Source organism: Styela clava, chromosome 11 (assembly GCF_964204865.1).
Source record: "Styela clava chromosome 11, kaStyClav1.hap1.2, whole genome shotgun sequence".
Classification (NCBI taxonomy): domain Eukaryota; kingdom Metazoa; phylum Chordata; class Ascidiacea; order Stolidobranchia; family Styelidae; genus Styela; species Styela clava.
The window spans coordinates 17,038,837-17,110,925 of record NC_135260.1 but is presented as its reverse complement, the minus strand read 5'-3'; the positions used below and the strand labels follow the sequence as shown (position 1 = coordinate 17,110,925).

The following is a 72,089-nucleotide window of genomic DNA, read 5'->3' as shown; positions in this document are numbered from 1 at the left end:
TTAAAATGAAAGGGTTAAATACATTATAATTCATAGTTTCACAATGCACATTCGCTACACCGTGAAGATACACGCATTGCAGATGACGCTCTCAGGATTTGGCTAACATGCTTTTCTGTTTCGCATAGTTGAACAAGCTTCTGGCAATATTTAAATAAGCTCTGCCTCTGTTGATCCCTCTCTTGTTTCCTATTTTCCACAATTTTGGACGTTGGTTCGCTCTTTTGTTGGTTTTTTGGCTCTCTCTTTGTAATATCACCATGTTCTATGGATACTGACTCAGAAGTTACATATTTATCCTTTGTAAACCTTTTCCGCGTGGATTTCATCATAAATTAAATCTGTTTACACTGTTACAACTGACATCCAAAACGGCAAGCAACACTGCTGCCAGTCAGTTACCGGTACTATAAATGCCTGGAACTTGAAGGACCAGGAAAACTCTTTAGTTCTTATCAGTGCTGTCACCACTGACAGTCTACCTTTTCCGCTCACGCCTCCAAGCTGGAACTTTCAGCAAAACCCAATTACGTTTGTCAGTCTATAAGCCGGCAAACGTCTTTTCATTACTGTTGCATCTTTCTACTGAAGGCAGGCAGACTTCTTGTTTCGCTTTTCTACTGAAGGCCGACATACTTTTTGTCATCTACTGTTACGGTAGCCGAAGTCCAACCTAGTTCAATAGCCCCGCAAATAGTAAGACTGCAATGCATTTATACGCTCTCAAAACCTGTCTTGCTTTTCTATGAGACACACACAGCACAGCTCTGATATTGTTGTTTGAAATGATATTTTAATCCAAGTAAATCCAAAGCTAAACATGATTTACAGTTATTAAATGTAATACAGGGAATGGTTGCGGTAAATGACAATTGTGTCTATCCAGCCAATAGTTCTACGCTAAACCGATCAAGTAGATGAGCAAATTTACTATGTGCTCTCCTGGTTTCATGTTCTTGTCGAAGAGGCCTTGACGAGAAATACAAGTCAGTGAATCATTGCCCACTAGCGGTAATACACAAGAGCTGACTAGTGCACGAGAGTGACGACAATGCATTTTTGTATTGTCAACGAGCAACTGTAGCCACAAGTAATTCAAGGCATTTCTTTTCGGCATAAATTTCAGGGTCTAACGACGTAGTTTTCTGCTAAAATAAAACGTCACCAAATTGCTAAATGCAAGATGAAATAATGCAAAGGATAATTGCAGAATAACACGGTTTTTACGTGATAAACAAGTATGCATTTAACCGAGAGCAGTGATTTTTAACTTTTGCGGTTCTGCCAAACCCAGAACGCTATTATACAAGCTCCCATTTAACACCATCCAACGGTTGAAACTAAGAGCGCAATCAGAACTTTTTAATGGAGAAGCCAATTTTGTGCATGGTTATAAAAAAATGATTATTGTGGTGTAACCTTAGTTACCAATATGCAGCGTGGAAATAGTCATTGCAGTGTCACAATGACGCTGGCAGCAATAATCTTTTGTTGTATAAAAATTTCTCTTCGAAGATTGTGAAGATCCTACATTCAACCTGTTTGTAAAACTGAGCTACAATTTATTAGTAGATTAAGTGTGAGGTGTTGCGCACGCAATAACATAAAACAGCATAACATTGTCATAACAACCTGTCCTAAGGTATTTTGAACCTATTTTGGTTTTTACTAGGGTATTTATCAACTTATATGGCATCTCAATGCATTGCTGGTCATATGTGTATTGATAATTGCAAGTTTCTACTTACTTCAAAATTTTCTGATTATGTAGAATTTGAATGTTTAATCCCTTGATAAAGGAGGACATTTTGACCTTTTAGGCTATAGCGTCCTCGGAGGACCTAAAATTGTTAACGAAATACGAGAACAAATCCTCCAAAAGGAGCACGTACGGTCAGTGGTCATCCTACATAATGTGGAAGTTGGTGATATTGCGCCACTTGGGGACAATACTATACCCAGAGGGAAGTGGCAGACTGGACGTGTCATGAAAACTACACCTGATAAACTTGCAGCTGTTCGCCAAGTTACTTTGAAGACGTCCAAATGCTAAAAGGGCAAATTGAGTGAAATGTTTTCAAGTGTGTGATATTCTCGATGTAAGAAATTTGGGATAAGATGTTTCCACTGGGTTCTAGCATCTGGCTAAGGAAATGCTACATTGAGAATCGGATTCACTTGATTTCTTATTGTGACGTAAGCATCAGTTTGACCTGTGGAGTAATTACTTATCCATTTAAGATCGGTAAGTATGTTGATAGGTATTTGTCTGTCCGTTTGTCTGTTTGTTTGTCTGTTAGATGAACGCGATATCTCACGAAGGCGGTTGAATCTGCTCCAAATTCTGCATGTGCATTCATCATATCTCGGACCAGAAGCCTATTGATTTTGAATGAATGATGATTCATCTCGTATGATTAGCAAGTTATTAATTAATTAGTGATGAGACACGCGGTGTCACTATAGAGTCATGAATCGAAACCGCAGTTTCGATCGATAAGTCTTCGGTCTCCGACCGATATTCTCGTTTATTTGTTATTGGAGACGTCGTCATTTTCCATGATTGACAGTTTGGCTGTACGTTATATCGAAATAATAACTAGAGTCCTGCCCAGACATGCTTGCTCAGTCGGAATATTTACTGTGTTTTGGTTTTGAATAGCCCTTTACTTTTTGTAGAGAGCGGCGCTCGTTTCTTTGTAAATAAGTTGGAAATGGTTTAGCGCTCTTGACTTACTGTTTTTAACATAAGATTAGTTGCACGCTATCCACGATTGAATAATGTAACGGTAACTCCATATAGGCTTAGTTTCAGGATATCATGTTCTTAAAGTTACAGTTTACTTTTTTGATTTCAGTTTATTGACGAATGGTTTCGTGTTTAACTTGTGATAATTTAAGCCTGGAATAGCAGACAAATTCGGTATGTTATGTTTGTAAATCTTTCTGGTTCGAAGGCCGCAAGTTATTGAATGATGAATTAGTGCGATATTTTAATTTATACATTTGATAATTGTGTTAATTGCATAAATTAATTACGAAAGTATATATTCATGTGGTGTACAGTATTATGTGAAATGTTCTGTCAGGTTGTTCGATGTTCTGGATTTTGAGGATACAAACTTGGAGTTTGAATAACCGCGTCATTGAACTGGTAATAAATTCTAGTGTGCAGTCGGTGTCGTCCAGGTCACAAAGAACGGATGTTACAGAATTTGCTGAATCCTGGGAAGCGGACTTGCCCGATGGTATTTGTCCCCTGACTACATGGTATACATCGTTTATACAAACCACTAATACCGCTACGCATTGAGTATTGCTGTCACAATTGGGCTGGTGCTCTTGTGACTGTACCAAGCTTGGCCTCAGAATTGCAAACTCTCTCCCATTGATAAAATGTTGCGCCGTTGTGTTCATTTTAGAGATACTTTCATGGTCTGCGTTTTTCGGAACTTGTCCCTCTAAAATAGTTTTTAAACGTCAAACACGGTTTGCTGTGAACTCACTCTTGTGTACTGTCGGTCTACCCTCCAGAGAAAATATTTCTATGTCCAAAGATTTTTCTAGGAACATAATTTATATGAAATGAATTGATAATCATTCAAACGAGAATATCGGTCAGAGACCGAAGACTTATCGACCGAAAGTTAGGGGATCCCCAAAACAGCGCTCTTACTGCATAGTGACACCTTGTGTCCCATTGCTAATTAATTAATAACTCGCTAATTGTACGACATAATTCATCCAAAATCAATAGGCTCCTGGTACGACATATGATGAATGCACATGCAAAATCTGGAGCAGATTAAATCTCGCTTTCATGAGATATCGCGTGTATCTAATAGACGGACAAATACCCTATAATACAAATATCAACATACTTACCGATTAAAATCGATAAATAATAATAGTTATGTCTCAGAATTACATATTGTATTTGTGGTGAAAATTATTTTTACAAAAATATGATAAACGTCCTACGTTCTGCAATATTCGTAGTATTGACGACGTTGATGGAAGAGTTCTGAAGTACAAAATGGCTTTTATTGTCATATTCATCAATAATAGCAATGCAATAAACTGATTTACCACCGGTTATCTGCATGTCATTATTTTTTTTTTTTTAATTTGATAAATACAGGCTGTCTCAAAAGTAAATATACACTTTTGATTTTCTTTCCGAGTACTTATCATAAAGCGTTAATTTCTTCAGGAAACATAGTATGGATGAGTAGTAAAATTTAGGTATTGTTTGCATTATTCAACAACCCACAGAACGACAATGAGATTACCCCGAGAAATGAGGTGAAAATTGCTGTTTGGCAAGAAGCCTATAAAACATTACGGCATTTGACACTTTTACGACGAAGAATTACGAAATTCTTCAAAATTTCATGGAAACTGGATGTGTCGTTGATGCACAAAGATCAGGAAGACCATCGGAGCTTGAATAATTTCAAATTTTCTGTTAACGAAGCGCTGGGTTTGCCTTACTGATTTAAATGCTTCTTGCCAAACAGCACTTTTGCACCTCATTTATTGGGTTAATCTCCTTGTCATTCTGTGGGTTGTTGCGGAATGCAAACAATACCTAAATTTTACTACTCATCCATACTGTGTTTCCTGAGGAAATGAGCGCTATATGATGAGTACCCGGAAAGCAAATCAAAATTAGAAGTGTATACCTACTTTTGAGACACCCTGTATATGATATTTCGAAAGGAACAATTATTTTCATTTTTAAGGTTCTGAATATCTGATTCCAAACCGTTTACGAGAACATTTTTGCCGACCAGGTTAAAAATACCATAGCTTTAGTTGTTTGTCCCAATTTTACGTTTAATCAATGATATGAATGGAATATATTGAAATAACATTTTTGTAGAAATGCTTAAAATACGTGATAAAGAGTATTCTTTTAGTTTGGTTTGGACCATATCCTTTTGCATTGTTCGAGTCGATTTTCTCACGGTCACACAAAAATTAGTTAATGTCAGATTAACAAAACCAAAATGCATGTTGCCGACAGTAATAAATCCGATGTAAATGATCTGGCGAAGCCAGTGCGTTGTAAGTTGGTTTACGTCATGCGGCGTTTAGTTGTATCAATTAACGTCACATTGCTGATTAATCGTCATTCGGCACCGCATTGTTTTGCTTGATCTGTCTTTTACTTTCCATCAAATGAGAACGTCAGAACTATATTTTTAACTTATTTCAATTTTGCAAGAAATATGTAGATTATATACAAAGCGAAGAAACTGAAATAAAAGCCTTGGGACGTGGGAGCCTATTTTCCGGTCTTCAATAATATTGTCAAAATTTGGGTATCAGTTTTTTATCCACTCAAACACGTTCGATGCTCATAAGATATCGATCTGTGTGAATCATGATATAGTCGACTAATTCTTACGAAATTGGAATACTTATTAATTCAAAGTCCTGGAACGACATTGATTGAACTTCGATTGATAACAATTTGCTAGAAATATTACGTCTTGAAATTATAGTTTTATTAATATCCAACAAATCACCTAACCGATGTTCACGATGAATCGAAATTTGAATTTAGATCAGTGCATGACTCACGCTGAAGACGAATAATTAAATTTTTGGAAATGAAAATGTATATTGTGTGAGATGAATCACTCCTATATCCAATTAGTTTTCTTTTGAATCGTACCGCTTCGTATGTGATCGCCTATTGTGATACTCGAGGCTGACATTTACAAATCACGTTTGTGCGTAGAATGTGATGTCATACATTTGGGCATATGCAGGTTTTGTATCAGTAAGCCTATTACCTTAAGAGTTTTGATTCGAATATATGAATATTAATGCAGTGAGAAGAACAGTTTTATTGATGCGTACCACCATTCAGAAAAAATTTGCTTGATCAGTTTGGTGCCAAATTTAAAAATATTATGTTTGTATTCGCCCGCATCGGACATATCTCTACGAGTCTTGTAACCTCGACAAGAAATGGAGTAAAATATTCAAAATAAATCAGCGTTTTACTGGGAAATTTTAAACAGGGAACCCTCGAGATTTCCCAGAAAGCTAAGATGAATATTAAAGAAAGATCATGTCGGCACACATCTAGTGTCATTTGCAGATCCCCAAAATCTTTCACGTTTATTACTGTTTATTGGCGTAGTTCGTTTAGAATAATCGGTTAATAGATAAATCAATTATAGTTTTTAGACGAGATTTCTATCAATTCTTGAATTTCACGTTATACAACATGACATTCTATAACGGGACTACTTAACGCAAACGAGTTTGTTTTTATTACAAGTCAATCCACATATTCCATTAGGTTAAGTGATGTGAGATAATTATAGCTTACTCCTAATTTAAATTGATGTGCCACGAATAATACTTATCCTAGACAACAAATGAAATGACTAATTGACATCTAATGTTGTTGGCTTATGCACTTCTTTGGCAGAAGAGATCAATAACATAAATCCTAGGGTGTAAACTACATTTAAATATGTACAGTACATGACTGGCATCGTAAAAATGAACCTTGTTTTTAAAACGTAACTTACAAAAAAATCAGACATACCTAGTGCGCATCGCGACAATGAACCAAGATAAATAGAATTTTAAGACGAACAAACGGTGTGGGTATTCTTATCCAAGTTGCCGATCTATTTATCGGGGTGGTCCAAGGTTGCGAGTATAAAGGACCGCAAAAAAATTTGTGGAGGTCTTGCGCGCCGCAGTCGGGAAAACCCAAAAGTGATCAAAGTACTGCGATTGCGATAAAAAGCGAAGTTGAAATGAAAAGCGAGACTCATCGCATCGGCCAGGCCCTGTCTACACACGACAATTTATTCTCCTTGACCCCCCATTTCCTTTCTCCGCGCAATCCTGTCACTTATCGTCGTTTGATTCTGTTCTGAAAACAATGCGCTCGTACGACCGCCTTGACAAGTATCGGTATCGGCCTTTCGATACGTGATCGTACCGATCACTGGACGGCATTCCCGGCACCGCCTTGATGTTATATTCCACGATTTTTAGAAATATCATTCCCGACATCGGGATTAGAAAAGGGTTTAAATCTAGGTATCCCAATCCCAGTTGGATTAGCTTAAAAAACTCAAAAATGTTCTGCCAATAAATACTCATACAAAATTGTTCTGCGGGCGCTAGACCCACGTACCATGGTTTTGACCACCCTGATCTATAACAAGCCTTAGCACTGGCGTCTTATGCGTGCAGAGGTGTTTTGTTACTTGACACGGAACCATTTATTTTATGTTACAAGGTCAACCACTAGTGACTAGAATGACCAGGTTTTGAAACCTAGAATTTTTATTTGAGATGCCAGCATAAATATACCAGCAGACTCGATGTCCTTGAACAACGCAAGGTTCTGCATTGTCATTTCCTTTCTACACGGCGTTTGTCACGTTTGATTTTTCACGATGTTTTAATTTTAACTATATACGTACTTGAATATATCCGCTTATAAGAAATTGGCTAGGATTACGACTACATAATATTATGCATAATATGATTGATGATTTATTGATTGATGCAATTTTACACTAAATTAAATGTGTTATTTTACCAATAAATTCTTTGCTATGTAGGTCAAATGTTATTGTCACGTATTTAACACATTGATCCAAGGACGGGGTAACGGATCTATACAGGTATACTTATGATATAACAGAAATAGGAAGTATAATAAGAACTATTTTTTAATAAAATGATAAAAGGTATAAGAAAACACTTCTCGTTTTTCTATACGTATATAGAGGGTTCGAATTTACGAACACAGGCAAAACAAGAATAAAACAAATGTAAGGACTAAAAATTGGACAATCGTTATTTTGTAGTTTTCTGCAGCACATATCGTCATAAAATATTTTTATTAATTGAACCCTGTAGTTCGTGATGCATTTCAATCAATCGTTAAAAACAGTGCTATTATGACATTGATAAATAATTGTGAATGAAGATCTTGTGTCATTCAGCAAAATACAATTTCATCCTTATCCTTATCGAAGTGCAGGCCGAGGACACAATAAACAAGTTTAATAGGTTGTAGTGTTCATTAGCATTCAGCTGAAAAGTTCATTTTACCCATTCAAACTGAAAAGAGAAGCGTATTTTAATTTTGCATGTGGGTGCTAAGTGAAATTCTATTTCATGTTCCATGCTGAATGAAGTGTCCAAACGTCATTTGAAATGTTACAATTCACATTAAAAGTGCATTTACGTATTTAGTGTAAGCCCATTTTGGGATACAATAGAAATAAAATTTAAGACATACATTTACAAAACATTTGTATGGCAGTATACAAATACAAATTTATCCAGCTTTGTGTTCAAACTGGGTTCGGCGAAGTTAATGATCTTCAAGTCGCTCTTAAAAAGAAAAAGATATCGGGTCGAATTGAGTCAATTTCAGTTTTTGTTAAATAGGACTTTTTTTGTGTTTAGTTTAGGTAATTTGAGGTTTTCAAATAAGAGTGAAGGCAAGGAAACACTGCAAACAGTGATAGCGTTAAATCGTTAAAAACAGTGCTATTTGGAGCTTGATAAATAATTGTGAATTAAGATTTTGTGTCATTCAACAAAATACAAGTGCTTGAATAATTGATAAGAATCATCTTTATCGAAGTGCAACTCGAAGACACAATAAACAAGTTTATAGGTTGTAGTGTTCGTTAGTATATTAGCATTCAACTGGAAAGTTCATTTTACTTATTCAAACTGAAAAGAGGAGCGTATTTTAATTTTGCATGTGGGTGCTAAGTGGACTTTTATTTTATGTTCCATGCTGAATGAAGTATTATATTTAATGTTTAAACGTCATTTGGAATTTTATAATTCACATTAAAAGTGCATTTACGAATTTAGTGCAAGTCTATTATGGGATATAATAGAAATAAAATTCAAGACAAACATTTCCAAACATTTTATTGAATGAGTAATTTTGATGGATGCAATCACGCATAATTTCCAATTTTAATTTCCGATATAGTTTGGATTCTTTAAAATAATTCTCTTTTTCACGCCTGTGTTCTGTTAGGTTATATAGCGATAAGTCAGAAGATTTTAAAAATAGAGAATTTTCTGATGCTTGAATACAGCCTATAAATAATAGGGCACTTAAAACAAGACTCTCGTTTTTATTTTCTACAGTCTTGATCCATTAGGGAAGAACAATTTTTGAGGGAAAGTTGAAAGAAACTTTTATTTAATAATTATTTGATTTGTGAAAAAAAATTAGGTAGCTATACCGAACAAGTAAGTAGTCGTGCTTTTTAAGAAGATTCCGTAATTTTACAAGTGACTAATGGAAGCTTTACTCATCACAAACTACAAGGACTTGAAGAGTCGAGTCAATATAAAGTATGTCACGTGACGTCAATAGCTAAGTAAATCGAATCACAATACCTTCTATCGAGAAGTAGTTTATTTTGGAGGTACCAAATGGAGTATGGAAGAGTGTACTTTTGAGAATATCTGTAAACTTTCATGTACTTTCGTGTTCTGCCGTTATGTAGATAGGTTTTGGGATATTTGAAAGATCAACAACGCCGATATCGTAGATTTAACATTAGAATATGGGTTGTTCTAGACTTTCAGTGGTTTCAATGATGCTATCATTTTGACATGTATTTTATACATCCGCACAAAAGAAAATAATTTATACGTTGCTACGAAGAGGAAGGGTAAAAATCTCCTCAAAACTGATACATATATTTTGAATACAGCACATTTTTCAAAGACTTTTGAATATAAACAAAAGAAATACCGCTTTAAAATCTTTTCCACCGTTCAAACAAATCGCTGCCTAAGAGATGTTGTTATGTTAAAAATACGCACCATTCTTGTTAACGAATGTAATATAGAATTCCTTTGGGCACGTTGTTTATACTAACTAATGTCTATAATTACTCATAGAGTTTCTTTTGGTAGTTTGGATATATGTGGATACTGTATTTAACTTATTTGCTTTTAAATTAATAAAATATGTGACGGTGCATGGCAATATTTTTTGTAACAGCTCTGAGAAAACACGTTGAATATTACTGGATAAAAGTCTAAAAACATCATTGCCGAAAAGTGCTCCTGCTGCAATCTTCACAAATAGAGCTTTTTACATTAATGTTCGTGTTTAACTTTATAAATACTTAATGATTCAAAACATATGGGGTTATATTTGAGTTTAAACGAAAACATCATAATCTAATCGCCGAAAAGTGCTCTTGTTGCAATCTTAATATATAGAGCTTTTCACAATAATCACTTTTAAAATACTTAATTTATCAAAACATATGGGGTTATATTTGAGTTAAAACGAAAACTTCATTATCTAATGAAAATTGGCTACACCCGTAGTGTGTGTACCAGGTTAGGGTTAGGCCATAATTTTATTCCAATTTTCCTTATTTTAGTTCTATTACGAGTTCAAGGACTGTTTGTGTTAGCCAAGTGAATATACCCCCTGATCATAGGCTTCCGTCCCTTTACACAACTTGATATAAAGTAGGCGAACAAATTTAGTTACCTCCATATTGGTACACACACTTATGGAACGCCAAAAATTGTACAAACAGTTATACAAATTATATTATACGAATTATAATTGGGAAAATCACAATTAAGCTTATCAAATAGGGATTCATGTTATTCATGTTTTAATCGCAAATTGCTATTTTATTGAATGTGCTGCCAACTCAATTACATAGTAATTTTTTTTACTACAATATAGTCCATATTTGCTATTGTGGCATGATATATTTTAAAACTTATCGGTTTTTTATTTTAACCTTCTGGTGGTGATTCATATGGATAAAAGAACAATATCGATCAAAAATCACCGGTTCGTGTTTGATTATAGAGAAATGAAGTCAATATATTCTATATTTGCCGACTTTTGTGGGGACTGGAATTCGAATTTTCGCCACGCTTGTAAAATTAAACTCGACTCATGAGTTTATATTAACCACAAGATGTCGAAAATACCATAATCTACTTGATTCAGACGTCGATTAAAATGGTTAATAGACTTGTTAGGACTCTGAATATATGAATGCTTACATTTAAGTTACAAAAATACCCACGTTTTGTTAGTAATATGATATATATATAAATATCAAGATATAGTCATGTCACGAGTTAACAATGCGTTGGTGTGTTAACGTTACGTTCTGCGCACACGTAAAATATATCTCATTTAAAATACACGATCGAAGAAGTTTTTGTCTTTCTATTCAACACGTAAGTAGAAATAATCTCAGGGTTTCAAAGGTCAATCAACGACTATCAACTTGTTTCGGTAATTTGCCTAAGATTGTCCTAAGATACCTAAGATTGAGTTAGTAAATCGCGTCGATTTTATGTGACTGTCGTTCGAATGAGATTGTGAAAAAATCTGTTGCTTCAATGAATAACCAATCTGCAAGATATAACTGAACAATATTCCATTGGCCACACTAATCAGAGCGCTATGTTTAGGTACCTGTTGCTATACGGAATAAGATTTGAGCCAAACAATCGTGCCTGTCGTCGGATAAAAGGTTGACACAAAGAAACACGATACAATTATTTAAGTTTTGCAAATGTTGACCCGTAATTTTGGCACGGCCTTTGGCCTTTGTCATGGCTTCTATCCGGGTGTCGTTTGAAAAGGAACATCCGACTTCTTTCACTCTCGACCCAATGACTGTGCAAGTTAGCCTTTTTCATCCATTTTGAGTGTTTACCACTTTCTTCATAAGCAGTATATATGCGAAACATGGCCCAGAACACGTTATCCATTGTGTGGCTTACATCGGCAAATATGCAATCAATAGTATAGGTTGGGAAGCTGAAACTATCTTGATTCTTTAATTTGTCGTTGCTAAGAAATGAACACTTTGAATATCAAACTTTTCTAAAATAAAATTAACTGAAGGAGGATCACTTGCATCATTTGTTCATAAAATTAATGAATATGACGGAGGGAAATATCCGATATAGAATCGACCGATTAGCCCAAACGGAAAATGACCTTCAAAAGAGCATAGGAGTGGAGAATAAAGAAACCAACTCTGTTTTGACCAAAATCAAACGTTCAGCGCAGAAAAGTTGCTCTTGCTCCAAAGGATGTGTACTTGGATTCTTCAAAGGCCTTTTTCCTATCTTCACATGGCTACTCCACTACCAGAAAAAATGGTTACCGGGAGATTTGGTATCAGGATTGACAGTCGGAGTGGTCCACATACCACAAAGTAAATATAAAAATCATTTTATGATTGTTTTTTAAAATTTCGCCGCTTTGAAGTGCCACCAAATTCACTTCTTTTCTGTCTTCGGTCATTGTAAACAAAATTGCTAGTTCAGTATATCAAAACAACGATAACTTTGTTCGCGCAGCTTTCTACACGCAAAGTGTGCAACGAAGATGCCCACCCTATTAATGACTGTGAATAGATTAACGCCTTTTGTACGTCTGCTATAAGGCACAAGTGCAGCAACATTTCCTTCACGCTAGAATTTATTGCGAACGCCTCTGGCAGACTTCAATGATCTTATCTCATAACAGTGAAAATCAATTGACACTACTTGTTGTGGGAAAATTGATCTCCGGAAATGAATGGACAGTTTCAAATTATTTAATGTATCTCATATTCATGTTTGAGCAAAATTTTGAATTCGATTGTGACTTAAATATTTTTACATCTTCGAAGAAGGTTTTGCGGACCTTGATGGCATACTACTTCATAAGCGTAACACATTGTGTTATTATTACAATTATACTATTGAATTCCAGTATAGTTTGTATATAGTTGATAGCTTTATTAAAATTTGGTGTCATTCATGTTTTCTATTCAATCAGTCTCGTTCCTCCTTTTATCTCTCCGTATATATATATAATCGATGGGTTACTGGTAACTAGGTCGATGCATTACTATGCGCATGACAACGTGGTTTTAGTCAGAAACAAAAATGACGGTTCGACTTATATTAGCAAAAACTAAGCTCACCTTAACACAAGAGTACAAAGAAATCGGTTTCTTTCCCCATTTTTTAACTTTTTTCTAATATCTCAATATTAATTTCAGGTCTTGCATTCGCTATATTGGCTGGGCTCGCACCGGTGTTCGGTCTGTACACTTCTTTCTACCCTTTGGTTATTTATACACTTATGGGAACTTCTCGTCACATTTCGGTGGGAACATTTGCTGTCACAAGCTTGCTAACTCGATCTGTTGTTTTCCGTTATTTTCCACCAGAAATTGTTTCTCAATCAAATGGAACATCGCTCGAAATGGTGAGGTTATCGAGAATACTTCAATAAATTAACTAACATAAATAGCATGTATATTTTAAAACAGTTGTCGAATGAATATATATATTTTTTAAATATTTGTTTTATTCAGAATTCGACAATGGTCCCTGATTTTGACAATACAAATGCTGAAAGGTTTAGCGAACTTGATTTACAACGTGCAGGTGTTGCGGCTTCTGTAACTTTAGTGATGGGCGTTTTTCAGGTAGGCTTTGTATTTGATAATTGTATGAAATTTTGGTATGAAGACTTCTGCTGAAAGATTGATCACGTATGACGTTCGAAATTCAGTTATTCCATCATAGTTTCTAAGTTTACATTCCGCGATTTCCATGAGTATATGGAATCGAAAGATTGTGACAAAATGTTTAAAATTAATATTTAAATGAGCAAATCGGATTGAGACGCTTGACAAGTAAATTAAACATACAGGCTGATAAAATAATATGAAACATCTTTGTTTATGCGAATATCAGTCTATGTCGAACATATCTATATATAACTGCATTCTGGGATTTCTATGAACATATAGAACAAATTGCCAAACACATCATGAAGTAAATGACATCGATCATGTTGAGTTATTGTTACATGAACTTTTCAGATTTGTGGTACTCGATTTTATGAAGTTGTGAAAGCAATTTTCTCAAGAATCAAAAAACGTTAAAAAGCTAAATAAAGATAAACGCCGTAACAGAGTTGTTGACAATAGTTGAATACCAATAATATAACCGTTTATCTTGTTTTATAACTGAATTTATCACTAATTTTTTTCTGAAAAATTTGTAAAATAATGAGTCACTTTGTAGTCGCGAGTCAGGAGTTCGCCATCCCCGGTATATGTCATTGATAGAAATCTAGGATTCCTACAAGAAACAAAGATGTTATTTCGATTTTAATGTCATGACTATCTAGAATTCGACTGACTTAGAGGTTTTTTTTTTGATCTCATATTTCAGCTTTGATGTCACATTTGGTATATAATCATTTATAAAAATATTTTTAGATTATTTTTGGAATATTCCGTCTGGGATTCATAACATCGTACTTGTCTGAACCTCTAATTCAAGGATTTACGACCGGTGCCGCATGTCAAGTTGTAACGTCACAAACACCTACCATTTTGGGGATACAAATAGGACGTTTCAACGGACCATTTTCGCTTATTCAGGTATGCAGACAAACAAAATTGGGATACATTTAGTTACAAGGCTTTAGACTGTTTAGAGTATATACAGTATTGTGGCTTTTTTATCTACTTCTAAAATAACTTTCAGCTTGAGTAACACCCTATAATAGTATATATTAAATATTGCAGAATTCCGATATACTTTCATGAGGTATAAAAAGTGAGGTCACGGATTAGCGGATTTTAGACATCAATTAATATTATTTTACCGCTTCTAGGCATGCATACGGTTTTCTTTATATTAGGCAACCATACGTAGATACACGCGATTGGCTCAGAATTTGAGGTATGTAAACGGTGGTGATAGAAATGAAACCACCTGCCTATACTTTGTGGAATAATTATGTATAACATTCTTTTTTTTCAACAGTCTTGGGTGGAAATTTTCAAATCACTTCCCAGAGTTCACGTCCCAACATTGATAATTACAATTTTGTGCTTCATTTTCTTGATAATCGGAAGAGAAATAAATTTAAGATTCAGGTGAATATTTTATATGCGATATATAGCCTACAAATACCTAACTATTTCGTGAATTTCCATCCGAGTGGATTTTATACTCACAGTATCCTTGGTAGCATATTTGTAAATTATTAATATCATATCTGATTCCTTATTGTAATTTATGCAACCAACGATTATGATAACGGCTCTTATCTATAGGACATTTGCAAAACGTACCTTACAAAACGTAATAACAGGCATTTGTTTTCTTGCATACAACGCCTTGTAGCGAACCGGCTGTTTAGATTTTAATATTATTGGGAAGTAACTTACAACTCAATTCTTGCGTTTTTCAACATTGTTGAGAAACTTTCCAAATATTCATATTAATCTTTTTCTTTTTTTTATTCCCGTGTGGAAAATAAAAATGTCATCTTCGTGATATATTCTGTTTAGAGAAAGAATGAAAGTTCCATTACCCACTGAAGTACTACTCGTAATCATTACTATACTTGCATCTCACTTTGGACAATTTCGGGAGAATTTCGATGTGGTTATTGTTGATAACATTCCGACCGGGTAGACTGATTTATATTTGCGCCATATGCTTACACAATTGCTGAAACGATGATACACGATAATCTAAATTTAGATTTGTATACTAAAGAACTATATTTCAAAACAATAGATGTCGGCAATTTGATAGAAAAAATTTTGTTGTATAACATTTTTTTTATAATACTATGTCCAGTAATCATATTTGCGATCAGCAGTAGTCCGTTTGCATAAGTTAACAACTCATTTTGTTATGGCCTTTGATGACTTGGCAAGATACGTAGATAACAACATAATTTCAATTAAATTTTTTTTCTCTAAATTCTGTGTGAAATTATTAAAAAAATCCTATTTCTAGTCTACCAGCTCCGGTTTTACCGAACATGAGTATTTTGGGCGACATTATTGCCGATGGGTTTGCACTATCCATTGTTGGGTTTGCAATAAGCGTTTCTCTTGCAAAAATGTATGGAAATAAACATGGTTATTCCGTCGATCCTAACCAGGTATATACATAATTTTTATTTTCTCTTTAATTTTCAAAACAGTTTATTCATTTGCATGATCTTTGGTACTCCTGAAGTATGCGAACCAAGATGGCGGACAACGGAACGTAGTATGTATACAAGGTTAGGATATGCCATAATTGTATTCCAATTTTCTTTATTTTTTTTTAGTTCTAATACGAGTTCGGGGACTAGCCAAGTGACTCTTGTAGTATATGTACCTTAAATTATGGCCCAACCCTAACCTGGTACTTAGTGGTACACATACTACGTTCCGATGTCCGCCATCTTGGTTCACATACTTCGGGAGTATCAGATCTCTTATACTTTATAGGAGCTGGTCGCGTACGGAGTATCAAATATCATTCCATCATTCTTTCTATGTTTTCCTAACGCTGCTGCCTTGGCTCGATGCGAAATTCAAGATAACACGGGAGGAAAAACTCAAGTAAGTATGCATGGGTCGATGCCGATTGAAATACTCATCAGTGTGCTGCATCATCTGCCTAATGATCACATCTATTGTTTGAAACAGTTTATTGTCGACGGACTAGCAATATTAAAACTGATTTTTATTTCAGGTTGTTGGGATAATATCTGTTATAATTGTATTAATTTCTATTCTGGTACTCGGACCCGTGTTCGAACCTCTTCCAAGGGCGGTACTTGGATCAATTATAATTGTTGGTTTGTTTGGAATATTGTTGCAGTTCAGAAACCTGAAACACCTATATAAAACGTCAAAAGTTGATTTTGTAAGTGGATTTGTTTAAAAAAAATAGATATAACGGTAGAAGCATCATAACAACAAACATACTTTATCAAATAATTTCGCCATTTTTAAAATATGAAGATGGAATTGAACAAAAGACAACCGCATTAGTTAAGAGGTCTGTGTCATCATTAGATTATTCTTAGAAGCCCTATTGTAGTAATAGGTCTTTTTGTAAACATAAGTATTTTATTAGTCCCTTTTATGTGAAACTACAAATCTTTATTATTAGCCACGTTGACTCAACCCGTTCAAAGTCTAGAGCAGAAGTTCTCAACCAGGACTGACTTACCAAGAGGATCACAGATCAGTTAGGGGGGACCACAATGATAAAAAAAAACTGGCGCAAAACTGATTTTACTTTTACAAGTAAACTCCCAGTTTGTTGAGCATTAATTATTTGACCGTAATGGTATTTGAATCCCAACAATCGAAATAACACTATAATACCGATGGAATAATAAACGGGACGCCATGACTGCTAAAAGTCGCCTCCGGAGGAGGGCCACAGTTCAAGAAAGGTTGGGAACAACTGGTCTAGAGCTAATGGATATTTTGTAGCACGTCTTGCTAACTACTACTTTTTGTTTAAGTCAGGTTTAGATAATAATTTTTTTGCATCTTTCGTGTATATACTTCGACTATGGCTCCGACAATTCTTCTCATCTGTTGGCCCTCCTCTTGTTACTATTAGTAACATAAGTCAAAAGTTTTTTTCATCTCGTCTACTTTTTTATTTTATAATTCGATACAATTCCTGAAATGTTCTTTTGCATTTTTTCAAGAGTGTTTGGTTAGTCACGTGGCTTGCAGTTGTTCTTCTTGGAGTTGATGTTGGGCTCTTGTTTGGCGTTGTTTTTGCTATCATGACTGTTATAGTTCGAACTCAGATACCTCGGTTTGAAATACTTATCAACGTACCAGGCACTGATATTTATAGAGCCGAAAAAACAATTCAGCAGGTAAGCATGATGAAAATGACAAAATGTAATAGATTTTAACTGTTATTGAGTATTGAGGAGTATATCATCATTGTTAATAATATTTGTTTTCAGCGGAATAATAACGAAGGAATTTTGGTTGTAAAACTTTATTCATCACTATACTATGCTAATAAAGATATGTTCAGAAGTAAATTGATTGAAGCATTAGGATTTGATCCAGGTATGATTTTATTTTAAATTCGCCACATTTTTAGAATTGCTAGTTTTATTACATTCCTACAGGCCATATAAAATATACTTTTTTGATGAAACAATCCACTTTTAAAAAGCCTTGGGTGTTATAAGGCAAACCTAGAATAGATAATATAAAAGCCAGAAAAATTATCAGAAGAAATTCTTATCATTGGAGATCTTTTTTTATTCAGGCGACGTTCTTTGTCAACGGAAAGAAGCAAAAGAACGAAGAAAAATAGAGCTGGCAAAATTAAACGAGAACTCGAAGGGATTTTTCGGAATTGGGTTAATTTTTTAAGACTATTTTAATTTTGACATTCAATAGTAACTATATATATATACCAAAATGTATCTATAAGTTTTTTGAATCTAATAATCAAACTTCTATTTAAAGCAATTATTCAAGATCTACTAGATTAGTAGTTTCTATCAGCCTCCGAACATGGCATATATGATTAGCTACGCGTGGCCGTGATTCGAGAAAACATTTTTAGTTTAACTAATATCCGACTATCCACTACATCTATAACTCAAATTGTAAAAGCCTGTTCACAAAATAAAATTTCAGGAAGAATAAGGACAGACGGCAAGATCAAGTAACTAGTGGAGACGCACAAGGAATACCATCCACTAGTGTTGAAATATCTGAAGTTGAAACAGAAGGTGCGTTTTAGTGAATTGATTGAAGATTCAATTTAAATGGCAAAGCCTGATAGAGGATGAATTCAAATATTGAAATAACGTTTATATATTATTTTATTGTTTATTATACATTTTCAGTTATAAGTATTCCTAAGATAAATTAAATTCTTTTCAGATGCTTGGAAATCAAATATTCATTCAGTTATTGTTGATTGTGGGTGCTTTGGATTTACCGATTTTGTTGGAGGCACACTTCTCAAGCAGGTAATATATTGCTACATATCGCACATTCAACACTTATACAATTCTTTCTGGATCAATCGTGAGCCCACTTCAAAAACCTGAAAAGTAAATAATGAATAACTATCACAATGATATATTTATATCAGTGACAAAGAAATATTTTATATAAGTTACGTCTATTTGGTAACAAAATAGAACCTATAAACGGTGTCAATATTTTGCCAAATAATAATTACTGGTTGTAAATATTAAGTAATGCTTTTCTTTTTTAGTTATGTTCCCAGTTCAACGACATTGGAATATCATTTTATTTGGCAGCATGTAGCGGTATGTTTATCAACTTTGTATCCGGCCTAGTTTATTTGTTATAGTTGCATTAACCAGCAAAATTATCTGAGGCTGATTATATCTTCGTAGCAATTATGTTCAATAAATTCTAAGATAACTGCAGAAAAGAAAAAAGTTTCAAAATGTTTTTTAGAATGTGAGTATGACTGAAATCACTATATATAGGCTACAATAAAAAAGTTGTTTATACATTCTTATTAGAGCTATTCAATTGTTTCTACATGCTCTTGTTTTCACATTATTATTTTAATTGAATAATATTTATGTTTAGTTGATATTCGTGAACAACTTCAAAGAAGTGGCTTCGTAGATGTTGCGGGAATGAATTCTGTCTTTCCTACTGTACATGATGCAGCGTTGTTTGCATTAAAAAACCAACGTTAGAGAGTTGGAAACAACATAACACACAATATGTGTATTCAATTGAGCCAACCAATGGATGGCGCAAGCCAAATGACATAAATAGCTCATAATAACGTTCGCAATTTTGCTATCAAATTTTGCTGTCTTAGTATTATGCAAATTTGTTCTAAAAGAACTCTAAGCTAATTGTACTATAAATTTAGATTGCTTCAAACATTTTTCTGCAACGTATTTATCAAAGGCAAAAATATGCTTTTACTATTAATTATTTTACTCACAAATGTAATAAAACGTATATACGAAACTGCGACTGAATCGCAAAGACGAAGTAGTTAGAGTTTTAAAATGCCGCAGCCAAAATGCAGACAAGTTGAAATGCGATAGATTATTCAAGAAAACAAAATAGGTTAAGGGTAGAACTGGGGATGTTCCCAGGGGCGTGCCAAACTTTTCTGCTGCCTGCTGAGGCGAGTTTCTGATAATGATGCCCATTATCCCCAAATTTAAAAATAACCCGTGGGTTAAACAGATTATGGATGTCGTTATACATTGAAGGTCAAGTAAGATAGAAAGGTCTGTTTCATTAAATAAATCATTAAACTAAGCAACAAACTCACATGAATAAGATCACTCAGCAAATCACTTATTTCTATGCTCAAACGCTAACTTAGCTGTCAACGACTGTCTGGGCGACAGCTATAGTCAGGAATTTCTATTCGTTAACAAACGCTAATTTGACATCGAAAACCTCAAATATGTTTTTATCTGTTTAACTTTTGAGTAAGATCGTTCGCAACTAGCAATTGTGTAGCCAATTGTGAGTAATAGATATGCAGTGCAAAAAGTAGAAAATCTGTTTCTACTTCGATAAAGCGACGTAACATTAGACGTTTTGGCATCCGCACAGATAGATTTTTAGGCGTGGTTGAAAACATTACCTCGTTTTTGCATGTTATTTGTTAGTATTGATTATGTTTCGGAAATTTCAGTGCGAATAAAATAACTCAATCATTATTCTGTCTTGTATAATTTGCAGTAATCAAAAATTAGTCCAGAAGAAAGTGTGATAGACTAGGCTAAACTTTTTTATCGGTGAAATATTTTGAATCAAAATGATTGTTTGAGACATATTAACCAGTTTAAGGCGCCAGCTCGCGAAACCACTCTAATGAGCACCAAAAGTATTGATAGCAATTGTAAAATATAGTAGGAATTGTTCTGGGGTCAACGGTCCGGGAAACATCCATTGTTGACTCATCATCACCACAGCAGTCAATCACACAAGACTACACACAAAATGTCAGCTTTTAATTAAATAAAAACACATCAAGAAAAACTGTTTATTAACGCAAACTATACAGTCTACACTACAGTCTACGGCTTGGTTGTGCTGCCCACAACAACGTGCTGCCCGGGGCGGCGCCCCCTTTCTTCCCTTTCTAGGCACGCCACAGAATGTACCGATACCAATTTTTCACCGATACCAACAAAAAACGATAAATCTCAGACCACGATAAATCCATATTTGTCATTCAGATCGATTAATAGTGTGTCTCTGGACTCAATACTGATAGTTTCACTGAAATACTTGAATTAATTGTATCGTACATTGCTTTGAAACTCTTTACTTTGGCCTCGGTAATTTTATACTAAATAATAATCATGGGTTCTGCAGACGTTTGGTTTTGTGAAGGCGGTGGGGATAAAATAGTAAGAATATAAGTTGTCTACTATAACAAAATAGATAAATGTTTATCTATCCTATTAAAGTTTAAACCATTACATGTAGTTGCGTAAGCAAAATTTTGTGACAATATGATGTCCTACTACATATTTGACATGAAGGAAAATCTACTATGAAATTTGATTTGTATTTTGAAATCTCTAATCAAAACTACACAAACTTCCACGAGGCACTTGGCCTTATTGTAAATGAGACAAAATACCATAACACAATTACTTTCATTATAGGATGAAATAATTGAATCAGGATGATTGAGAATGATTCATTGAGAGCATACATAGCAAAAAGGCGGTGATGACGTTGTGATGTGATCATGAAAGTTGAAAAAGTGACAAGTCGCTTTGCCAGACTCGTTTATTGAAAATATTCAAAACGCTCGACTAAAATAGAAAAGGAAATAATGAGAACCAGATAAATCAAATACAAATGATACAGAATATAAAACTAATACTTACACAAAATAACTCCATATAACAGCATAGTCCCAAAACGACAGATATACAACCAAGGTAAAACAACTATAAATGCAATACAATACGAGCTGCAGACATGCGAATATGATGTTATATCGAACGATTCGAAATACAGTATAAAAGGACGCTATAAACGGAGACTACTAAATGAATTCAAACCACAATGTTGTAAAAGCGATTTAATCTTAAACTGCCATAACAAGAAAATAAAATCCTAAACTGCTAACATCAGAAATTTAACCTTAAACATCTTGCTGAGCTTAGTTAGAGGGACGATAATACAATAAATACGTAAAATGATGACACGTAAACACGTCGGATGCAAGAAAAACAACACAGTAACGAGAATATCTGTCAGAGACCGAAGACTTATTGATCGAAAGTTAGGGGATCCCCAAAACAGCGCTCTTACTCCATAGTGACCATCACTAATTAATTGTGTCCCATCACTAATTGATTAATAACTCGCTAATTATACGACATAATTTGCCCAAAATCAATTGGCTGCTGGTCCGAGATAAGATGAATGCACAGGCAAAATCTGGAGCAGATTCAATCTCGCTTTCGTGAGATATCGCGTGCGTCTAACAGACATACAGACAGACAGACAAATACCTATCAACGTACTTACCGATTAAAATCGATAAGTAATGATGACGACGACGAGATAGCGATAATCATCACGATGACGATATACAACTGAAGGAACCCGGACTAAACTAAAATTTAAAACTACACGGACTGCCGACAAAAGTTACTTCTTTATGTATATTCAATGGATTTCTTAGTTATATTATTCATAATTTTTTACACTCAATTTAACTGCCTATACTCTGCTGAATAAATACTGTACCTCGATATATCGATATTTAATTTTTCATCAGTTATCGTTTTATAACCAATAATTCATTCCAGTTGAAGTTGATCATTGGAAAGTGTAAATGTACCCAAAATTTATGCAACGGACACAGAGTCGACTTATGGATCGCCTTTGTGGTTGCAGTTTTGCATTTTTCTCTGAGCTCGATTTTCTACCTGAACTTATGCTGGCTTTTAAATAAGTGCGCCACCGTGTTTATTTTTTTGAGGGATTTCTAACTAGATTCACCGACGCCACCCTGAAGGCGACGGTAACGATACTCCACGTCCAACTAATTAGTCCTTCATTCTCTTGTTTTTGTCACCGTCGTATTGTTGTCGAAAAAAAATTTGTGTTTCCCTGCCAAATAATATATATACCTTAAAACTGCGATAAATGTTGTTGTTGCTGGGAATAATCATTCTGTCTGTCGTTGGGACAAGAATAATCTTCTCTCAGTCTGCTTTATCAATCGTCTCCAATCGCGATGAACATTGACTTATATAGCGTCGTATATAATTATGTTGACGAAATAACTGATGTGTCAATTAAATAGTCGAAAGGGCCGAGTCTTTTAGACGATGAGGAAAATGAATTTGTTATCCATAAGTTGTTAACAGTCAACAGACAATAAAAAATAAATCGGTTATTAATAGCTCCTCTCAAGAATACTACAAAGTTTGTAATGTTTTTTTCTAATATTACCGTATAATGCTATGTTATAATTATACATATCTATAATCTTATATGAATCAACAAATTCGAACGAAAGTTTCATTCAATATTTTTACAGTATCTAATTTATTTGATGCATCGATTTTAAACGTGTAAATTTCAAAACCACAATTGTTTGAAAATTTTAAATCAAGTAAATATTTTACGTATAGACTATTCTTTAACTTTCGAACTATTTATTTACCAAGCAAGCGGAGATGCAATATACATAGTATAGCAAAAAATGGTATTGGGAATAGAACTGAATACACAGGCCCGACAAATTGGAGTAAAAATCTCACAAAAGAAGTGCAAACAGGCATGAATAACCAAGGAGGAGACATTAAAATGAAAAGCACAGTTATTCTGTCGTGTGGATTCTTACACGTTGTTATAGTAGAAAAGTTGATGCATACGTAAACCACATCTCTTGCACCACAAATAAGAACGTTACTCATAAATACTAATACATAACTCTTAAACTTTAAACCGAGTGAGAACGAAATACATCCAACTATGACGGAACAGATTGATAAAAGAGCGATGATTTTCGGGGTATATCCCAATCTATCTAGTAACTTGCTGCTGACGAAAGAAGTTATCCATCCTGCTGCATAAGAAACACATAACATTGTGCCGACGGTGTCATCATTTTGCTGAGGGAAAACGCTCAGTACGATACTAGAGAAAAGCACATCAATCATTGGCACCAATGAAAAAAATAAAATATATTCCCAAAATATAATGCAAAAATCGTCCTTGTTAAATAAACTCCGTAGTTTAGAAAAGCCACGATATACATCGTATTTTTTTTGATCGATCATTTTAATGACGGTTGTTTGTGGGAAATCTGTAACAAACAGTCGTACGAGTATAAAACAAACAAAAGATATAATGCTTAAGGAAACATAGTTCACGGAGAATGTATTTTTGAAAGACATGATCAAGTCTTGATTAGTGAATTCTGTTACGTTTAATGTTTGATTTGAACGTATTGTTTTTGTAACAACAATATTTGAAATTGCCCTCGAAACGCTTTTCGTAGATAGCGCAATAGTCAATACCGTGGTACGTTCATTTTCTGGAAACCAGTTACTGGACATAGTGAATGCCAAAGGTACTGCTATTGTGGCTGCCAAGCCTGTAGAAAACTGGCCAATGACCACAATTGGGTAGTTTAGACGAGAATAAACGCCACATGTTACAAGTACACTTCCGGTAGTCAAAAAAATGGTTGTCATTCTAGATAACATTCTGAAGTTGACATATTCTGCAAACAAGCTCATGACTAATCCTGATAATCCACGTGTTAGGTAGAAGCAGGTGGATAGAATATCGGTTACAGAGGGCTGTGTCTGAAAATACGCGGATGCAACGTCATTGACGAATCCAAATATTCCTTCACTATAAATATCTTGAAATTCGATGACGCAGATTAAAGCTAAGATCCACCATCTCTTCGTAGAGTTAATCATAGTTGAATTTGGGGATAAAAAACCCACCTGGAGTGTGAAATTTTAACAAAGTATATGCTGGAACACAGTAATTCTGCGTATTGTGAGTAAATAGAGAAACCTATGACTATAGGACATCCAATATTCAAAAGCTATAATGATATTGTGTGGCACGTGCCATCCTCTCAAAAGAATTTCCTTTCGGAAAATCATCCTTATACCAAAATAACCAACTCTAAAGGGTAAATAATTGGAACGAATCATTGCAATTGGCGTAGTCATTTATATATAATAGCGATCATAAGATGAAACATATTCAAAGACGACTGAGGCCATAAATATATAAATCCTATTTCTAACTGTCCATCCGATAAGGTAGAACAGCCCTATTTGGAGGAGGGCATTTAAAAGCTAATTGAGATATCTAAAATATGCTATTTCATAACAACTCTCTTTAGAAAAAAAATTCATCGTACTTTAAATGCTAGAGATGCGTGCTGACGCATTTTAAATTTTTAACTCATGACAACTAAATAACAAAGTTTGAATGTCATCTAGAATCCCTTATTACTATACTTTGTTGCTTTCACGTTCTTTGACTGAATACACTACATGTCTGGAAGAACGTGATACTATCGATGTGTGTAGCGGATACGCAGAATATAATATAGGGTTTCCGGTAGTGTGATTTGAGACATATCGCATAACACCTTGATTCATTTTATAGAACATGCTGGATTGGCATCACATTTTTTGACTCGAGCTCTATGGAAATTTTATAATATTATTAAATATATTTGGCACAAATGATTGCATATATCCCGGGCCTTCTTTTTAACCAATCGGCGATATATTTTATCAAGTTTCACTAGGTGACTAGTTCAATGTCAAAACACAGCAGCAAGAAATCTGTAAATATGAATATAAAGTAAATATGTATTCAACGCTGATTAAATTACATAATCTATGTTGAGTTTAACAGGCGTAGACTATAGATCAGGGTGGTCCAAGGTTGTCGGCTCCGCGGGCCACAAAATTATTTTTGCATTGTTCGCGGGCCACAATAGTGCCAAGAATAGGTAAACGGTGCAATACAAAACAAACACCTTCATTTTGCAAATTTATAGTTATCAGGCATAGCCATTCTAGGCTAATAGAATCCGCATTCGATTTTAAGTTTTCTATGATGCCTATATTGTTTGCATATATTCCCGACCAAAAAGTTAAAAAGCCAGATAACAATTTAGACCGCCACGCTCATCATTCAACTTCGCTAGTTTCCCCAGCTATCCATAACACTATTTAATTCAGTGACAATAGTGATGACAATATGTCAAAAGATTTTTCTGATTAATTTTATGACGAAACAACACAAAATACGATTTTTTGATTACTCTCCGAATGTGACGTGGGCCACAGAAAATGAAGCGGCGGGCCACATGTGGCCATCGGGCCTGGGTTTGGACCACCCTGCTATAGATCAAGCTCGTTGTATGGCTGATTCATGTTTCGGAAAAACATTTCTAAACTGGAATGATATCAGCAGCCAATTACTGTCGTATATACCAGTAATGGTATGGTGTAGTACCTGACATCCTCTCAAAAAATTCCTCTTTCGAACAATCATCCTTATAACAAGATAACCAACTCCAAAAGGTGAACAATTGGAACGAATAATTGCAATTGGCGTGGTCATTTATATATTATAGAGACCGAACACATTTAAAGACGATCGGGGCCATAAATACATAAATCCTGTTTCTAACAGAAACCGTCTACTCTATACAGTAGCCCAACTCTATCTGGTGGAGGTAATCAGCAATAAGCTGACAATCGCGAAACAATTGCAATTTGTCGAACCGCTCAGACAAATATCGAAGCATCGTTGTGAACATTGCTTCGTTTTCGTTGTTTTTGTGCGTTACTTGCCCGTTTGAATCGTGATATCAGAAACATGGATGAACTAGCATCACATTTTTTATCTCGTGCTTGCTCCATGGGAATTTCATAATATTAGTAAATATATTTGGCACAAATGATTGCATTTATCCCGGGCATTCTTTTTAACCAATCGGCGACATATTTCATCAAGTTTCACTAGGTGTCCAAATTACAGTTGGAATCACCATCTTCTCAGTCCACTATTGTCGCGCTTGTGTTTGAATTGTTTTTTTGGTAAACTTATCGATATTTCATGTTTGTGATCCTTTATCTTGTTTAATAGAAAAGTGCGTGGGCTAATGTGGCAATAAAGAAAAGTAACCCACGGAGATATAATTGTGACAATATACGTTGCTCAAAATATTCGAACTAATTTATTTTATCAAGAGTGTCATTTCAGAGTAGTCGGGAAGTTGGTTTTTTGAGATATAAGTTATTTATTTTAATTATTTCCAGAAAGAGCGGAATCTTTTTTCGTGTCTATTTTCCATACTTGTGGTATCGGACAACAATACAGGAAGAATCGTATTCATTAGACAAACTTTTCTGTGACATCGGAGGTGCTCTTGGACTCATGCTTGGTGAGAGTGTAATGTCATGTGCTGAACTACTAGATTTTGTTCTGGTCATGATGTCGTTCGGATCTGTTCGTTTTTGACAAAGCAGGAAAAAGAGGAAAATAAAAGTGCAAACTTTAGAAACTTGATAATATGAGAATATGTTGTATATATATTTAAATATGGATCGCTTTGAAAAACCTTGCAGTGCATCTTTTCTACAGTCTAAAGATGGCTCGGCTTGAACTGTATTTTAGATTGGTAATGATTATCGACAGTATGCGGTATCAACAGCAAAACAAGTTTGCATGTTTGTGTTCTCATTCATTACATACAACATTGCCTGCGTACCACGATGTATGTTCAGCACCGTTTAAGAATTTGAGAATCTATGAAGTGAAATGTGTAATTTGTTTGCTGTTATATATTTTGATGAATACTTCCTATTTTGCCTGTTTCGATCGAGATTTCTAGAACTAGTTTCAAATCAAATAACTCAATACTCATTCTGAGATTTAGTTTAGTTGCAATAATCAAAAATTAGTCCCGCAAACGCTGCGACAGACCAGCCCAACCTGTGAGATACACGGGGTCAAATAGTTAACAAAAGAAATGTTTTTGAACAAAGTAAAGTAGAACACGAATTTTTCTCGTGTCAAGGGTATGCAAAACCGAGTCGTGAGCCAAGTTATGACCAATTTCCATCTTTTTTTTTATAGTTTATATATATATATTATTCCACCGGGTCAATGTTGAGGTCTGTGTTACCTGACCTACTCGAATTACCTTATTTAACACTGAGGCATCATTAACGATCTGTCTATAAAATTTTCGGTGGTGCCCCTAACCCTTGGTGCCCTAAAGCACGTTCTCATATTGCTTAATGGTTAATCCAACCCTGAGAATATGCCATTTCTTCATAACAACTATCTTCAAAAAAAAATCTTCGTACTTTAAAAGCTAGGAGATGCATACTGATGCATTTTAAATGTTTGATGCACGACTACGAACCAGTAAAGTTTGAACGATGAGCTCAATTGCATTTTTTTCATGAATGAATCACTTATTGCAATCTTGTGCTTTCACGTTCTTTGACTGAATACATTACATGTCTGAAATTTTGATATTGATATTATCGATAGTAGCAAATACTGGCATCGCATTTTTTACTACTGCCCTATGGAAATTTGATAATAGCAGTAAATACATTTGGCACGAATGATTGTATTTATCCCGGGCCTCCTTTTTACCAAATCGGTGATATATTTTATTTTATTAAGTTTCACCAAGTGACTAGTGTAATATAGCAGCAAGCTTAACCGTCGATCAGAAATCAGTAATTACAAATCGAGAAAGTTATTTATTCAACTCTGATTCAATTATATATTAATATTGAGTTTAACAATCTCCAGCTGCGATTATAGTCGTAACTACCCTCCTCTCTGTCCACCGGTGTCGCGCTTGTGTTAAATTTTTTTTTTCGGTAAACCTATTAATATTTCATGCTTTTGATCCTTTATCTTATTTAATAGAAAAGTGCGTGGGCTATTGTGACGATAAAGAAGAACGACCCACGAAGGAATAATTGTGACAATATGTACGTTTTCCAAAATATTCAAACTGATTTTATCAGAAGTGTCGTTTTAGAGTAGTCGACGAAGAGGATGCGTGGTGATATTTGTCGATAAAAAAGTTCATAATTGTAACATCCGAAGTTCTTTAATGAGTTTAGACTTTGAGCTTAGATATGGTTTGAATATTTTGAAATAGTTTGTCGAATCATAAACATAACTTCCATTCTTACAATAAATTTCCGGAATTATGGGATAATAGAAAAACATGAATTTTGAAAAAATTAATTTTGATTCAAGACTGCCCGGATGGAAAATAGAAAAGACTTCACAATTGGAAATTATCGGAGATAAGGAAAGACAGAACAAATGCAGTTCAAATTTACAAAATGTATCTTCGTCTTTGTACACAAAAGCCTTTATCGAGGGAGTTGGCGTTCAAGGAATTCGTTACATATTTATGAATGATCATACTTGGCATAGGAGGTATTTATTTATGATAAATATTTTTATTTCAGTTTGCCGTGTGTCCATAATCAACAGCTAAATAAGCTGATTATATTATCTGTTGTCAAATAACAATACTCGAAACATTGATTTATATTTCAGGTTGCTTTGGGTTTTGATGGTTCTCGGGGCTTCTGCATATGCTATATTTATGACTGTCAACAATGTAAACAATTTCCTATCGTATCCTTCAACAACAAAAACTGAAGAATTTTTTGTAAAGAAAATATCCTTTCCCGCGGTGACAATGTGCAACTTCAATGTGTTCCAGTAAGACAATTAATATAAATTTGTAAATGAAAATTCGAAGTTTTTTGAAATAACAACTTTGTGATGAAATAATGCAAAAACTGGAAATTATTCTAAATGGGCATGTTCACCATCGTCGCTCAGTCAATATTCAACCAAACAAATGTATATATCTTTTGTTTGTAAAAGAAAATACCGTTTCTTGCATATAAAATAGCATTTGTTTTATTTTTTGTTGAACAGGAAGAAAAAATTATCTCCTGCTGAATCAAAGATGTTGGAAATTATGTATCGACCTTTTCCTGATTTTGGGCCGGACAAAATCAATGCTTCGGAATATGATAATATCAATATTAGACAATTTTTTCACAACAAATCATATAATTACCTTACGTACATGGGAGTGTAAGACATGATTCAATGTATATTTTGACTAGTATTTCAAAAAAGTGTTATAACATCAATTTTTTATTAAGTTTGATTTTGTTAAAAGTATATTTTTCTGTGACAGTTGCAATAACCTGTTATCATAATATACTCAGTGCTATTGCTCCAGGTGTGAATTTCCAGAAGTCTTTGTGTGGATTACAAAAGCCACGCACCAGACCTAAAAGAAAATGAACAATAGGATGATTATGAGGAGACATTTCCCATACATTTTAATTTCAGTTGTTCTTATCGTGGGAAACTGTGTAACAGAACAAAGGTACTTCATACAAAACTTAGAGATATTGGCGTCTGTTTGACGTTTGATCCATCAAAAGACGAAGAAGAAAAATACCAAACTTTAAGAGGTAGGTTCCTCAGGAATGAGTCTATATTTAAGGCAATGTTATATCATATCAAGTTAACAGGACATATTAAAATCGTTCGGTCATTAGTAAAAGATAATGTTATCATGATTCATATTTGGCCAATCTTGTACATGCTATTTGAAAAGGTGGTCAGGGGCATATTTTTATGGATAGGGCAACCAGTAACAACGGTCCTCAATCATTACTGATTCAAGATTTCATTCCACATTCATCTATTAAACATTAGCACGTGACGCTGTCCGAAATGATCAAATTGTCACAGTTATCTTATCAATTAACAGGTGTGGATGGTGGCCTTGAAGTTGGATTTATGTCAGACGTAAAGGATTGGACTCATGGACCTTTCATGACATTAGAGGGATTTTCTGTATTGGTTCACGATCCATCAGATGATGTAGTATTATTGGAAAACAGAGGGATTTATGTACCGGTTGGCGCAACTGTGAACCTGATGATAAATAAACTCATTGAACAAAGAATGGTAATACTGATAAAACATTTATTGGACACGAAAAGGACCTATGGATCGTTTTGCCATAGTGTTGCGAGGATCATGTTGTTACTATTCTTTTTCTTCTTATTCTTTTTGTAGAAAAATCGCTTTCTCAATAACTGGATCAATTGCTTCGAAATTTTCAGTGTTTGAAGTTGTTGATTGTTGTTGTCACTAGAAGACTATTACTTTTATTAATTCCTTAATTTCCTTTTTTTTGTGATATTTTATCCAAATTATTTATTTTTTAAGAGAACACGGTTTTAATCCGTCAAGCGTGACGGCTGTTTCCGATTTGAAGCGACGCTACGCGAAACTAGGATTATTTTGATTCCCACTGATATTATCGAAACCTTTGTCCTCAAAAAGACATAAAGTTTTAAATTGTGAACCAACCAAGAATTATACAATACTTCCTATCTTTTGTATATGTTTGTCTGTCTGTCCACTTCTGTTCTCATTAAAAAGTTCCTCGTTGTCTTCGTTGTCATAAAATTTATTCTGTTCGTAGCACAAAATGCTGATATTTAATTATCCTTGTCTGGGTTTAGCTTCTGTAATTGGCTTCGACTTTAGCTTCTCACAAACTCCCGCTTAAACTCAAAAGCTAAAACAGAAATGTTTCTTAATCAGGAACCACCTCATGGGCAATGCGGTTTTCGTGAACTTAAATATTATCCGAAATACACTCAAACAGCTTGTTTGGTTGAATGCGAAATGGATTATATGATGGAGAATTGCCATTGTGTGGCAGAATACGCTCTGGATTTCCCTTCAGTGAAAACCTGCAACAAATTTCAACTTGACCAATGCAAGATTCAGCATATTTCGAATGGTAAACTGATTTTTATGTGTTTATACTATCACAACTATAAATAGCTAAGTAAGTTTAATACAGGTTAAATATCAATATTGGAGCTAATCCTACATTTATAGAGGTAGGAAGATTTTGAGAAAATGCGTTTCCGAGAAAAGCCTCCAGCAAACGCGGCCTATACAATCCTGAATAATTTGTTGTCACATGAACATATGAATGATTATAAACAAAAAACGATTTCACAGACTATTTTTTTTTAGGAATAGACAAACTTTGGTGCGACACTAATCTACTTTCAGCATTTTAGAGAATTAGGCAGGACGCATAAAAGACTAGTTATTCTTCAAATATGATAAAATAATTGGGCCAATAAGCCAATTTTGATAGTTTGTATAAATACAATTTGGGGGGCAATAAACAATCACCGGATTACTTGAATGCTTTTTAAGTCAAGTACAGAAAAATAAATCTAATGGTTCTCTTATTTTTGCATTCTCTTATTATGCACGTAGCCTAATTTGCACTCGTAAACTGAACCCAGGATGCATCTACTAAATAGACGTTACTAACTTGACATTGAATTTAGAATCCGCAAATCCATTTATCCTTCAAGAGTGCAATTGTCCTCCGGATTGTAACAGAACGATTTATGATATTACAATGACGTCTTCAAGAGTAACTGAAGGAACCAGGATACTGATGGCTAAATACGTACCGGGATTCGATATTTTGTAAGTAATATTTATACTATGAAATTGTAGGAATACTAACAAGGCAAATTGCAATAGAACCCGCAATTTTACTAGCTCTCATAGCAAAATATCTGCCCCAGATCTGAAAGATGCGATTGGGCTTTAAAATGTGAAGTGTTTGTATTTTGTCGTTAATATTACTTATCAACTATAGAAATGTTCTCAACTGAAAAAGGCTATATGCATTTCATGATTAATTGTGATAATCAACTTGATGATCATAGCATTGTACAAAGTTTATTTTTAATTTCAATCATTTCCAGGAAGAGCGGAATCTATTTTCGTGTATATTTTCCATATTTGTGGTACCGGACTACAATACAGGAAGAATCGTATTCATTAGATAAACTTTTCTGTGACATCGGAGGTGCTCTTGGACTCATGTTGGGTGCCAGTGTAATGTCATGTGCTGAACTACTGGATTTTGTTCTGTTCATGATGTCGTTTGGATCTGTTCGATTTTGGCAAAGTAGGAAAAGGAGAAAAACAAAAGTGCAAACCTTAGAATCTTAATAATATATGGGACTATGGTCTTTATTTCAATATGAATCACATTGAAAATTTACACCTCTGTAATGAAGACAATTATATTCATATTGATCCCAATTTTTTTCCGTAGTATATATATTATTAAATTATAATATTCCAGGCAAAAACACGTTATATGGTCTTTTGTATTGTTGCTTTAAATAGACTCAAAAATAAGGTATAAAAAAGGTTTTCTGTACTCTAAAAATATATATACGATTTTTTGAAATATTGTAAAAATACTGTAAGATTAAATATAAAAATATGCTTTTGTCAGATGTACCATTTTTACAAATCAACTAAACAAAAATAAAACAAATTAAGCGCAAAAATCCATTATCAAGAATCAGGAATTTTCATGAAAATAATAATTCTTCAACTGCATCGGTAAACAGCAACATCTCCTTAAAATTCAAATGAAGTTCTTCTCTCAGCAACGAATAATAAGTCTCAGGGCAACGAAGAAGTAATTTACATAATTGTGAGAGTGCGATACCGTCACAGTCTTGAAGATAACCATTTTCTGTAATCGAATAATCGAACATTACGCTAGAATTAAGAAAATTGCTGCGATGAAGGAATCGCTAATGCGGCTTGTCTCAAAAAATAGAAAAATCTGGACAATCGTGGAGACAGTCACTTAGAAGTAAACACTGCAGTGCACCTTTTCTCCAATTACAGCTTGTAACTGTATTTTAGATTAGTGATGATTACCCAACAGTATGCGGGTATCAACAGCAAAACATATTAGCACGATTTGGTTATCATCCATTACAGACGACATTGCATGCTTACCGCGATGTATGTTCAGCACCGTTTAAGAATTTGATAATCTATGGCAGCGTTTCCCAACCTTTTTTGGTCGCGGACTATTTTCTCACCGGCGAAAACCTCGAGAACTCAAGGTGCATTTATTGCAACCGTACTCTGCGCGAAGAAGCAATTAAAGCAATTACGTGCTCGTTAAAAGAGCCGACTTTTTTATTGTATAATGGCCGTTTCCGTCGCACAATATTCAATCCATGACAACGACGAGAATATAAAATATCTTTTTATTTTAATTTAATTGTGTTCATGGTAACCCACGGTTGCGTCGACTTACGACAAGATGAAAGCATTACTTCTTTAAAATGCCACGGCAATCTGCAAACATAATAATGCGAGAATGATATTGCCCGATTATATTTAGTTTTGATACATATGTTTTGCGATCTTGCGAATTTGCTATCGCTGTTAGAAAATTCTACTATCTGCTATAAAGTTCCAGAAAGTACAACTTGATTTAGCACTTATTAAAAATATATTTAAAGTATATTAGTAAATCAAAAATAAAAATTCATCGCCTTGCTTCACTATTAATTTAATTGTGGTGATTTTAATCTGCAGTTGTGTATTAAAAGCAACGCGTGGTAGTGCCCGATTTGTTTTGATTCGTATTTTTGTGAATTCGACAAATCTGAGCTGTTCGTACAACACTTATGGCGCTCCAGTACTGTACGTACCAATGTGGAGTCAGTAAAGCAAGGAATCCTAAGGAAAAATGCCCTGGTACGTGTACTACGGTAGCAGCAGTAATGGGATTCAGCCGATTCGCACCGGTTCTATACAACCGTCTCACGGAATTTTATGAGATCAGCGAACCGGTAAGCCTTACTAAAAGAAACATGTAACAGAACCGGCCGAAAAACATGACTTTTGTGATGGAACCGGCTGACAAAAAATTTGAATCCCACCACTACGTAGCACCCGAAATTTTGCGATTTACAATGTCTAAAAAAGCGTTTTTAATCCGTTGCGGACCATAATAAAACAAACCTTATGGTGTTCTCTGTTTTATTTTCAGTATTTTGTATTGCCGCTTTTCAATTTAAAAAGTTTGAATTGCCACCATTGACACCTACAAAAAAAAATTTATTCCTCGTTGTTCGAACTCGCGAGAAACACCACTAAGGTATCTATCGAAGCGTGCGCAGACTCGTGTTTTCGTCGGAAATTCGCAAGTGAGTTGGGAAATCCAATCGTTTGATCAGGCGACGCGTCACCTGTTACCAAATTTTCGAATAGTAAATTGCTATTCTGATAGTTGAGTATTCGAATATATGTCCAGTCCTACTCATTAACCAGTAATTATTGTATCGAATATTGTTATGTGAATAAACTAGCCTTTTTATTAACTCGTTTTTAATCTTGGTGTCGCAGACTTATTATGACCATCTCTGGTCCTTCGCGACTTCCAGTTAATTGCAATGAAATCCGTTACTGTAACGCATAATTACTTTTTCCTATTTTGAATTTGTGTTGTGATTTCTTGCACGACGAAATAAATTTATTGTCTATTGTCTATTTTATGTTTTATGTAAATTCTAACTTAAATCGTAACTTGGCTGATAGCTAAGTTTCGCAGAAACGTTTGCAGTCCGCAGCGAATTTCTGGCTCGCTGCGGACTCATTCAAACCCTCCGCGGACTCATTTGAGACCGCGGACTCGGGTTGGGAAACACTGATCTATGGGATAAAATGTGTAATTTCTTTCTCGTTATATATCTCAATTATTACTTCTATTTTTTGTTAAAACTTCACGATTTGTACTGCCTACCTTTGAGTCCTGTAGTTTTTATCCATTCTGTCACTTCTTCAACTGTCCATTTTCTGCAAGTAATGTTTGCTTTCGCTAGAGATATTCCTCCTCCATCCACACTCGTCGTTCTACTCACTGTTGTTGGATAAGCAGTTACAGGCCGAATTGTCTTAGCAGTATCTAAAGTCATATTTAAACATTAGAGTACCTAAGTTATTGTTGAGGAAGAATTATGGTGATATTGCATGAGGGGAATGAGTTAAGCCAACGTGAAAATGTCTATAGCAAGCACTAAGCAAACACAATGGTTGATTGTGTGCATAAATAAACATATGATTTTGCAGATGGCAATCGACCAAATGATCACCAAATAAAAAATCACGTCGATATTTTATATTCTTCACTTGTTATATTTCCAAATAGTGTGTGGCTTATACCAGTATCCATGTTAACAAGTAAATAGTTGTTAGCATTCAAATTTTGTTATCAATGAGTGTCTGCCTACCTATATTAAAAGTTTTACTGGGATATGATAAAATTAAACTTAGGTTTTATTCGGATTTTCAAGGAAAATAGTTCAACCTTTGCTGGTGGCTGGAACAAGACTTCGCTCAGTGTTAGACGACTGTGAATATGTTAAACTCTTGATCTGTTGCATTATATCTCCATATTTATTTTCGATCGCCTCGTTTGAAACATCGACGTATAATTTTGTTCCGACCATCGCACCGAGCCATCCATCAGCAACGTAACCAGGTTGCAAAAGTAAAGGTAAAATTTGCACCTGTCGTTTATATGCGTATTCAGCTTCTGTATGACGTAAAAAAGAGTTTGCGACATGATTATCTTGCACAACAGTGATTGTGTGACTTAAAGTTTTATTGCGGCGCAAAAGAATTCCGGCAAAAAGTTTTTGGGTTGTGTTGATGAATTAAAAATGAAGTTATAAATATTAATCGTATAAACCATTTTACTGTCTATAGCAGTATTGTTATAGTATACTATATATTATGTAAGCGATATATTTTTTCGAGCTCGTCTATAATTTTACCTGTTCGACATGAGTTGCTATTTTTGTAAGCATCAGACATTGCTACTATAATGAGAGCAGCGTTTTCTACTGCGTCAGCCATAGCAGACAGTATCGAATCTTGCATTTTATCGACATCCATCCACACTTCATATCCACTTTGTTTTAGGAAATCACGAAGCTATTGGAAAAGTAAAAAACGAACTAAGATATTGTTTGTGCTATCGATTGCTGCAGCAAGAGGGAAGATAACTATCCTAGGTGAATTAGGAATCTTGCTGCACACTAACACATATATACGTTTGCGTCTATAGCGTTATATTATTCAACTAATGTTTGTCTGAGGAAGTCTGACCTTGGTCCAACGAAACGTTACAGAAATTTATTTGGACAGCATAATCAACGATACTTTAAAAATTAGCGGATCTTCTGAATTTTTAGGTTAGGACAATAACCACAATGCTTGAATGTAAAAATTATCCACAGATTTCTTGCCCGCAGTACTTTCTATTTTGTAAAAGTTTGAAAAGATCGACAACCTGCAAAATGGTCTGCTGAACTTCCCAATTGTAACTTAGCATTAAATGTTTCTTGACGTTCTGTTTATTTTTCCCGCTCACGTCAAGTTCTTCCAACGGCTCTTCTAGGTTCAAAACAAACAAGGCGCTAGAGCAGGCCTTGTTTAATTTAGCGCTACATTCTGCCCTTGATCTCAGTGATTTGATACTGTCTATAAGTCCGTCTTCCTAGAAAGTAAAACGGTCAAATTTGTATCTTGATAATCAATTTTGAGTATAACGATATATATGTTGGAAAATGAGTTATTTCTATATTATTTTGATGATAATTAGTACCATATGTTTTTTAAATCTAACATTTTCATACTTTCACGTATTTTTATACTATCTATAATAATTTATTCAAACCATCTTCTAATATTTGAAAATTAAAAAAGGTTTAATTTTTGTCGCCTTCAAATGAACACATAGGCAGGCGTAAGATTTGCTTATATCAGAAGCTTATTGTTATTTCCATTAGTGGCTAAGCTCTAGCCTACCGGTATATTTACCACAGAAGAGATGGAACTCGAAATTCATTTCATTCGTTTCAAAAAAACGTATGTTTAATACAAAATACCTCTATGATCTTTTCTTTGTTTTCTGGGTGGAACGCCAAAGCCCAGATACAATTAACTGCTTCAAGATGTTCTTCTTCAGAGGCAGTTTTAGCATCCAATAGTTCTGTTAGATGAGGCAATATACCGGCATCCACAATCGTTTTCTGCCAAAAAAGAATCAAACATGCCTTCATTCGCTTGATGTTTCAAATCTGACATTGGCCAGTATTAATGGGTCAGGGTGATTTTAGGTATTCTTGCAACTCGTTACGATTCTGAAGTATAACACTAGATATTTTTTGATGACTGATTTCTTTGCATGCCACTTTGTACATTCTTTACCACGATCGTATTTGTAAGTCATTTAGAACTTTCTTCATCACGATCGTATATGTATCTTGGTTCCTTTAAAGAGCTTTTTGTCTTTTGTTCTCCCGAGCAAGCCTAACTTTAATATATAGATCATTCCTCACCTTGTTATCATCATTTGAAGCAAGTTTATTAATGGCTGCAACTGTTTCTTCTGCTGAGAATGCATATGTTCTCGCAACATGATTTGGAGACTCCAGAGCTGATTTCAGGAGATCTTTGATGAAGGATATCACCGATCTTCCTATAAACATAACAAAACAAGTTCGGCAACTTATTTTCTCAATATTCTCATACACAACATTTGGGCACGTATTAGCGAAGCTAATTGTCCAAGCCTGCTGGCTACTTTACTTGTAAATCTTTTATTAAATATATTTCTTCATGCACTGCATGGTTAAAGAATATCAAACTTCTCATCTTCTTATGATTACAATACCATGGTCTGGGACTCATTCATAAAACTTATTCGTGAAAACGTTTATGTCTAAAGTATATTCCAAAAATTACCAGTCATAAGTTTGCTATTTTCCTCTTCGTTTATACAATACGCAAGTACAATGAATATTTTCGCCTTTATTATGAGATAAGTAGATTTTTCATAAGCTAATATTTTATCTATTCCGTCATCTTTCCGGATAAGATCTCGATTTTTACTGTAGAGCCGAACAACGTTGTGTAGTATTCCAAGATTAGCCTGTGAATATACATAATATGTATGCATACAAAAAATAGGGAGAAGGGATTACTTTTTTTATTTGGTCGTTTTGTTCTTTAGCGATTTCTTTGTCAAAAGTTATTCTTGTTCACGTTGAGGGATGGTTTTTTTTCTATAGTAATAAGTAACAGCAATGATTCGAATACATATATATTTGGTGTGCTCACATTCCAAAACGGGTCTACAATAATTTCATTAAAAAAAATTTATTTACTTTCATCATGTGTCTAAGCCTAGGTTGTTTCAAATTTTCAACGCTTAGTTGAGGAATTGTATATTCTTTCATCAATCTTTCAATCACTTTTCCATCTTTATGACAAGCTTTGCCAAGTTCTACACATTTGTCCGAATAATTCCAGAATATTACTTTGATCTTAAAATAAATGAATGGCAGCTCAGCATTAACATATAAAAAATTCCATCTTCGAGCATACAAAGTATTCATTAACTATCTGTAAATTGACTGTTCACATACATTTGATGAAATTTTGAAATTAATAAGTGCAAAAATTTCCGAATGCAGTGTTTTAAGTACATCTGGCTAAATTAGTACTGCTATATATTTTCAGATGATCGATAAATTAGGCACCGAGAATTATGGTCTATTATAGAAACAGTTTGCGAGAAAAATTTATTTTGAACATATGAAAATAATCAACTAATAGATATGATATAGATACGATGTAAACATAAAAATTATTAAATACCCTGTTCAAGTTATTAAATTTAGAACAGTTTAAATCTGCGTAAAATTCTTCTGGATCCACATGAAATTCATCCCACATTCTGACGAATATACTGAGCAATCCCTTTTCAATCATCAATTCACATATTTTCTTCAATTCTTCCATACGATCTTTAGATAAAAGGTAGTAAATCTGAAAATCAATAATACATTATTATAGTAAATCTTCACGACTGTTATAACAATAAATATAATTTTCTATATAGATTAAAACTCAAATTATGCATTTTAAAGAAGTAGTTACTTTACTTTCCGTAATATTTTTCAGTTCCAATTACCTTAATCAGTTCATTCAGTTGAGAAAATATGTCGTTTTCTCCAAAATCTTCAACTTTATTTAAAGCACTCATAATTGTCTGAAAATAAGAATTGAAAAAATTTTACATGATTTATTTTACAACTATATGTTAATGTATATATATTTTGAATGTTATAGAAACAAACATCATAACAGAAATTAATGAATTTCACGTTGTCTTGAGATTCCTGTAAAATTGAATATTAGGACAAATTGTTGCTTTCTAAAGCCAACTACTTTTTGAATGCTAAATCTCCACTATTTTGGGTAAGGATTCCGTAGTTACAATTTCCATCTATATCAACAAATTTTACAACCGGTAGAAGCTTAATAATTATATCTTACGAAGTCTAACAAAACTGACAATTATTTTGAGATAGAATTCGATTTTATCGTTTAGTTTTATTTGGTCGACTGATAAACATTTGGACCACTTACGACAACATTGTCGATCATTTTTTGAAATTCAGGTGATATTGCTGGGGTTCCCACTCTTTCTTTAACTGTATGATCGAAGGCATTTCTTTTGAATGTAGGATTTGCAGTTGCGACAGAATCTATAATTTTCGCCGATTCCAAATTATTCTCATTTGGAATTGCTCCTGTTACGAAAAAAGAGATTTGCAATAACTGAAATATGTGAATGGGATATGAAAGTTTTAGAATCAGACCAGTAAACATCCATAGTTGGAAATAGGCCGCCCGGTACGCACTATATGTTTAGATTTTTGTAATCTAATGTTATTTCAATCCACATTGCATGTATACGCAAAGTGCGTTTTATGAAGTAGACCAGGGGTTCTCAAACTTTTGGTGTTGCGGAGCCCGTGAAGATGTTGACTATTATTCAAGGAGCCCTAAAATAAATTTTAAAATTGTTACTTAACGATTAATACTACTGAGTAAGTTAAAAGTACTTTACTTGATTTAAATGCTAAACCTTTTTTAATAGGGTTAATACCAAGTCATAAATAAATCTAAATTTCAAAGATAAATCATATATATTAAGGCATATATAATTTGACACTTGACAAACATATTAATAAATTAGGGGTCGAATCTTTTTCCTTTTGATATTTTTGGAAGACTTAAAAGGTTGCTGCGCGATCGCATTTTGGTACAATCGCCGACTGTTTTCGTCAGCGAGAAACGTTATACCTTATTAAACATCTTTACGTCGGTGTTTATTCTCCCTAAATCAAAAATTTCCTCAGGCATATACATGTATTGTTCCACAATGACGACGATAATTGCTTTTTTGTTCTCGTGGGCAATTATGAAATCGATGTGAAAAACATGTTAATATATTATAGTCATCGGCGACGAGATGCTAAATAATATTTAGCATCTCGTATTTAGTAAATATAATTATTAACGAATCGGCGGTAAATCCGCAACTCAAATTTCTTGATTGAAAAGCGGCATTATGAAATATTAAAACTAAAACTTAAAACCGAAGATAACACTATAAACATTGTTTCAGCAGACTCACGACAGATTCAAAACGCTTTTTTAGACATTGCAAATGACAATATATATTTGATGTTATCTTAGGTTTTCTTTGGTTATTTATCGTAGTAACTGAAATCGAAACCCATTCTGAAACTACCAAAGGAGCAGCACGCGATAGAATAAATTTCAATCGTTTGTATTTTGCCTAGACCTTGTGAATTTTTAAACGATGATCGGGTGATATCTTGCAAAGAATCTGAGTGGGAGACCTGCGATTGGGTGGAGTCAGTGCTGCAAGAAGGGCTCAAATTTGTCGAATTCACTAAATCGCTATAATCCGCCACACTGCCACGCAATCAATCAGTCATGATTACGATTTGATCGGGACGGGCACAAATATCTTATCAAACTTCTGGCACCGGTAGAAGGTATTATGTTCTTTTGTCGGCAAAATGACTCTGTTCCTAATATCTTATGATAACAGCGTTGTTCAGGATATACAGTAGTCCACAAGAACTTCGTTCACTTAACTTTGTTTCTCATTTCATGTCCGCGGATTGCCGTGGTTATTTGAGAAGTAATGATTTTCTATTGTAAGTCGACACAACCGCAGGTTACATTGAACACAATTATCCCAATAAACAAGTCATTTTAAATATGCCCGCATCGGTCATGGATTGCACAATTGTATATTGTACTTATTGAGTTTTAACGTCGACCTCGGGATTTTTGGAACGGCGATATCTTGATTAAAAATAATCTCGAGTGCGAAGGAACAAATCAAGTTTGACAAATCCCAAGATCGCGAAAATACGATTCTAATTTATTTATAGTTGGCAACTTATCACGTATTTTATGCTATTTCAGAATAGTAATCTTTCAATTTAAGTAATCCTCGTAGTAATCTCGAATCAAACGTGAGTAACGATGAGCACAATTAAATTATTATGACAAGACATTTTAAATGTTGCATCAGTCACGGATTGAATATTTTACGCAACAGAAATCTCGTTATCCTCTAAAAAAGTTTTTTTACTTAATCGCGAATAATGTTGCGCGGAAATTTCCGATTTCAATTTTGAATCCCCCCTCTCCCTTAAGAATTCTGGCTGCGCTCCTGCTTATAAATAATGTAAATCTCGAATTCCGCCACTTTGTCATATTTCGAGGCTATACTGTTGCCAAATTTTATTAAAGCTGTTATTGCTTCTTTGGACAGTTACAAAATTAGCCAAGTCAGTCTTTTGAAAACTAATCAAATAGCTCGCGGAGCCCCTAGGCTTCTCTCGCGGAGCCCTGGGGCTCCGTACGGAGCACTTTGAGAACCTATGAAGTAGACAACACTTATCGGGTTTTTCGCGTTTAGTTAGGCATGCAGCGACTCGGAAGAAAACTAATGAAGACCCAATTGAGTTGCGGTCCGTACGCCATACTTATATGATTACCTCGCTCTGCCCAATACAAAACAACCTGAATTTGAACCCCTCTTTGCGACAAAGAATACTCCCGTCGTCATGTTTGACATGGCTAGTCTACAACTATCTGATTTCTTGTTATGTAAATTTCATTACAAAACTTGCAAATATCATAGACTTTACCTGATTTTCGTTTTGAAGGCGATGAACCCATCTTCAAATCGACAGAACTGCCATTCCTAAGGCTGCTATATATATACCGTCGGCAGAAATCGTGAGAAAGCTCGAGTTATTCCAGTAACACGCGCACACCCATTCTCTCGTCGCTTTTGTTCGGTCAGATATTACAATATTTGTTCAGGTCGTCGCCGATTCGCTTCAACTGAAATAATAGAGTTTGTTACGAGCTAGAGCAAGGATATGGCTATGCTGAATATGAACGTAAGCTGTATTAGGGCCTAGATATTTACTTATCGTGTTATGAAATACAGCGGACGTTATTGTTTGATTAGAGTTAGATTGAAGACCAGTGTTTTGCCATCAAGTGGCGTGAGGAGTTTTGTGGAAAGAAAAATTATTTTATTTACTTCGTTTTGCAATTTTTCATTACGTGTTTACCAATAATTTGAAATATTCGGGGTTCATATCATTAATTTACCAGTAATGGAGGATTTTATGTGCTTTATTGATTTCCTTCGCAAATCGTTTTACGTGCAATAAACACTACTGAAATGCTATCTGGTTACAGCTGAAAACCGCATTGGTTTCGACGAACTGAAGTAAAGCACTAAGCAACAATATCCTTCCTAAAAGAAGATAGCAATGCTCAAATATAGATCATGCACCGGTACTGTTAAGCCTGAGCTGAACACCGAGTTTGCAAAGAAGCGGGCGGAATATATAAATAACGAGCAACAACCAAAATTTAGAAAATCGATCCAGTTACTCAAATCTACTCAACAAAAAAAAGTTTCTTCAAACACTACGGTGCAGAAAATTGGTTACACGGGAATTTCCCGGAAAGTCAACAACCATAGGTCTACAACGACACATCATGCAAAGTTGCAGTCGTTTTATATAAGCCATCAAACGCAATGCAATTAACTTTATGCAATTGAATCACATATTAACATCGTTAGCACAAAAAGACAGGTAATTTCCCACTGCCAATTATTAATTAAAAAGTCTGTCTGGCCATAAGAAAATTAAATGAATATTCTTATTTGGACGCTCCCGTAGTATGTGCACCAAGATGGCGGACACCGAAACGTAGTAGGTGTACCAAGTTAGGGATAGGCCACAATGTTATTCCAATTTTCCCTTATTTTAATTCTATCACGAATTTGGGGACTAGCCAAATGACTCCAGTATATGTATCTGAAATTATGGCCTAACCCTAACCTGGTACACATACTACGTCTTGGTGTCCGCCATCTTGGTTCACATACTACGGGAGTACCTTTATTTGTACGTAATGTAGTAAAAGGAAATATTGATATTAGTATATTTTGGATATATATTGATATACAGTTCGACAACTCAAAAACTGTTTTGGCGGTCAAAAGTGCCCCGAACCGTTGATGAGGGTGATCAACGAGACTGGTCAGGTTAAATAACGGACGGCCATAGCAAGCGATAAATTTAAGTATGTTGCAGGTTGGAAGTACCTGACACCTTGGCACGCACGTACAGCCGGCCTTGTGCTTCACTCATCTGAACGTTGAAAACTTCTTCTGTATATCTACACTAACAAGCATTTTGGTTTAACATGTTAAAAACTTGATGTTAAAATGTCCCTATTACTTATAATGGCAAAGTTTAAAGTTACACTTACAGCCACAGTAAATTCAGGTAACGGTAGCAGTTTGTCGATTGGATCCCCCCCCCCCCCACACCCCGAGGAAATTAAAATCAGGAAACGTAGCCTTTTTAATATGCTCGGTGTTTCTTCTCAAACTGAGCAAGTGGAACGCCGCTAACAAAAGTAGGGATTAACAAGCCAATATATATTCAATCAATGAACTTCCAAGCATTGATCGAACTATTATTTTTAATTTACGGATTACTCAACTTTGTAAATCAGTCGAGTTGCTATACCTTGGAGAACTAAACCTGTGTAAGAATCGTTCGCCATGCCCACTTAAAAGGAACATAGTTTGAATAAAGAATGACTGTAGACACGAAGACGAGAGTAAGTACCGGGTATCATATTAAGGTTAAACACACCATGAGAAAATGAAAGACTTTTGAGAATCTGTCAAAATGAAAGTCATATCGTGCGCGTATGTGGGTAGTTTTGATTTAAAATTACAATTGTTTGTTATAAACGATAAATCTTGTGTATAGAAAAATCGAAGAGAGAGTCGCGAAATTTAGGCTGTTTATGCGTGCAAAATGTCACTAGTCTTCTTACCAGCATAATAAACTTCTACCTGGAAAGTATAAAAACTTGTTTGCAAACCGAGTAATCACACTTTTCGCTTTTTCGGTTCCGATTCATGGTGAAAGCGTTCCGTCAAATATCGCAAGATTCAGAAACCTGGAAATCAGCAATCAGCATACGTGCCTTTTCCATTCTGCATGCTTTTCTTGATTAATAAGACGAAGTTACGTTGGTTTATAACGCAATTTCTCTTCCGCCGTCACATTGCTGTTTGATAAGTGCGGTATTAATGGCCCGGCGACGTCTTGGCGCCGAGTAATCCCACTTTTCGCTTCCGATTCATAGCGAAAGAGCTCCGTCAAATCTTGCAAGCTCAGAAAACTGAAAATCAGCATGCGTGATTTTTCCGTTCTGCATGCGTCACTTGATTAATGTTACCATCCAAATAAAATGTTATGAATATTTCTTTGTTTAAACCAGAAAATGGTCAAGAACTACAGTATAATATTATAGAGCAGGGGTGTGCAAACTTTTTCATTGGCGGGCCAAATACAAGTAACTGGGTGAAGCCGCGGGCCGCACCTTCATTTAATTTTGGCATTCTGGTAGTTGCAAGCACAAAAATTGCCTATATTTGCTATTGATTCTACGGCATTATTAGGGGTTCTTGCAGAAATAGTAGATTTAAAACGCATAAACTTCTGAAGAAACTGCTATTTAAATTTTTGTCATCCCGACTTCAAACGAATGCAGTGAGAAACACGTTTTTGTAATATAAATCGTGTATTTTGCAGCAGAATTTTGCTAGCTTGTTTTGCTAATATGACTGGTATGGGCTTTGCGACGAAAAAGAATAAATACTCGTTTTGCGGGTACACCATTCGAAATTGTTATTTCTCCGCGGGCCGCACAACTTCTGCTTGCGGGCCGCATTTGGCCCGCGGGCCGCAGTTTGCACACCCCTGTTCTAGAGCTTCACCTTGACATCCAACCAGATCTGAACTTGTTGCGACTCTGCAAGTGTTCACGGGACGCGCAACAAAGGCATGAGCCGTTGAGGTCTTTTCCGGGTGATACACAGCAGTATTTTGAGCCTGGTGGCAAGTTAGCAACGACTTTATCATTGTATTCTGTTTGGCCGATCGTCGATTAACTGCAGTGGGATTGATATGATGAACCCGATGAAACCTTTACTTTTCACTAGAGATAGTTGTTTTTGTACATGATTTGGCATGTATATACATGTTTTTTGATGTGTGATGTGTGCCCTTTTTGCGCATTATCACGCAAATAAATGTTATTATTTTATGTTCCACCCATTTCAATTTTCAGTCGGCTATTAATTGATAGTTTTTCCTCATGTAAAATGTTTTTAAGTGTGCTTTTTTTAATCATAGTGAGTGCCAGATACTACGCAAATATATGTTCCTATTTTCTGTTCCGCTCCTTTCAATTTTTGCCGGTCCGCGAATACATTTTATTTAATTTTACCGGTCCGCCAGGGTAGAAAGGTGGAGAACCGCTGCGGCGTAGCTAACTAACAGATGTCAACTTACACAAAAGCGGAACTACCACAAGAAGTGCGATTTTTAATTTTGATCACATCGCCGCACACACACACAAAAAAAACGAATTCCATACAGGCCACTTACATGCTGGCGGAACTATACAGGATCAATTGCTTTGAAAATTTCAGTGGTTTAAGATTGTTGTTGTCGCTAGAGGACTACTACATGTAAATTTTATTTAATCTAAAATTCCGCTGTTTTAATTTCATTCACGGGGAAACGTTTGTAGGATATATATCGTAACGGCTGTAACCGGTGCCTGCGGTGGTATATTGCGAGAGATTGCATACTCGCACTGCTTCGCCGTGACCATATATTTGATCATCCATCTCTTGTTGGGCACGAAATGTACATATATGTCGTTTTGTTATTATGTTGTTGTTGTTCTTGTTTGTAGTTTGAACCTTATCGTTATGAAAAACTTCGCATTGACTAGAGGATCAATTGCTTTGAAATTTTTAGTGGTTCACAATTGTATTTTTCGCTAGCTGGCTATGACTTTTATCTATTTCAAAACTGAGGGCTCTATGTGATTAGTTTTACGGTGACAGCACATTTGAACCTACGTACATTTGAACCCGTACATCTGAACCCGTAATTTGAACCCAGGACAATTGCACCTGTATACTATTGCACCCATGGACATTTGCACCTACGAACATTTGAACCCATACATTTCCACCCATGGATTTTAGCACCCGCATATAGATTGAACCCGCGGACATTTCAACCCGTGTACGTTTGCACCCGCGTACATTTGAACCCATGTACATTTGCACCCGCGGACATTTGAACCCGTGTACGTTTGCACCCGCGTACATTTGAACCCATGTACATTTGCACCCGCGGACATTTGAACCCATGTACATTTGAACCCACGAACATTTGCACCCGCGGACATTTGAACCCATGCACAATTGCACCCACGGACATTTGAACCCACGTACATTTGAACCCGCGTACATTTGAACCTACATACATTTACACCCGCGTACTTTTACACCCGCGTACAATTGTACCCACAGACATTTGCACCCATGAACATCTACACCAATGGGCATTTGCATTTACGGATATTAGCGTCTTTACATATACACGAATATTTAGATATCATTTTGCATGACACTGGCCCGGAGGATCGTCATCGGATAATGGCCATTGGAGATCGATCACTACTTGCACATCTAGATAGTGACACATATCTTGGCGACGGTACATTTGATGTGGTGCCCGATATTTTCTTCCAGTTGTATACAATTCACTGTAAAAAGGGCGCATCCTATCCACCATGCGTATATTTCCTATTACGAGACAAGCGACAAGAAACATACGTTCAGATGTTGGAAGTGTTGAAAATCATTTGTTACGTTGTAAACGTACGTTTGTCGTATATTTTGCCACTGTATGCAGTACATCGTGCTCTGCCTTGCATCCAATCATTGTAGACCCATTATTATCCTTTGTTTGTAGCGTAAATTAGTATTATTATCTATTGTCTGGTTTAGCGTTTTCCTTTCGGTCATTTGCATCACGTATTCGTCGTGTAAAGAGTCGCAGATATTTGTCTGTATTGTGGACTGTTTATTTAGCTGTTATATATTGTAATTGTATTAGCCTCCCGGATCGGAAAACGTTTGGTGAGAAATTTGCCTTTTGTTGTTGTTATATGCTTTGACTTATGTTAATCAATTTTGTTTTATTTATTTAAGAAAACCGCTGTTCTTTGCCAAGAATATGAAGAAGTGATTTATGCACGTGTCTTGTTTGTGGACAAAGGGGCTGAGAGTGGCGCGTTCGATACGTTTTCATTGTGTCTCGTCGATATAGATTCCGGGCTATCAAAAGACGTGACATAAAAGTTTTCAAACGGGCTTCAAAATTCCAACGATTTCAAGTCTCCAAACATAATTTGTGAAGTTTTCAATGATATTAACGTTAATATCAAAATTCTCAAGTTTTCAACTAAAGGGTTTCAAACATTAATTCGGGTTCTCAATAATGGCAACCGGTGGTAGGTCGGATGACCAACATCAGGCAATGATTAGCAATGCTCCTGGCAGTTTTAATAAATTTAAAACTCATCTAGATGTTTGCAGGAATTCCAGTGACGTTAGCGACGTGAGTTCTTCAGCGTCAGCTACTTTCTCCGTCCGGAATGCAAGAGTGAAGTTGGAGCTGGCACGCCTAAAGGCCCGTCAAGAAGAAGAACTCTCAGCTTTAGAAGACGACTTGCGTAAGCTTCGGACAAGACACGCTTTGCAGACTGCTGAAACAGAATCAAAGGTTTGGGAAATGAGCGATGACGAATTTTTGCGGTGGGTAACAGTAGATAGAATTAGGCACGACAATAGCGTGAAATCCCGTGATTTCCCACCTAAATCACAGCTCATTGATACCGGTCGTGAAAATACTCCACGGCGTTTGCCGACTTTGCCTACACACACAGCTGATAGTAGCTCAGCTAATCCTGTGCCTCCACGTTTGAATCATGTTTTACATCGCAGAACTGTCGATCTACCCAAACCAGAAATTGCAAAATTTTCAGGTGATCCAATGGAATATTATTCCTTTATCCGCAACTTTAAGGCCCATGTTACAGATCTTGTAGATGATGATAACGTATGTCTGAGTTATTTGTTACAGCTGTGCCAGGGCGAAGCGAAAAATGCCATTGATCATTGCTCAATGATGGAACCGAGTCGCGGATATCGCGAAGCTATGAGAGAGCTGAAGAATGAATATGGTAAAGATCATGTCATTTCCCGCACCTGTTTGGACAGGTTGAAACGTGGTCCGAAGTTGAACTTTGACGACGCGAAAGGTATGCAAGCGTATGCGCGACTGATGCGGAAATGTGGCTTAGTTCTTGGAGAAATCAGTGAGTACGACAATCTTAATAATTTTGACAATTTGCTGGCCATTGTTAAACGATTGCCACCAGAGTCGCAAAACGCTTGGGATTTCAAAGTGGCAACAATTTTAGAAACGGAGGATCGTGAAGCTAGTTACAACGACCTTTCTAAATTTGTCACCGAGCAAGCTAATGTTTCAAGATCAGTCTTCCGTTTTGCCCGAAGAGATGGAAGGCAATCAAATTATTATGAAAATTTTAAGGCGAAAGGTAGTGCTTTTGCTATTTCTGCTAGTGGTTCAAATTGGCACTGCCCGTGTTGTAATTCCTCTCACGAATTATTAAACTGTAAGAAATTTAAAGTTCTTTCATGGTACGAACGATATAACGTGGCTAGACGAAATCAGTTGTGCTTCAAATGCTTAAGACGAGGGCATATGTTTAGACAGTGCACCCAGAATGAAAGTTGCCCCATTCACGATTGTAAGTATCCGTTCCATCATGTTTTGTTGCATCGCGATCTCGAGACACCTACACGGCGAGATGATATTAGTAAACATACTTGTTCCGTCGGTACCTCGATGAACCATGCGGATCACGACGTTCACGCTAATAAATTGGCGCCCGCAAAGCAACAAGGGAACACCGGTGTTTACACGAATATCGCCCCGGTGACAGTAACTGCTGGCAACAGGGCTTTTGATACATACGCTCTTTTGGACTGTGCTTCTACAACCACCATGTGTAGTGTGAAATTGATGAACAAATTAAATCTAACCGGGGTGCCTATAGATGTTACATTGCAAACTGTTGGTAATCGTCCCAAATGTGTTAAAGCAAAGAAGTTGTCCCCTCTACTCGTTAAAGAAATTGACGGACATGACGATTGCATTGAATTGCCCAATGTATTGTGCGTCAGTAACTTGCCTATAAAGCCCAATAAGCTACCCTCGCGCAGTTCCTTGCGTAAGCTATCCTATTTGTCTGGTATCGACTTTCCTCGAATACACGACGGTGAAGTGACTTTGCTGATAGGAGCGGATGTTCCCGAAGTGTTTGTGTGGGAGGAATTTAGAAAGGGTCGGAGTCAACAGCCGATTGCGGTGAAAACCCCTCTGGGTTGGTCTCTTATGGGTCCGTCTCTGACCGTCTATGAAAACACTTCCATTAATTTTGTTGATACAAATCCTTTGGCGTCGCAGATTGAGCGACTTTGGCGTACAGATTTTGCTGACGTCCCCAGTATTTGTGACACTAAAACTTCCCGCGAAGATAAAATAGCGCGTAGTTGCATGGAAGACAAACTCAAATTTGTTGATGGACATTGCGAACTACCTTTATTGTGGAAAATCGATCATCGCGAGTTACCATGTAATCAGTAAGTGGCGGAGAATCGCCTTCGTCAGTTAAAGCGACGTCTTTTAAAAGATGACACATTGCGCCAAAAATATATTCAGACATTGAATGATTATGTTGATAAAGAATACGCTCGTATAGCTGACAGTCCTAGGTCGCCGAACATCTATCCAACAAAATGGTTATTGCCACATCATCCTGTGATAAACCCAAAGAAACCAGACAAACTTAGAATCGTCTTTGATTGTGCGTCCAAGTCCGAGGGTTTGTCGTTGAATGATGCGCTTATGAGTGGCCCAGACCTTGTTAATAGTTTGGTCGGTGTACTAACCCGATTTCGAAGAAAAAACATCTCGATTATTGCTGATATTGAATCAATGTTCTATCAGATTAGAGTAAAACCGGAGGATCGGGCCTTTCTAAGATTTTTGTGGTGGGTCGATGGAGATTTATCTACACAGCCAGTCGAACATGAAATGACTGTGCATTTGTTTGGTGCTTCGTCATCACCTAGTTGTGCTGCATTTTGTCTGTTGCAAAGACTTTGGCGCGGAATACGATCCCAAGATTTTAGAAATTGTTAAACGAGTCTTCTATGTTGACTGTTTGTCCAGTTGCAAAAATGATAACGATGCTGTTTCGACGGTGATGCAGCTACGTTCCTTGTTGAGTAAAGGAGGGTTTAAACTTACTAAATGGATGTCCAATAGTAAGGTTGTTTTGAATAGTTTGCCGGAAAGCAAGCGTTGTAAGCAACTGCGAAGTCGTGTCTTGGACGACGGTGTGTCTAATCGCGTTCTAGGCGTGTATTGGAGCGCATTGAGCGATGAATTCGGGTGCAAGATTGATATTCCCGATCGAGAGTTTACTCGGCGAGGTATTTTGTCCGCGTTAAGCTCGTTGTTTGATCCCCTTGGATTTTGGGCTCCTGTCATGATGGCATGATTTGGTGAGAAATTTGCCTTTTGTTGTTGTTATATGCTTTGACTTATGTTAATCAATTTTGTTTTATCTATTTAAGAAAACCGCTGTTCTTTGCCAAGAATATGAAGAAGTGATTTATGCACGTGTCTTGTTTGTGGACAAAGGGGCTGAGAGTGGCGCGTTCGATACGTTTTCATTGTGTCTCGTCGATATAGATTCCGGGCTATCAAAAGACGTGACATCATTTTCCCAAATGCTAACCCCACCAAAATCATTGATTTTGAAATAGCAGCTATCAATGCATTCCATGCACAATTTCCTCTGGCCGATATTAAAGGATGTTATTTTCACCTGTCACAAGCTATAATTCAAAAAGTTGGTTCTATCGGAATAAAAGAGAAGTTTGAATGTTTACCCTCTTTCAATCTGATAATTAGAAGTTTGGCAGCTCTGGCTTTTGTTCCCATTAACGAGGTTGCCGAAGTCTTCACCTTGCTTTGCGACACCTTCGAAGATTTGCCCGAATGCAATCAACTTTTGCAATATTTTGAATCTACCTATATTCGTGGACCTCAAGTGGGTTCACGTCCAAGAGAAGCAAGATTTCCCCCTCGATTGTGGAACTATGCCAAAGAGATTGAAATGATGCCTTCGGCCCCAAAACAACAAACGCTGTAGAAGGATTTCACAACGCCTTACAAGGAATGTTCCGATGCAAACATCCGAGTATATGGGGTTTGCTGAATGACCTACGAAAAGACATTGCGGTCCACAAACTGACTGCGGCAAATGCTCATGTAGGAGTTACGGCCCACCAAAGATCAAAGTATGTACAACTTGCTGTTAGGTTGTCAGTTAAAGTTTTTTCATATGGAACTGAAACCAACTTTAACTTCCGAGTATCCAAATTAAATTAGATGACGAATCTTGGGTGTCGCTGCTCGATAACCAAATTTGGTTCCCCGCGGCTTCCCTTCCCCAGTAAAAATGTGTGTTAAATTTTGTTTATCTTTTGATTTTGTATGTTATTTTTTTGCTGGTTGGAAAAAATAAAATTGACTATGACTATGACAAGCTGAGGTATCTCCACTCAATAGCTCAAATGCAGTCTATTTGATTTTGACTTTGATCGTGATATCGTAAAATTTCGTTTATCGTCATTATTTTGATTTGTTGTTTAACTATTGTATCATAATTGATAAATTCCCATTTTGTAAAACGTCCATAGCTACTCTATCTCAAAATTGATGGCCCATTCGACACAAATTTGTGAGTGATAACTTTATTGAGATATTAAAATAAATGTAATCCGTAACCTATGACGTCGTTTGTAAATTGCAATATCATATTTAACAGACCCTATATGCTGAATATGTTCGATTTACTCTAAATAGTGTAAACAGCAAAAACCATTTTTGACCACGATAATGATTTTAAAACTTCTTCACTTTCGAATATTCAACATATTTACATGACTTACGATTTCTATTGATAGTTTTGTTCTGACATTCTAATGAAACAATACTTCAATAAAACTGGCATTTGGCTATGAACATGTTGTTTTACAAAAATGGCATAGTTTTATTATCTTAATTTCATATTTTCTTAGAAACGAAGAATCTGTGCGTTTATTTATTTATATACAGACAATAGTATTCAATTTATAGATTGATTTTACGAAAAATGGCAAAACCTGATTTGAGACAACACTCATTTTCAACAGTAAAGCGTGGTCGTGTATGCATACATATAACAATTTTGTAAACATGCTAGCAAGAAAACATGAAGTGGCCACAGAGCTCCCAAATCTCATGCTGGGCGGGATATCATAGTAGGCGTTTTCGATGCAATAATTTCGGAACAAATTTATAGGAGTTGACCACTAAAAATATTACTGTAAAGCTAGTTTTAGTAAGACCCTCATTTAAGACTTCATTGGTCTGTTAGATATTTGTTCCGTATTAGCCCTGGTTTCAGGTATTTCAACGAAATACCGCTTTCTAAATCATCTGTTTTGGAGATCGCGGCTAACGAATGAGATAAGGATTTACAAATGTCAATGTAAAAAAAACAGCAAAAGAAAAAAGACCTTGGCAGAACAATGTTGTTTATATCGTTAAGAACCGTTTATCCCTCGGACTGCAATGACACTCAAAAATGCTTGCTTCGTAGAAGCGGGTAAATGCATATACACCAAAACTAACTACAAGTGAAACAGTGTTGACATTTAGAATATTGAGCTTGCGCCTGTAACATGAAAATTATTTGCGACTGGAAATTGCCGTTGGGGCAAACATTTTTTGTGAAAATGTACGTGGGTTCAAATGTACGCGGGTTCAAATGTACGCGAGTTCAAATATAATATACGTTGGTTCAAATATACGCGGGTTCAAATGCCCGTGGGTTCAAATGTACGCGGGTTCAAATATACATGGGTTCAAATGTCCGCGGGTGCAAATGTTCGTGGGTTCAAATGTACATGGGTTCAAATGTCCGCGGGTTCAAATGTACGCGGGTGAAAACGTACACGGGTTCAATCTATATGCGGGTGCTAAAATCCATGGGTGGAAATGTATGGGTTCAAATGTCCGTAGGTGCAAATGTCCATAGGTGCAATAGTATGCAGGTGCAATTGTTCTGGGTTCAGATGTACGGGTTCAAATGTACGCGGGTTCAAAGATAAGGGAACCTAGTTTTACACTTTGAATGATGGCCTCTTCAAAATTAATAAAATGTATTTGTAGCGGTTCTGCGACCTCTCTCGTGCTACGCGAAAGTTTTTTCTCCGTACCATACAGTAGACTAGATAAGATGCTGTATATATAAAGTAAAGTGGACTATTCGCGTTTGGTCTTCGTCTCCATATATTTTAGCATCGCTTCCTAGTATTTTATTATTAACATTATGTTAAGCTCTGTTCGTTCTGCGTGTTGTTACGAAAAATCGCCTTTGTCTCCATTTACTGGACCAACGGCTTTGAAATTTTCAGTAGAGGGTTGTTACTTTTATTTATTTCAAAGATGTTTGTGGTTTCTACGGAATTCGTTTTTCACTTCGAAATTTTGTGTAGTGACTTCATCAAAATTAAACGGCATGTCAGCTTATTTTGTGCTACGCGAAGTCGGAAGTCTTTTTTATAAGGTTTCGGTATGGTAGTCTAGGTGTGATATATACTACTTTTTGTTTCAATACATCATATAAGCTGAAAACTAGGAATAGATATAAATATAATATAATCATCGAAGTCTAGCAAGGATTCTCATATTGAATGACATTTCAAAATGGTTATGAGAATGGTGATGAATTTCTACACAAACGAAACAATGCATCAAAATACCCAATCAGTAGCATTTGAAGATACGATTTGAAATACAAGAATGATTCTGGTAAAATAGCATTAGTTCACGCAAGCTTTAGGAAGATCGTGCCGTCGTGCTTTGCTATCTGAGACGCCTTATCTCAAATAATACTTAACTAAAGCGATAAGAATGCGTAAAGTGGCTACGCTTGTCTGGTAAATACTAACTAGAAACAAACATTTCGAAACGTGTTTTTATCAGTATATATCATGGATATAACTATAGGGAAATTTGATAATTTCGACTCAAGTATGCAAACATTGACAATCATATCATAAATTTTACTTCAAACATGGGAGAGGAGTGAGAGCGATTTTCCAAAGCTAAAAATACACACAAGAGAGCAATGGGCAATTTGGTACCAATACGGTAAAGTATTTGGGAACTGAGAACTGATCGAAGGCAAGCGTTACGTTGCGGGATACAAAGTGTTTCCCTCTAATCAAATAACAAAGACAAAAAATTGGGATGGAAGATAAGATAACAGCCTCCTAGTTACCTTGTCCGTATTTGAAATCGGTTGGTTTATCAGTTGCACAGAAAGGTGATTTCTTACCAAAACAATCCTAACAACCGTCGTAACAACAACAAAAAAAATTGACAACAACAACAATTTAGCAGAACGACTTGTTTATTACCTTTTATAAAAATGTTTCACGTTCTGGTGATTGAACAGTTTATTGATAGCAGTGATCTCATGTTGATTTTCACCACAGCTAAAGCCGGTGCCGTATTTTCATTGACACTTATATTTTTATTGTTTCAAATAGCAAACAAAGCAAAAACATGGCAGAATTATATTAGATCATCGTATAAATAACTGAAAAGTATAAAGATTCAAATTAAAAAATTGCTAATCTAACTTGTCTATGGAAGGTGGCAGCGGAGCCTATTATATTGTATTAAAAGATTATTATCAGAAGTGATTGTAAAATGTACCGATTATACACGGAATTATATACAGTATATCATATGCCGTTAGCAATATTAAGTTGACAACAAAATATTCTCAGATAAATCAGTGACACAATACCATTATATATCTGTTCATCCAAAAATCAGTTCAGATGCCATGTTGTGTGAGTATTTTAGAAATTATGTCAAACTGAAGCATATGATCAACAATTTTAATGATAATAATGGCAACTTGGAATCAAATGCTTTTTAATATTGGAAGTGCAAAAATAAGAGAATTGCGGTGAACACAATTGCCTGGAACAATATTATGGCGCATGGATTATTAAGAATGTTGTGTTGTAAGATTAGAATTTGACCTCATTCACTTAGTATTATAATATTTAATTCTATGCTATTAGCAGTCAGTCGCATGGCCACCATCAGTGGCGCTGTTATCGCAACGGGCACGTATTTATTTAAACCGCGTGAAGCCCATCCTCTGCGGTGCACTTATTATTTCCCGTAATAGTTGAGCTCTACTTTTTACATAGTCATATTTTTCTCATTTCGATGTTTTCTGTCTTAGGAGCTCTCCGGGATGACGAGTCTTCTTTCTTATCTTCTTTTTTCTGCTCGTTGGTGCACCCTGTGACGTAAATCTGCGGTACTGGACCAGAACCTGTGGACTGACGACTGTCGATTGATTTTTGTCTGTAGAAATCCATGGTTGAAAGTTCACGTGTAAAAACGCTGTCATTTTCACTCATCAAACTAGTTCCGGACATGTTGGATGGCAGCTGATTGAACTTATTATATTTTCTGGAGTTTGTGGGAACGTTGTAAGGAATATCACCCTCATATTCGACGCTATTACGAGAGTTTAGTCTTCTAAATTGAAGTATTTGCAAAAATTACCATTTTCAAACTAATATCTTGTTTTGGACGCGAAAACAGAAACTGGGATGTTACTTTGGTGCGATTGGAATCGAACAGAAGACTCACAAACCAGTAATCGCATGCGAACAGGAACTCAGTCAATTACAATTGTGGATATTATCAAATATACAAATTTGATCTGAAATGTCTTTATAAATTAAATGACATTCAATTGTAATGTTAGAATGTGAATTTAACAAATGTTATAAGGAATATGTCAACATTTTCTACTAACAAAGTGGACGGCAGAATAAGAAATTAGCAGTCAGGCAGGGAAGAAGGTGTAGGTTCAATTGCATCATTCTAAATCTATCGATGTATCTAACGTGATTTGTATATTAAATGTAGCTAAGTAGAGATTTCAGGGTCAAAACGATCATACAAACTAGATTTTTTGTCCGGATTGAATAGAAGAAAAAATGAATATAAAATGATAATACGGGTAATAATGATAAGGAACAATTTGTAGGTCAAATTACAAAAAGAACATCGTGAATGTAGTCACCTTGATTTAGATGAATCTTCTCTAATAACGGACTCCATTGGCCATTTGGCGGCAGAAAGAGATGCAGGATCATGTGCGGGCCGATCAGTATAAAATTGGCCTGTTCCTCCTCCTTTCCCCTGCTTTTGTAAGCAATTAAACAAATATACATTCATGGCAAAGAAACACAATCGCACAAAAACTTCGGGACCTTCAGAAGTATGCGCACCAAGATGGCGCACAACCTGAACATAGTATGTGTGTGTACCGGTTAGAATTCAGGTTGTGCGACATCTTGGTGCAATACTTCTGGAGCACCAAATTTTGAGTATGGAAGACGCTAAGATAATAGTCAAAACGTTAATTAGTGAAACGTGCTGTAGTGAAAAAAATCGGCAAGAAAATTAAAACAAACCCAAATAAATTTTTTCGTGCATAACAGCAATATCAATAATAACTATGCGTTCGTTTTCACGTTAATATTTTCTGCTCAAGATGCAGTTAAAGTTTTGTATATTCAACGCAGCGTAGCGCAATTATTGAATATTTAAGTTATTTCTTTGTAAAAATACGCTTTGAATACGAAGTATCAATAATGTTTTGGCAAACAATTTCAATGATTTTGCCATTCTAAACGGATTTATATCTTCCACTGTTTGTTGTTGTACTCGGGGGCAAACTGGTCTCGTACATGAGGAAATATAGCATATATATCAGAATTGTGAAACAAACTGACTTTTTAACTTTTACTTTCGAATCTGCAGGGCCGAATCTATATATAATTCTAGTATTTGTTTTTAATACAGCAGAGATAAATAAAAAATTAAATTACGATGTCATGCTATTTCCAAATGGCAATTTACCCTATTTTCACGTTCAGCTTGTTTCTCAAGAATCTTTTCTCTGAGTTTTCGAAGTTGAGCTGTGCTCCAACATAGCCAAGCTATTCCGAGAATTATAAAACACAGTGATATAGATGAAACTATTATCCCAGCCCTCGAAATCTAGAAAAATGCAGTAACAAAAATCATATAAACAAACTGAGGTATAAAATAGGTATTATGGTTGACCGTGTCATAAAACGCCAAAGATTGGAAACATTACATTCAGACCTTAACCTACAAAATCAGAAAAGTGTGAAAGTGACCGTTTATCAATTTAAAATTTGTTTTTATCGAAATCACTTTTAGACAAAAAGCATCATAGAAAGGTAATTTTATATTTTGAATAAATTGGTTTTGAATGGCCCATAGTTGTAGAAATTCTACTAAATTGTATCCTGCCATCTAAAGTATAAAATTGTGATTTTTTCAATATTTATCCAAATAAAATCCAGACATTATTTGTAATTGTGCGTAGTTATTTTGAATTTCAATATACATGTATCTGTAATCTGTATACATCAATGGTTCGGAAACTTTTAAAAAAAATTGCATAACGGTCCCGTTACAATTTTTCTGATGACTCGCGGTCCGCCAAAGAATTCAGAATAGCAACACGTAATATTAAACATTCATGTATTGCATTTCATTCGTGCAGTTTAGTGGGATAGATGCAATTGCTTGGTTCACATCAGTTCTTCTATTTCGGGTTCTGTTTGGGACAGTGGATCTCTCACAATATGTCTCATTTCTATTGTGGTTCGGAATTTTGTTATAATAGCGAGGAGCACATCAAAAACAGACAGATAAACTTCGGGGAATTTGTCGTGCTTTCATGTTTTACTTTTTGCAGTGAAGCAGGTATATCTACTTAAACTTCTTTCAGCAATTTTGCATCTCGCGGTTGAGTGCAACAAGATAGTTTCAAACTCGGATTCGCTTCCTTCAGCAAACAGACGGAAGTTCAGTTCAACCGCTTGATAGGCAGAGTAAACTACACACAGCGGATCATTACAATATACAAATGCACTAGCCTTCCATAAACATTGATCTACAATCATTTTTGATATTACTTGTACTTTATACGTTCACCAACGTTCCAAGAAACACTGCACTAACATGACGTCAAAAGTTTACGCAGTCGCGACGCGAACCTCAAAGGGATGCTATACATTCTTATCTTATCGTTTTGTACGTTTGTTAAATTGTTAATGATCAAATGTTATGGTGAAAGTGGCGTGTGGTAACGATTCAATTAGATTGGAGACACTGGTTCACAAATAACTCCCAGCAGATACCAGTGATTTTGTGATTGCGTTGTTTTTCTCTAGATTTATTCGCTCACTCATTTCACTGTGCTTTAAATAAGTTTTCATGATAAAATTTTAACTTTACCTCTTTATGCATATAATGATCAACAAGTAAGATAGTAATTCCTGCCATCAATCCTGCTCCCGCCATTATTAAAGTGCAGACACTTCGTCGAAGTAGCGGATGAATTTCATTGCAACTAAGTGATAAACGTGACGTGCGTGAGGAACATTAGCAAAATAACACTAAGCATGAACGAAAATTACAGAGATTTTCAAAGTTACTACAATGAGCATGAAATGCAAGCATATGAAGATCAATACCGCCAAAATAGGGTTGGGTAATTGAAACTTATCTCAATACGCAGTTACATTTTGAGATATTTTGCATTTCCGAATACATGATGCTTTTGACATTGGTGGAAGGCTGTGAATTTTGTATAAAACAGGAACAAACGGCTTAAGAAATGAGCGGTATGAACTTCAATAAAAAAGCGATAAAATATAAATTCTGAAATATGAACTGATACTTTTCTTGTTTTACAGAGTGCAATATCGAGCAGGAATAATCAATATGCAAATATTTGAGTGTTTGAATCAGACAACTATGTTCGGATTAAATAACAAGTAAACCTATACATACACATGAAGAACACTAGCATGGTATATCCTTACCGTTTTTTTCTGAAACGCTTCGGTAATCTGTCTGATGGCCCAGCTAGAGTTTTCATTCCGTGCCTGAAGACCAATGAATATAACTATTTATTATTCAAATTATTCAATGAACCTGAACGACATTTTGTTGTTTATGACATTACCAAAAAAATATATATTAAAAAAACAATGATATTTTCAAAATGCCAAAATAAATAAGTAAAGACATTCGAGAAGAATTCCGATATTTGTTGTACAATTGCAAATATGATATTTCAAAAGTATATATTTCATTGGCAAACTACATTGCAATTTCTGGATACTTATCATTTCAGAATATAAACGTGTGAGATTACAAAGTTAAAAAATGTAAGTATCAATGTTGTCCAGCATTGTTCACAGCTGAAAACGAATAATATTGAATAAATTGATGAATAAATTAACTAATAATGTGCGCCCGAGAGTGGCATTTGAGTCACAAAATCATAATTTTCACTAGTCTTTTAAATGAAAGACGATTAGTATGGTGATTTCATCACTTGTCAAAAAAAAAAAGAATTCGATTTCTGGACAAAACAGTAAGATCTCAGTATAAATCACAAATTATACTCTTCCTGTATCCATTTCGCCGCCCAACCAGGTATAAACTCTCAATATTTTTTTGATTTACTCATTCACCTACCTAGAAATATATAAATAACTGGCATGAAGCAAACGCCCCCAAAAATATTGAAACAAGAGATGTACGGCCTACCACTCAAATATTGCCTTTCTACGAATTCAAGACGGGACAAACCCCTAATATTTGAACATATTCTGACTGACGAAGCTCTAGTTATCAGATACTGCTAAAAATATGCGGTCGAAACCTAATATCTGCAATTTTGAAAAAATTCACTTCCTCAGGCTCGCGGTAATGAAATCGTTGTACATACAAGTACACACAGACGGGTGAATAGCATAAATGTACTATGCACGTAAAAAATAAGTTAATTTACTAATCTTTTCGATTAGCTTAGTTACATATTTTCTAATATCCCCCATCTTAGACAAAATGCCTAATTGATAACTGACTGTAGAAGATTAAAAATCCCATTTTATAGTCTGCTTAATGGGTTGTACCGCCCAGAGAATTTACATTATGTTTTGAAAGTCAATATGAGTCAAATAATATTGACGTAAGACGGAGTATAATACACGAACATACGAGTATATCACGTCTACAGCCAATGATAATATCATTGTTCTGTTACAATTCAAACTTAAAACAATGATTTCGTGTTTAGTTTCGATAGTTTTCACTAATCAGAAATATGAAATATTAACATAGAATATCCGAGTGGTGAAAGGTAAATACACAAAGGTTTACTTAATAGCAATATAAGTTTGCTCGACCCTGGATTGCGATGACGATTTTTCAATTAATTATTTCATTTTGAGTTAATTAAGCCCCATAGCGACAGACAGAATGCGAACGGACGCCTCGAATGCGAAAAGACTAATTACAATGTCAAAAAGTAGGTAATGACGCTACAGATTTCAATTTGAATCAATTGGTATTTTAAGCTGGCTAATGACCGTAACCAAATATTTCTGATACGCTGCGAGTATTTAAAAATTACTTACATTAGATAAAAAATAGACCGTAAACAGCCAAAACGAAACACATTACGAAAAAACTAAAAATATATATAATAATTGATATCAGCGGTGAATATTCTGCATTTTATCGATAGTTTACTATTACTGAACGACTTCTATATTATTCTATTTATTAACATACAACAGCTTTTGCCGCAAAAATTATTTCTGGAATACTAAAACAGCAATAAGTACACTGGCAATCATACTTACTATCCGACATCGCAATCAGCAGGGAATGTGCGAAATAAAGATTTTCCGTCCGAATAAATATGACAAATGGAGGTGTACTTTAACACTTGAGTGGAAAGCTTCAAATATAATTTAACGGTTACTCTGATAGAGGAATAAAATAGAGATCAAATATATAGAACGAAATAAACCCTAATATAAACACATGTTCGATTTAGTCCTTGTGAATATTTTGATGCTAAAATACGGAAGCGCAAGATGTCACAAAAGAGTAGTAATTTGATAAGTTGCTTAATCTAACTAACCTCACGGCGATTAACGTTATAAGCAGCATAACGCGATAATGGTTTGTTAAATAAACATATGAAAATTGATTATTTTGTACTGGTTTCGTCATTACTTGAGCTTCCATATGTTAAGGAGAAATGTTAAAATGAATAGTGTGATAATTGGTGTGAAAACGCCTCACAAGAAATTGTCACTTGTACATTAGTTTGCTTAGAAATATTTTCTTGCCGAAGTCACAAAATAGTTGAGTCGTTACAAATATCCTTATTTGATTCTTATTGTAACTGAAATATTATTGCAATAAATATACGTAGTTCGTACCCGAGCGCAAGAATACGCCTTCCACTGGCAGGACTTCTTCTACAGGGTTTTCTATAATCATTTCCACTATCTTCCATCGTAGCAGCTCCTGATCCGGAATCCAGACGAAGCTGACTTTTATGTAGAAAAGATATCATTCCCGCCATTATGTTGGTCAATGTAATATTCTTAAATTTATAAATGGAATCTACAAAATAAGAAAAACGAGATGAATAAGAGAATTTTAGCGGAAGCATTTAACCCATTGATTAATGAGAAATATACAGTTATTTTTATAAATCTTTACACCCAAATTTTAGTCTCGTGAATTCGAGTTTGCCACGTGACTATGGAGTCTATTAGTTTTTTTTTCTCCCCAGTGATAGATGTGAAACTTCGATTTAGTGATTTCTAATATTTCCTAAAAAATAAAATTTGTTTGCTTTCACGTTCGCTTTTATTAATTAGATTTGTTTCCGTGAGATGAGATTTAAAAATATGGCAACGGTGAACAATCATTTCAGCATCTTGACGCATAATCACCATATTTCTTCTATGATATATATAAATAATTAATGAGGTTCTAGCTTGAAAGCATGGTCACTCAGTAAATAGTTTCTTATTAAAATCTTATACTTTCAACATTGTGCTCCAAAAATCGAGAAAACAGGGAATATAAATGATCATCTTATCTTTGGAGTGACTAAATTTCATTTGAAATCTATAACATGAAATTACCAAACCACGTATGATCAGACATTGCCCAGGTATTAAACCTGTTTTTTTTTTATGTCATGATAATTTTTTACTTCATTGCCAGCTATGAAATTTGATAACATTGAGCGATGATGATGACATTTTGGCTGATAATTTCAAGATGTTATCAACGATATATGAATTATACATTAAATTTTAAAGTATAGCTGAATTTAATTGAAGTTTTATTTTTCAAATTTCATAAATAGAGTAGTCGGTAGATTCTCACTCCAAACGTGAATGTTTGTACTTGATTCTCAATCTTATATATTGCCAAACGTCTACATTGTCTTATGTGCACATCTTCAAAATCTACACAGCGCAATAGAATGCGAAGAATTAAGGCAGCACATCAAGATCGAATTATGGCTATTTCGTATGCTGTACGTTTTGAATGATGACGCAATGTCCAAGTTCTCGACGCATTCAATCGGCCATATTAAAATAAATCACTGATTTTCATTTTCTGATATATATGTATCGATATCACAGAAACTGGATCGGCGAATGGTCGTTCAAATGTATTTTGATTTTCATAAACTGGTACGTGAATGCCAGGTTTACGATCAACACTTAAATGAAGAAACCCTTAAGCCAACGCAGTAACAATTTATTTTTCGTTAGTTAAAAGAATTAAATTTGAAAATCTTTTACCCAAAATCTTATAAAAAAGTTTTATTCGTCCAGCCCACCTGTATTATTACTGCACTGTACGTGTGTGTGTATGTTTGCAATTCTTTGATTTGGAAAACAAAATGTTTTATTACCAAAATCTAACTTCTTATATTCAAATAATTGAGATATCATTTAGTCTTTTATCGATTCGGTAAGTTTACGTCAGTAAGTTTTGCTGACGTATTCAGAAGAGCATTATCACAAGTCAAAACTGCGAAATGATAAAATCTAATCGTCGTAATTGTATTTATTTGGAGTCAGTCATAATTTTAGAAGTATAGGTTTAAATATAATAGCAATAATTAAACGTCCCAGTAAATTGGAGGATACAAGTTCAAAAGTGGGTATCACTAAGGCCTTGGAGCACCGTATATAACATTAGTAATTTATTACGAAGTGAATGATAAAACACGTATGATGTGAACGCTCTCGTTGTTGGGTATTCATGCCAAAATAAAATACTAAACGCCTCATTAAGCATTCAATTGAACCAATCTTTACGCTTGGACTAGTAGACCGAAGAATTTTATAAGATTTTACTCAGTTAATCCTACTCCGTTATTTAGAATAAAAGAAAAAGAAATCGTTTGGTTTTGCTATAGGGTGAGTGCGGTGTCCCAAAATGCCGTGCGCCGCTTGTTCTTCACATGTTCCACAGCCTGCCCCAATTATCTCACACTTGTCACGTACCTGCCCCACACTCGTCTGTCTGTTGCCCTACTGTTCTGAGTTAGAGTAGATATATATTGCTGGAAAAAGGGTTAACGTAAGCATATGAAGTGGGTCTCATCTCATGTTGTGGTTTATATATCATTTGGCAGAAGGTCAAGTATTCATATGAAATGTGATCCATACAACTGAAACAGGCGTAGTCAATGAACGGGGTAGGACTATTCAAGATGCATAAAATTAGTTTTTCATTTACATGCAAGCACTTCCTAAGTATAAAGCCGTTAAAAAAACTCACAAAGGATGGTGAACTGCTCTTACCTTACGTATGATACGAATATAAAATTCTCGAACTATAAGAATTTCCTATTCAAGTTGACTCAAGTTTTACAAAACCTCACATCATCTTTTGCAACTGAAATACCTAATATATCCAAATTATAAAATCGCAAATTAATTGTTTTTGGGGAAACTATGAAATCTTAAGAATGACAGGTCTGAAATACACCTTCTTGGCCTATTTCTACAAACAGGAGGTAAAATCTATAATTGAATTGAGCCACGGCAGTTATTTTGGCATCTACAATCCTCGAAGGATTCAATTAAAGAAAACTCTAAAATCCTTTGGAAAGTTCTAAAATATGTAATAAGATTGTTTTGTACAAAGGGATGAGCCACACATCAAACTCAATCTGAAAAATAAAGTGTTTGCAGAGTATTTATAAAATCGAGTCTAAATAAAACTAATGAACTTGGTACTAACATAGATAAATAATTAGATCGATGCATTATGAGAGTTCCAAAATTCGAATCGTATCAATTTTATCCTAGCTGACATCACATCTATCTAGCTAGCTGGCTGTCTTTCGTTATCATATTACTAAAAACTGAAAACTCAAGTTAATTTTTTTTTTTTTTATATTATCGAAATCAATCAATTTTATCTTAGCTGACAACACATCTTTCTAGCTAGCTGGCTGTCTTTCGTTATCATATTACTGAAAACTGAAAACTCAAGTTAAAATCATTGTTTTTTTTTCATATTATTATATGTACTCACAGAGGGATGTATTTCAGTTTTATCGACTGTATCGTTACTGAACCTGACAGCCCATTTGACAATGCTTACGACAAGATAATATCGCACTCATTTAAATACGACAAACAATATGCTTTTTATAGAATTACTCCCTAATTCTTCAAAATTATTATTAATAAAATTTTGTCAAAATAAATCAAATTAACCGCCCCGGTTCCGTTGCTAACTAAGGTATGAACAAAATTGTTGTTCGGCTGGAATGGCATCGTGGGAAAACATTTGCTATCCGACTTAATTGGAACGGGTTTTTCAAAACAACGGCAAAACTAACCACCAAAGTCCCAAACAAAACTATATATGTATTTTGTTTGGTGGAAACTGAACACGAAACGAGTGTTTGTGATGACGAAGCGAATAAAATTTTGATGTTTATAAGATGTTTCTAGTGGGTGAAATGCTCTCATTTCTGATACGCTATCGAGTTTTCTGCAGTAATAAAATTAGCAGTATAAGCTAATATGACCAAATTTAAACCCGAAAAAAATTATGACAAACTACAGCTATATTGCTAAATATTGTATTTTTTAAAATGAAGGTTGCACTAACATCAAAAAATAATATTCTTTTATTAGCTTAACAAATGTTTAGGAGAAACGAATTACAGTATATCAGATTATCAAAATCAATCGAAAAATGTACATATATATCTATTCATAAATCATTCCCTTTTCAGCAGCAGGTCAACGAAAATTCATCAGAAGATATTTTTGGCACGCTGTACAAGTGGAAATAATTAAGGTACTTAGCGTTGGATTCTCGTGAGAATCACAAACGAGAATAAGAATTTATCGACCCAAACGTTAGGGCGACGTAGAATAATTATGCGAGAAAAATCGTTTGACATGGTCAATAAAGACACATATTCAGCAATTACCATTCAAAATACAAGAATTGATTCAAAGGTTTTCTTTGATGTGGTTCACATTATAAGCGCATAAACGCTATTCTCAAATTGTCTGTGTTTTTACCCTAGTTCATGCTAAGCAGTATATAAAAAGATAACGAACAAGATCAATATCAAGTAAAGACATCCCCGAGAAATATGCAGAATCACATAGTGTTACAAAATGATAAAAAGCTCAGATTCCAGATAACACGTTCATTCCTAGAAGTCGATAGTTGACTTCCCCTCTGCATTTGCAATTGATTAAAAATCCCTGTTGACCAATTAACTAGTCACAAGTTTACTGGTAGACCAAATGATTTTTATAATATTGATGCAAAAACTTTTGCGAAACTTTCACAGACTTCATCCACGGGTTTCGTAGCTAAAACCACAAACGATATACGTAAACCCAAAATGGCCAACGAGTAAGATGCTAAACTATGATTTTGCAACAGGCAATGAAACTGAATTTAAGGTACGTTTTGCTATGACTTACTACGACTTGTTGAAAATATGTCGAAAGACTTTTTTAGTTTAGAATTAAGTCTATTATATATATTTGTAGAAAAATCTATTTGACTGTGTCGTATAAGTTAATGAACCTGAAATCTTACTAGATAACGACTTATTATTTGCAAGACAACCTTTCATAGCTGATTTACCTCATATCACCTTTACTGGAGAAGTTTTCATAAAAAAACCAAACTTATATTGGGTGTTATTGTCTTTTCACTAGCTCTACAAACACATTTTTAAATCAAGCCACTTATAGCTCTCATCCCTGCAGTTGAACAGACTTAGAATAATCTACAAATTTCTCAATTCTTACTAAATACATCATACATCAGATTGATTTTGAAAGCAGTCTTAATCCTGCGTTTCTTACTTTTCCAATTACGTTTTTTTAACAAAGAACTGACATGTATTAACTGTTTTATGGTTAGGACTTACTGGTTCTGTACTTAAAAACACGAGAAGAAATCGCAGATTAAGTTAATTTGAAGATCTCGTCATATAAGTCGGAATAACCATATCATATCACAGATAACAGTGGCACAGCCGTTCTACATACAATGCCATACAAAGTCGAAAGTAATATACGCGTGGCATCATTCTATGACATTCAATTACCATGTGACCTTTTACGACATGATTTATTGCAGTTTGCCATGTTTCTCATGAGCTAATGTACGAATGTATAGCTCTGTATGTATTTAAAATATCAAGAATTGATTAGAGTTAAAATTGAGCTGTAGTTCATTATGATTGAATTTTTTATGAGTTGATAAGCTCATGTCATCCTGTATAATATAGCGAATTCATTTTATGGCTTTGATGTTTCTTATAAACATTCTTTGTTTGTGATATTGAACGTCGACTATTTTCCATATATCAAGCTTGGTTCAAAAATGCTTCTATTGGAAAACTACCTGCGAAATTATACCTCCAAATGCCTAAAAATAATGTATTGAAACACAGACTTATTTATAGCAACCTTGTTTTCGTTTTCGCTAACGGCTCTTTCTATATAAATCAAATATATGCCCGAGGTATTTACCTTGTAACAAACTAATCTTCGATTGATGTATTTGAATATGACTTTTCCAATAGGTGAATATCATTTATATTCTATTATCTCTTGTTGAGCCTATTTCACGAAATCAATAACACGTATTGATTTCGGATTGTTCGAAAATGGCGTAAAATATATGTTCGTTCTATCTCATTATATTGACAATGCCATATGATTTCCATTCAAGAATCTGAACTCAATAGAGGTTCATCTAATGATTGGTTTTAAATAAGGAGGTGTTAGAACTTTTACGCCAATACACGTTTAGCAAATAATGGAGCTCAACGTATGTGAACGATCGTTCAAAACACAAACTTGATGAAATGCAATCGTGGGAAACTGTACGGTAAATTTATTAGTGTAATAAGTAAGAAAATGTCAAAATTCATAATTATTGCACATTGCTACATGTTATTTTGTAAATGAATCAAATATTAGCACATAGTTAACAATTCGAGATTTGCGCGGCCAGACCGGGATCAATAATTCGCAGTTAATCTAAGCACTGAACACTAACATGTTAGGATTATATAACTGTATAAAGCTGAGATCTATTTGGTCTAGTATCTCTTTTGCACAGAATTGTCTATTGAGCATTGAAATTTGGCCGAACATAGGCTGAATAGTCAAAGAAGATTTTTATGCTGAGTAGCTGTCAAAAACACTAATACTATAATCTTTCCTTTTCAAACAACAACTTTTTCAAACTCCATTAGCAAACCTAGACAATTTTTGGGCTAAGTTCTAGTTGCTCAAACATCTTGTTATACAATATCTTACACATCCTTTGCATTGTCGGACACGCTATTTGAAAATTTGTGTGATATCGATACACTCGACACATTCATTATACATTCGGCGTCGTTTTTTTGCACTTGACCGGGCAAAATCTCGGTATACATTTTTAATGAAGACGGAATTCTTATTCTAGACTTTCTCCGAATGTTTTCAATATGGAATAGATATCAGAATTCCTCAGGGAGGATATAAGAAGTGAAATAAAACTCCTTACCCGATTTTTATGAAATTCCGGAAATATTTCTGTTGACAGACAAAGCTATTACAAATAAAAAAATTATAGCAATTATCCAAACTTGTTGTCATATGCCTTCAATGTTTAATCATTTCAACATCTAATAAATCCCTCTATTGACCACACTTGGGGGGTGAATATAGTAATCTCAACTCGTGGAGAGTGTGTTACGCCGAGAGAAAATGCAAGCGTAACAAAAAGCAAAACGTATATTTTCCACGTTGCATGAATACACAACTATTAAGCCTTGGTCGCGGTGTCTCTAAAAATATGATTCTTAGGTGCATCGATCTAACAAAATTCTGAGCGAGCGGTCGCAATCAAGCTTATTCAATGTAAAAGTAGTGTTACTATGTATTGCTGGAATATCACGATACTTCGGATTAATATTACGCTTCGATAATGTGATATACTGATTGCGAATGACGTGAAATGGTTGAATAATTAACGAGAATAACCATAAAACTTCAGAAATATCAGAGTAGTGTGAACATAAACATTTCTCATGCCGCTCACGGACCACAAATTGAAATTTTTGTATTTAGTATATAAGTTATTTCCGCTGTAATTTACTCAAGGTTCCAATACAATGTAATAATTAATAACAACGAAATTATATTCCATGGCCTTGTGAACTTCGATTAATTCATAAAAGCAATTTTTGCTTTTTCAGGGTATAAATCGAATATTCTTTATCAAAGCATAAACATTCCGCCCACAAAAAGCAGAAAATGCCTTCAATACCATGATTTAGGCCAAATTAAATATCAGCTTTTGAAAAGTCAACAATGCCAAACCACCATTTTATAGAGAAGCATTCATCTGTGCCGAAGCATTAATGTGGCCTGAGTACGGCCAGATTCAATTACAATCGTAATACCCAAATTCAGCAATCGGCTTAAATTGAAGCCTTACTGCTAATCAATGGGAAAATACGCGTCAAGACCGTCATGATATTGCATCCGCTTAAGTTTTAATTGCAAAACATTATTTAACAAAAATTGCTAAACTATATTTGTTTTAAACTGCAATCGAATTTCTTTGATGGTAATTTGATAAACTGCAATTAACCAGGTTAACTCTCAACTAATGCTTTCACAACTGTCATACTATTAAGTTAGCAACAACCACATTGCAGTGAAGGCCAGTGAAAGAATGCGTCTTTGATGAATCAAACGAGTAAATACTTGAAATACAAACTCAATAAGTTCTTTTCTTGTGCTTTTATGCTATATAAACTTTTGGATTGATTCGGAAAGGGCTTACAAACTTAAGAAAAATTGGGATTATATAAAGATTTTCAATGCGCTGGAATTTTTTTAAAATTTCATGATTTTTTTTTGTAAAGAAAAAAGCTGGCATTTCCGATGACAACGGCAATTTTGCTCTATAAGATTACCTTGCCAGACAACAATTGTTTCAGCATATCTGGTAAATTAGAGTTCAGTCTGGACGATTTAACATGTCTATGCCAAAATGAACCTTTTAGTTGTTCTTCATATTTTCTAAGCGTTTGTCCCATTATTCTTTCCCAAATTTTCAAATCGAATAATACCACGAGAAATTAAATATTTTTCCAAAATGTGAAAACTCCACACACTTGAAAATCTTTAAAAGTATATTAACGATTTGCTTTGCTTACTATCGGTTGCTAAACTAACAGACTGGTAGGCTATTCTCTATCTCTCGTGCTATCAAAACAATGGATTCGGACAAAAAGTAACCCGCGGTCGCTTCAATTTCACGATGTTGTCGGGGATTTGATCCGTGAACCAGGTCATTACCGAAAATTCAGAGAAATGAAGCGAAAGAAATTGAATCATTTTTGCCGAGGCAATGATTTAATTCACGCGTTATTGAGTATGCTCTTAGAAATTCACACGGTAAAGAGTAACGACTAAATAAAATCGACCCATCGGTAGTTGTTCATCTCAAACGAGTTAGACAGCTACTAATGAGAATGCAAACGAGTAAAATTGACAGTCACGCAATAATTACCATAAAACGATTTATTGAATTTAGGATGTTAATATGTTTAAGCCTCAGCATTGTAAGTGTATAAATATTGTTTGCTTTGCATAACAAATCAATATATATATCAATATATCTAAATTTAAAAGCACGGTGAACTATATAAAATTTGCGCGGCGTATTCTATACCAAAAATTGTAATTTAAATATCTAAACTGTAATTAAGGTTCAGTGATTCCTTAAAAAAAAAGAAAAAGACATGAAAAAGTACAACTCGCTGAAAAAGTATACAGATTATTTTTCCTTAAGAATTTTGACGACCATTTAGCACACTGCCATCTCCACAATTCTTTCTACTTGAGTTGTTAACATGCTATTGCAGTAATCGGCGGCATAAAGTTTCAAACGAGAAATAGGAGCAAATAACCCATTGATTAAAAATTAAATATTCATGGCAACTTAACCTCCGTTTAATCCGCGAAACATTATAGAAAATTATAGAGATATCTCTGGCGATGCATACTTATCACTTATGATGAGGTAGAATTTTATACTTGATGCGGTATGTGGATTAGCTGTAGCATCATATATGAAATATTCAAATCAATTTTAAAAGTATAAAGAAATCTGAACAAATTTCAAATGATTGCAGAAATAGAGA

The 72,089-nt window shown here is 35.0% G+C and overlaps 6 protein-coding genes across 10 annotated transcripts; 3 read left to right on the top strand and 3 right to left on the bottom strand.

The window, feature by feature from the left end:
* Positions 1–11,775: 11,775 nt before the first annotated feature.
* LOC120330141 (prestin-like) lies at positions 11,776–20,560 on the top strand. Its single transcript, XM_039396992.2, has 16 exons — positions 11,776–12,245; positions 13,080–13,288; positions 13,398–13,511; positions 14,313–14,477; positions 14,866–14,978; positions 15,396–15,518; positions 15,853–16,000; positions 16,335–16,448; positions 16,582–16,755; positions 17,558–17,734; positions 17,828–17,936; positions 18,142–18,235; positions 18,519–18,613; positions 18,768–18,856; positions 19,108–19,162; positions 19,455–20,560. The coding sequence occupies exons 1-16, from the start codon at positions 11,963–11,965 to the stop codon at positions 19,565–19,567; spliced, it is 2,175 nt and encodes a 724-aa protein (XP_039252926.2). The 5' UTR covers positions 11,776–11,962; the 3' UTR covers positions 19,568–20,560.
* A 2,853-nt stretch (positions 20,561–23,413) lies between these two features.
* On the bottom strand, positions 23,414–25,104 carry LOC144429891 (uncharacterized). The gene has a single exon (XM_078118116.1). It carries the CDS (start codon positions 24,809–24,811, stop codon positions 23,534–23,536), a length of 1,278 nt encoding a protein of 425 aa, XP_077974242.1. The 5' UTR covers positions 24,812–25,104; the 3' UTR covers positions 23,414–23,533.
* A 3,882-nt stretch (positions 25,105–28,986) lies between these two features.
* On the top strand, positions 28,987–33,024 carry LOC120347644 (acid-sensing ion channel 1-like). Its single transcript, XM_039417691.2, has 8 exons — positions 28,987–29,345; positions 29,469–29,636; positions 29,859–30,020; positions 30,285–30,409; positions 30,712–30,911; positions 31,557–31,758; positions 32,327–32,471; positions 32,756–33,024. Exons 1-8 carry the CDS (start codon positions 29,128–29,130, stop codon positions 33,003–33,005), a joined length of 1,470 nt encoding a protein of 489 aa, XP_039273625.1. The 5' UTR covers positions 28,987–29,127; the 3' UTR covers positions 33,006–33,024.
* A 198-nt stretch (positions 33,025–33,222) lies between these two features.
* On the bottom strand, positions 33,223–43,062 carry LOC120347643 (uncharacterized). Its single transcript, XM_039417690.2, has 13 exons — positions 42,926–43,062; positions 40,314–40,477; positions 39,856–39,933; positions 39,540–39,710; positions 39,047–39,205; positions 38,625–38,811; positions 38,219–38,358; positions 37,766–37,909; positions 37,168–37,374; positions 36,650–36,809; positions 36,181–36,408; positions 35,617–35,778; positions 33,223–33,543 (listed from the first exon to the last, which is right to left on the bottom strand). The coding sequence occupies exons 1-13, from the start codon at positions 42,954–42,956 to the stop codon at positions 33,377–33,379; spliced, it is 1,998 nt and encodes a 665-aa protein (XP_039273624.1). The 5' UTR covers positions 42,957–43,062; the 3' UTR covers positions 33,223–33,376.
* Positions 43,063–48,691: 5,629 nt separating this feature from the next.
* Positions 48,692–50,926, top strand: LOC120347821 (uncharacterized). Its single transcript, XM_039417925.1, has one exon. The coding sequence runs from the start codon at positions 48,692–48,694 to the stop codon at positions 50,924–50,926; it is 2,235 nt and encodes a 744-aa protein (XP_039273859.1).
* Positions 50,927–55,537: 4,611 nt separating this feature from the next.
* On the bottom strand, positions 55,538–65,270 carry LOC120347520 (uncharacterized). Of its 5 annotated transcripts, none has more exons than XM_078118200.1 (7): positions 65,188–65,270; positions 62,788–62,974; positions 60,367–60,429; positions 59,777–59,891; positions 58,364–58,504; positions 57,522–57,640; positions 55,538–56,791 (listed from the first exon to the last, which is right to left on the bottom strand). In XM_078118200.1, the coding sequence occupies exons 2-7, from the start codon at positions 62,931–62,933 to the stop codon at positions 56,632–56,634; spliced, it is 744 nt and encodes a 247-aa protein (XP_077974326.1). In that variant the 5' UTR covers positions 62,934–62,974; positions 65,188–65,270; the 3' UTR covers positions 55,538–56,631. The 5 variants fall into 5 exon arrangements, with proteins under 5 accessions (XP_077974326.1, XP_077974325.1, XP_077974324.1 ...); XM_078118199.1 differs by having other exon boundaries at positions 55,566–56,791; positions 57,522–57,643; positions 65,188–65,260; XM_078118198.1 differs by having other exon boundaries at positions 55,574–56,968; positions 65,188–65,262.
* Positions 65,271–72,089: the final 6,819 nt, after the last annotated feature.

Coding starts and splice junctions, on each gene's coding strand:
- LOC120330141 (XM_039396992.2), top strand. CDS start 11,963: ATGAATATGACGGAGGGAAATATCCGATATAGAATCGACCGATTAGCC. Junction 13,289..13,397: donor ATGGAACATCGCTCGAAATG/GTGAGGTTATCG, acceptor TGTTTTATTCAG/AATTCGACAATGGTCCCTGA. Junction 18,236..18,518: donor AAGGGATTTTTCGGAATTGG/GTTAATTTTTTA, acceptor ATAAAATTTCAG/GAAGAATAAGGACAGACGGC.
- LOC144429891 (XM_078118116.1), bottom strand. CDS start 24,811: ATGATTAACTCTACGAAGAGATGGTGGATCTTAGCTTTAATCTGCGTC.
- LOC120347644 (XM_039417691.2), top strand. CDS start 29,128: ATGAATTTTGAAAAAATTAATTTTGATTCAAGACTGCCCGGATGGAAA. Junction 29,346..29,468: donor GATCATACTTGGCATAGGAG/GTATTTATTTAT, acceptor TTTATATTTCAG/GTTGCTTTGGGTTTTGATGG. Junction 29,637..29,858: donor TGCAACTTCAATGTGTTCCA/GTAAGACAATTA, acceptor TTTGTTGAACAG/GAAGAAAAAATTATCTCCTG.
- LOC120347643 (XM_039417690.2), bottom strand. CDS start 42,956: ATGGGTTCATCGCCTTCAAAACGAAAATCAG. Junction 39,711..39,855: donor AACTGAATGAACTGATTAAG/GTAATTGGAACT, acceptor ATTGATTTTCAG/ATTTACTACCTTTTATCTAA. Junction 38,812..39,046: donor GGCTTAGACACATGATGAAA/GTAAATAAATTT, acceptor GTATATTCACAG/GCTAATCTTGGAATACTACA.
- LOC120347821 (XM_039417925.1), top strand. CDS start 48,692: ATGGCAACCGGTGGTAGGTCGGATGACCAACATCAGGCAATGATTAGC.
- LOC120347520 (XM_078118196.1), bottom strand. CDS start 62,933: ATGGCGGGAATGATATCTTTTCTACATAAAAGTCAGCTTCGTCTGGAT. Junction 59,892..60,366: donor AAGCGTTTCAGAAAAAAACG/GTAAGGATATAC, acceptor TTTATCACTTAG/TTGCAATGAAATTCATCCGC. Junction 57,644..58,363: donor AAGCTGAACGTGAAAATAGG/GTAAATTGCCAT, acceptor TGCTTACAAAAG/CAGGGGAAAGGAGGAGGAAC.